The sequence below is a fragment of the Equus przewalskii genome, chromosome 9, assembly GCF_037783145.1.
Source record: "Equus przewalskii isolate Varuska chromosome 9, EquPr2, whole genome shotgun sequence".
NCBI classification, from domain to species: domain Eukaryota; kingdom Metazoa; phylum Chordata; class Mammalia; order Perissodactyla; family Equidae; genus Equus; species Equus przewalskii.
The window spans coordinates 65,030,100-65,102,188 of record NC_091839.1 but is presented as its reverse complement, the minus strand read 5'-3'; the positions used below and the strand labels follow the sequence as shown (position 1 = coordinate 65,102,188).

The 72,089-nt window shown below is 36.6% G+C and overlaps 1 protein-coding gene across 1 annotated transcript; it reads right to left on the bottom strand.

The window, feature by feature from the left end:
- Window positions 1-12,685: 12,685 nt before the first annotated feature.
- Window positions 12,686-69,098, bottom strand: RFX6 (regulatory factor X6). Its single transcript, XM_008517948.2, has 19 exons — window positions 68,654-69,098; window positions 68,211-68,367; window positions 65,088-65,211; window positions 63,096-63,157; window positions 51,211-51,288; window positions 50,049-50,076; window positions 34,353-34,460; window positions 30,701-30,778; window positions 30,431-30,544; window positions 28,260-28,309; window positions 25,424-25,583; window positions 24,361-24,505; window positions 22,926-23,035; window positions 21,871-21,988; window positions 20,295-20,417; window positions 19,446-19,652; window positions 17,863-18,375; window positions 16,773-16,985; window positions 12,686-14,108 (listed from the first exon to the last, which is right to left on the bottom strand). The coding sequence occupies exons 1-19, from the start codon at window positions 68,901-68,903 to the stop codon at window positions 13,933-13,935; spliced, it is 2,814 nt and encodes a 937-aa protein (XP_008516170.2). The 5' UTR covers window positions 68,904-69,098; the 3' UTR covers window positions 12,686-13,932.
- Window positions 69,099-72,089: the final 2,991 nt, after the last annotated feature.

The following is a 72,089-nucleotide window of genomic DNA, read 5'->3' as shown; positions in this document are numbered from 1 at the left end:
GTGCCCATTAACTTGGATTTTGCAGAAATGTCCACCTTATCATGAAGGTTTTGTGGCTGTGATGCCATAATAATGGATCTCGTCTTGAGTGAGGACCACCAAATCATAAGGTCATTTTCTTGCTGATGTAGCAATTAAGAAAGAAGTGTACAACCAAGTAGAGAAATCGTTCTGGTTGGATTCTGCTTTCACTCACCAATCACCAGGTCTCTTCCAGTTTTCTTCTACCAGTTTTGCATATCCTACTAATGTATGTCATAGATAATGAATGGCGCATGAATAGAGAGTGTCATGATAAAGCAGTGAGAAGAAAACAATAACAGGTCCCACTGAGCAGCTAGGAGGATTAACATCTGGGATGTCTCTCCATCCATTATCTCCATTTCCCCCGTACCTTTTATGCCTTTCTCTCTGCCAATTGTTTCTCTGCATCCATAAGCATGCTTAAAGTTTTCCTAGTCAAAAAGAAGAAGAAAAACAAACAGTGCTCTTTTAACATTATAGACCCTTTTTCCAATGCAGGGAGTCCAGGAAACATTTTTAAAGAATGTTCCATATTCATTGTCTTCCTTTTCTCATTCCCATTTTCAGCTCACTCCAAACCCATGCAAGCTGGTGGTGGCAGAATACTCCACTCAAACTGCACTCACAAAGCCCACCAATCTCCATATTGCCAAACCCAATAGATATTTTCCAAACCTTTTCTTACAGAACATCTACACTATATTTACCACTATTAGCCACTGCATATCTTGAAATGCTCCACTTCCTGACCATTAGTCTCCGTCATGAATGCCTTCTCTTTAAACACAGGATTTTCTTTTGGTGCTTTGCTTTGCCCAGTCTATGAACTCTCCCTGAGCAATAACTTTGACACTTATTAGTTATCTAATACTTTATCTTAATGACCATCAAGTGCATATTTTCAGCCTTTATAGTTCCCCCGAGTTTTAGATCAGAAATAGGCCAATCTAGGTATACCTCAGAAGCACCTCAAAATTAATTTACTTCAATGGATTATGTTTTTGTCACTTTTCACCCGTATATCCCTCACAGAAACAATACACCTCCTCCTATATTTCTTAATCAGTTATTGGCATCACCACATACCAAGTCTCCCAGATCAGTCTTTTTCTCTCCCATCTTGTATCACCATCTCCATCTCCCACATCCAGTTAATCAAGTCTTGTCTTTTCTTCTTTTTAACCTATCAAATTTATCACAAGAGTTGAGGCCTTAAACCAGCTTTAACCTAGAACATTGCAGTATCTTCCTCACTGTTTATACAGATTGTAGTAACCCACAGAATTCCAGGCACAGCTTTTCTGTGACACGTGGGGCTTCCTCCCTTGAATTACTTGCACTGCAGCAGAAGCATGAATATACAGACCTGCTCGGAAAAAGCAGTCCAACCAGGAGTTTGTCTCCTTAATATAACTTAGAAAAGTTCTTCATTGTCGGACATTGTTTCTTGCATTGACCTTGGGTGGAAAATTAGATTTTATTCCTTCACAGGGATGTGTGGAAGATGTGTCTGAATCACTCCTTTTATCTAAGGGAATGTGTGATACATCTAGCCTTGAAAGCAGAAGGCAGATGAGTTGCTAGGCTATTGAGAGGTGTGTTTGCATGGAGAAATAATTTCAAGGGAGGAAGCCATGTGTTTATAAGCTCATCAATATTAACTGAACTTGAAATAATGAATTGTGACACTGACATTGATAGTGGATCAAATCATGACCTCCATAGTGTCTCAATTTCATGAAGTGTGGTTCCCTAATGGTATTTACCCTCACTGCAATTCTACTTGCTTGTATTCACTGTTGTCCATTGTGTTCATCATCTCTTACCTAAACTATTGTGATACTCTCATGGATATGTGAACGTGGATGTTCATGTTTCAGAAGGTCTTTTTTTGGCATTTAGGCCAATAAGGCTATTTCGTGATAGTCTATCCTAAAGGAATCGTACAGAAGTTTCTCCTAATCGTCAGCATGAATGTTAATGTAATATATTACATAGGATTGTTGTGAGGATTAAAAGAACACATCCAGTAGTCAGTATTATTAATATTTTGGGAAGAATTTCCATTTAAGAATATTTAAACAATTTAGTCATCCCCAAAGAATTTTATTTTGAAAATTTTTAGTGTGACATCCGTTTCCTTCACTTCCAAAGTAGGCAGGTAAAAATTGTTGTGGGGAACAACATGGATAGACCTTGAGGGTATTATGTTGAGTGAAATAAGCCAGACAGAGAAAGACGAACTCTGTATGACTCCACTCATAGGTGGTAGTTAACATATGGACAAAGAGAACGGATCGGTGGTTACCAGGGGAAAGGGGGGGTGGGGGGAGGGCACTAGGGGTGAAGTGGTGCACCTACAACATGACTAATAATGATGTACAACTGTAATTTCACAAGGTTGTTAACTATCATAAGCTTAATAAAAAAAAAATTGTTGTGGGGATATATTCACAGCCTAAGGATGCCAACTTCTGGGCATGCTAATAGCTGACCAGGACGTTGCAGTGGTTTTGTCTCCCAGAAGTCAGACATGCTGAAAGTACCTGGGAAATTTAGTCCATCATCTGGATGATTCCTTATGTTAAACAAAATCAAGTGTATGTGTTTTCATGTTGGAGTTCAATAAAAACAATGCTAGGACTGGAAAATATTCCAGGCCATATTATGTCCAGCAAACCAGGAAATCATTATCTTTTTCCACTTTTTTTTTTTAAATCTAGAAACCACTTAAACATCCAGCAGTAGGGAATTGGTTAAATAAGTTATAGCATGTCCATGTGAAGAAGGTCTGCACAGCTACTAAAAATCTTCTGTCCAAAGAAACCAACATAAAAAAAGAAGTTCAGGGGCTGGCCCAGTGGCGCAGCAGTTAAGTTCCCGCATTCTGCTTCAGCAGCCCAGGGTTCGCCGGTTCGGATCCTGGGTGCGGACATGGCACTGCTCGGCACGCCATGCTGTCCCACAAATAAAGTAGAGGAAGATGGGCACAGATGTTAGCTCAGGGCCAGTCTTCCTTAAAAAAAAAATTCATCATATAATGCTGAGTGTGAACCAGTATGCACAGAGAGATGTTCCTAAACCATATATGCCTGTAGTCATGTGTGCACGTATGTAAAAATTATGTTTATAGATTTTACTTATGAGAGGTGGGATCATATGTCACTCTTGCCCTTGATTTTGTATTTCTGAGCATCTTTTCCTTTCGTAATTAGGAAAAATATTTAAATGTTTTCAAAGGAAGGGCATTCTTCTCCATCTTATCTAACAAAACCATTTATCACTGCCTAACTGCCCTCCTTAGGGATATGAACATTTGCTAATAAGACTTAAGTAACCTTTTAACTCTCAATAATATATATTTTGTTCTACTCACTGATGCATTGTTGAACTAACATCTCTGGACAAAGTTTTAACTTTTAAAACTGAATAGGATCTCCCCTCTTCCGACTTTTTATTTTTCTCTATTTAATTCATGATTATGAAACATTCAACTCTACCCTAAAGCATACAGAATACTATAACAGACATCAAGGTGCTCATCACTACACCTTAACAAATGATGAATATCTCGCCACGTTTGTTTCACATGTTTTTAAGGAACAAAGTGTTTAAGATATAATTGAAACTGCATGCAGTCCCCTACCTCTGCCTCCTTCTCCCACAGTAGTCATCATGCTGAAGGTAAGATATACACCTCCCAACCACGTATTTACACTTTTACCGCATATGTATATCCGTAAATAGTTTTGTTTTATGGTTTTTAAATTTACATAAATATTAGACTTTACTTGCTCTTTTGAACTTACTTTTTTTCACTTAACGTTATCTTTTCATGATTTATTCCTGTTAATATGTATAAATTTAATGCATTAATTTTGCCCAAAGTGTAGTATTCCATTGCATGAATTCTTTTTTTATCTTTCCATCTGTTGATGGTCATTTAAGTTGATTCCAGTTTTTTTTTTCTATTACAAATAACTCTGTAATGAGCATCCTACCATTTGTCTCCTTGAGGAAAAGTGCAAGCATTTATTTAAGATGTATACCTGGATCCCATGGCTTATAAAAGCTTCTTCCAGGCATCCCCAATCAACCAATCAGTGCACTAATATTTGCTGAGGACCTAGTCTACCAAAATAAATAACTAGATCTTAGTTCTTAGACTCCCCTTGGGTTTCGACCTCGTCTCTGATTCAAAATATAATCAACTCTAGAGACCAATAAAAGTAGCACAACGTTCTTCTCTAAGGAATGCTTCAGACTTGTGACTCTGTCAGGACAAGCTCAGCCTCAGTAAATTTTCATGCTTTGTGCAGTTCTGGGCCCCTGTTAGGGGACAGTGATGGTTGGTTCTGGCCTCGTTATGTTATTTGGAACACAGAATCTTGAGCAATGGACCCAAAGGTGATTATTCACTGAGTTTAAAGGTTTTCCTTACGTGCAATTTTAATTAAACATGTTTTTATTGTGGGAATACATCAATAAACCTAACAACCACCTCAACCACCCCAGAGCTTATAGTCTAGTTCAGGAGACAGAAAAACAACACAGTAAGTGTCATACTGGAGAAGCACAGGACCCAAAAGGAGCATACTGGAGGGACACTAACCTGGACTTTGGGGTTTCAGGAGAGACTTCCTAGGGAATGCAACATCCATACTGGAAGGTTGAGTAAGAATCAGCCAAGCACAGGACATGCAGAAGGAAGAGGAAGAGGGTTTATTGAATGCCTGTGTGTTAACTCTCGCTTTTTATCTCAACGTTAGCCTCAGTTCTTTCGAGGTCTTTTTACTCAGGCTTTCAATATCACTTTTTCACACATTAGAAAGACTGAGAATTGAGCCCAAAGTTTCCATCAAATAAGGTTTCTTTCAATGTTGTTTGTGGCAAATGCTAATGTCTTGAAACATTTTAGAGCCATTAAAGCCATTGATTTTTACAAGCATTTAATTTCTATTGACCATTTATCATTCATATTCCTATACTTTCTACTCTGACCACAAAATATAAAGGAAATCACAGTACTCACACAGTGATTACTTTTGACATCTAAAAATTCTTATGAACCTTCCAATTGCAGACAAAGTTCCAAAGAGGATATCCATTATATTGATTAATATTAGGTCCACGCAGGAAAAGCACAAAAGCCTTAGACCCATCCTGACAAGTTTGGGCCTTGTTCTAAGGTCAAAGAGGAGTCCAGAGAAGGATCCTGAATAGAAGTGTAGTTTGTGTTTAAGGAAGATTCCTCTGGAAGTGACAGAAGCTGATTGAGTTAGGGCTAATACCGTAATCCTGATAAGAGATGAGAATGCACTGGGGCATTGTACGTGAGGCTGAGGAGGATGAGACGGGAGCTCAGAAAGAGAATTAGAAGGAATAGAGTGACTGGGAGAGGGAGCAGTGAGGGAGATGTTGGGATGACGTCCAGCTTTCTGACTGCATAGCACTATATTGACAAGAGGGAAAACATAGTGAGGACACATCTGAGAACAGAGCGAATGGCTCCAGGTCTGTACGTGCTGAACTTCAGGTGCCTGCAGAACATCTTGGAGGAGATGTTCAAAAAGCAACAGGTTGGCTGTTCAGCTTAGGAGCTTGGGAGAATGCTTAGGGTAAAGGTTTTCCTTACAGTAGTAATGAGGAAAGGAGAAAGCACCTTGTTCCTTGCCTTGCAGAAGGCAGTAGAAATGTCCAACACATTAATAATTTCTGATGATAAAGGTAACCATTTTTATTTTTAAAAATACTAGTTTAACTGACTTTTGAGGGGGAATAAAATTAATTGATGAAAAATATTTTCTGCCTAGTGAAATTCTTCATAGAAAACCTCATATTTTTATGGCTATTTACTACAGGTCTGTGAAAACAAAGACAATCAGACTGAAATGAACAGTGACAACTCCCTCCCAGGACTATTGACTAATAGTGAAAGAATTTGCATCATTGTATGAAACCGTGAAATACGTATGAACACAAATTATTTTAAAATATTGCTTGGAGTCATGTTTTCATATCTAACAATCAACCCATATTGTATCCTGAGTGTCACGTCTATGAAACCATACTGGAGTAGTTAATGATTTACTACACTTTGCTTTTTTCCTTTGCTTTTACATAATAAATTCTTATTTAATTATGCCAGCTTAGATTATCTTGCTAGCCCACTCTAGCTATAGAGCAGTCTACATTACATCTACAGGCACACAGAACAGTTTGCATTGCTTTCAATAATACTACTGATTCCACGGGATTTGAATAATAATGATAATTAATGACAGTTACCATTTATCGAGCCTGTGCAATGTGCCAGAACCTATCATGCTAAATATTTTACAAGCATTAGCTCAGTTAATCCTCACAAAAACCTTTTGTGGTAGATACTACTGTTAAGCCCATTTTACAGGTGAGAAAAATGAGTCTTGGAGAAGTTATTTAACTTGTCACACAGTTAATGTGGTTTCAAACGCAGATTCGTCTGACTGTAGCAAACATTTTCAATTGCTACATATTTTGTCTTTGCTTTGAAATCATATTTTATATTAATCTAATCTTCATATTTTACAAGAAACTTGAATGACCACTTCAATGGTGTTATATAAAGGTGCGTCTGTGTTCTTAGGGCAGTACCTTTCCTAGGAGAACTCAAGACTAGCCCACATCATCCTGATACGTCTTAGTCCCTGCTTCACCCTGTCTGAATCTTTAGTGGTCTCCTGTTCTCAAATGCAGGGAGCCCAGGAAAAGTTATACAGGAGTTTCGCTGGGGCCAGTCACTTAGCACTGGAGCATGTGTCAAAGACAAGCTATTTATTCTTTTCGGTTTCCAAGATTCAGTTGTCAGTTCTTGGCCAGTTTTCTCTTACGTTCCTTGGGAAGCATCAGGACAAGAGAGAACCACTGATACGCCAAGGGGTTATCTTTTGCTGAAAGCTTAATGTACTCTCAGAGGGCTGTCTCTGCTAGTTTGTCGTCCAAGTGCCTCTAACCCTCCAGGCAAGTGAATACTCAGCTTCCTGTGAAAACAAAACAGGTACCATCTTCAGGCGCATTTTCTAGGTGAAGTTTTTGTGAGGAGCAGCGACTTGAAATGAATATTATAAATTGTAGAGGTATCTAGACATTGAGTAATGAGTGAAAAACAGTATGTGCGTGAGGAGAAGGAATAGCAAATAGTACAAATATATTACCCCTCAAATTTAAGGCAAGAAATCTTGCCACTTTGAAATATAAAATATGGAAATGGCTTTATTTGCCATAGAGGTCACGTGTAAAGCATTAATAAGCTAAAGTACACAAAGTTAAATGACAAAACTTGATTAACAAACTGCCCATGAAGCTCATATTTGTCTCCGTATGTTTAAAGATGTTGAAGGCTGTCAATCTCTGACTCTCATTCTAACTATTGATTGGAAAGAACATGACCCTTGTTTTTAACTAATAAAAACAATGGTTTCTCTTTACTTTAGAGCAGGTATCATATTGAGTAGTTAATTTTTCACTTTCGTGAATGTGGTCCTCACCCAATTCTTACTTGGAGATTCAACGACAACTGTTTTAAGAAAAGAGGTAAGGTCACCGCATCGCACTGAGAAATCTTGGTTCTGAACTTCTCTTCACCTTTCACCTTCCCTTCAACTTTAGGGTTAAAGTTAATCACCTCAACATTACAGAAAAATGCCTCTGAAAAGCCTTAACATATTTTTAATTTTCCTGATATTTAACTGCCTTTTTCAGGGGAGGAAGCATGGGATCAAACTTGTGGGAAAAGAATAGAGAATTCCGTAAAAATATGTTATATTGGCTGAAGCCATAATTCTTTTAGAGACTCAAAATAAGACCCTCATGAAGAAAACCATGAGATTAATTTTCTTAATTATGTGTTGACATAGAACACAGAAAAGAGGCTTCAAGGCTATTTTTAATAGTAGATTCTAGAAGAGTAGTGCTGTTATCATCAAGTAAATATTTCAGAGTTTATATAAATCTCAGCTTGGCATTCTTACCAACCCCCTTCTAATATTTTGTAGTTCTTCATAATCATCCGAGTTTTCGTGTTTTATCAATAAATTACTACAATCATCATTAAAGTTTGAAAGCCTCAGGAGTATCTTTCTAGACTCATTCTGGCCACTCTTCCAACCTCTCCTTTCTCTGCCACATCTTTTCATCTTTTACTTCCAGTCATATGTTCCTTACATGGTGGATTCCTGTCCTGAGCTCTTGTCCTGCCTGCTTACTCCTCCCACCAACTTCCTTCCCCAACATGACCTACTTCCCACTTATTCTTCCTGCTTCAGTATCTCACCTCTTCCAAGAAGTTTCCCTGACCAGCTTTCCCCATTCCATCCCTGCTCTGTATGCATCTCCATGAGCTCAACTCTTGTAATTTCTATTAGTAGGCTTCACTTCTTTTCACAGTTTCAATTAATTATTTCTTAATTGTAACCAACCATGTAAATGTTTAGCTTAATGTATGCCCTACCTCATAAACTGTAAGCCCCCTGAGGGGAAGGAGCTTGTCTCTTGTTTTCACCAGTGTGTGCTGATATATTTGTTAAGATGTAAAATAAAAGGAAGCATCTCTTGGAACTTTCAACACATTAACTCCTTAACAAAACTTAACCAAGTCTACGAACACTAACTACCAAGACATTTCATTAAGAGTACTCAAGCAATTAATAAATTTTAAGTCTTACGATTAACTATTTGTAAAAAGCGAGATCAAGTTTTTAATAGGAACAGGATTCCAGAGGTATTCTACAGGTATAATTATATATGCTAAGGCTTCCCATGCTATTGAATGGACACAGAGGGTTTTACTAGAACCTTCTAATATGACAAGTAAAAGGGTCAAACTAGTGAGAGGTCAATTTCATCTCATAGGCATCTACATGAATATGATTGAAATTATAGACATTAGAAGAGAAATTTGGGGCAAAAATCAGAGATCTTTCCAGCTGGATTAGATGCTGCAATAAACTAAATAAAGTAAATTATTTTGGTCATTCTAGAAAACAGATTATTTTTATAACAGGAAACATTACCATAGCATTATGTATCAAAGGTCAATAAAAAATTAAGTACTCTTTATAGGATTTTGATATTAGAAAACTAATAGAAAAACTTTTTACCCATCCAAACAGAGATAAAACCTTATTTTGTAATCAAATATCTCAAAATTAGTGACTAATTATGCGTTGGAGTCCACTTACAACTACCAATTTTTTTCCAGCCATTCCTAATGCCAATAATCAAGAAGTAACTGAAATTTATTTTCCTTTCATTTAACCAGTATGCTTTTGGAACAGACATGTGATCTTGGCCATTTACAAACTTGAGGATTTAATTTAGAATTCAATAATTGAATGAGATAGTACAATAACCTTTTATATAAATTCATCATTTCTTATCTTCCCCAAAGCACAAAATGTCCTGTATGCCGTAATCACCACTGTTTACTTTTCTGGAAGGTTTTTGTTTAAATTTCTATAACTCACTCCAGATTGTAAATCTGCCTTCAAAATATAGTACGAACAGTTTACTACTCCAGGCCTTATAAGAGCTCATAGCTGATATTGTGAGCCTTGTATGACCATTAATTTCACTCCTTGTGATACAGAAATCTGAGTACTTGCAATATCCCACTCCAGGGAGTTTAGACATATCACTCTCATTTGCCTCTTGCCTTTTTAAAAAGTTGGAACTTTGTGATGGAGGTTCAGAATTCATTTATCTCAAAGATTTTTTTCTTTCCTTTTTTTAGGAGGAGGTCAATGCACTATCTGGCCTGACTTTCAATAAGCGGCAATTTCTTTGTCCTATTTTTGTGAACTGCATTTGTATGAGCGTAGATTCAGTAGTTCAAGAACATGATCACTGAATCTCTAATTTCCTGTTTGTCAAGATTTTCTGAAGAAGAAAAAAACACTTGCTGTTGTGGACTTGGTGGTGTAGTCAAAGCAGCCGTACTCTGAGTGGCTAAACGGAGACTGCGTCCATCAAGGGCTCCAAGGGTGAATTCACGTGGGCAGAGAATTGGGCATTGTTCCTCACTGGTCAGGATGGCACAGACATGGCTGTGGTGTTCTGCAACAGGTCTGGGGACCTGTCGTCTCAGTGTCCCATTAGAGAGGCCCACCTATTGCTGCCAGTTCGACCCCTCCCACAACTCAGCTTCTCTCTCACTCTCCTTCTCACTCTTTCTCTCTGCTTCTAGCCCTGCTCCTCTGCTTGTTTGTTTCTCTAGGCTGTGTATGTGAGTTTCACAGTCACAGTTCCTGAAGAGATGATCTGATTGGATTAGTTAGATATTATTTAATATAGAATGCCACTGTTGGGCAAAGTTTTGGGACAATCACCTCACAGCCTACTAGTTTACTTCCATTTTTCTGTAGAAGTTTTATTGGCTTTTGAAGTGGGACAATTCTTCACTGTGCAAATCTATCCCACACATTGGAGGATATTTACATCCCTGGTCCTGACACTAAATGCCAGTGCACCTGCTCCCTTTAGGCATCATGGCATTGAAAAATGTCCCCCTTCCCGTTACCAAAATGGGCTCCTGACATGGGTGACCTTAAGAGTCTCAGGGACTCTTCTCTCTCAAAGCAGAAGCAAAGAGAAAGATTTTTACATCACAACTGTAATTGGAATTTAGCTTAAATGAAAAGAAATCCTTTGTGACACGAAAGTCTACTTAGGAACATACAGCTGAGGAGACTTTCACTTTTCCTAGTACAACACTACCTGGAGAGAGGAAAATAAACCAGATCACTTTTGATCTGTGATTCTATGTTAATGATGTAGCTGAGTTTTAGTTTTTCTTTAAGTTGTTACAAAATAGGCTCTTGGTCTCTGAATTGTATTAAGAATCCACTGGATTAATTGAAATCTTCATTTTTCATTATGTCTTTTATCTGTAGTAACCGACATAACTTTTGAAAGATAGAACCCTAAGAATTGAGTTATAAACCTAGTATTTTTTATGTTCATAGAAATATCCTTAATACAACTGTTCTTAAATGCATGCATTACAGAATGGAAATCATGTCCATTCACTGAAATAACACTGTGCTGATGTAGTTTGCAATTAACTTGTTAGAACATCTTTATTACAAGCTAAACCTACCATTTTTTATTTCTATCCTTAATTTTGCATTTCACAGAGGCATTAACTTGCACAGGTCACATCTTTATAACGATAATCCATAACTTCTAAAAATTACTTGAAAAATGGTTTATTTACTTTTAAAAACAGAAACAATAAAAAAAATCTAGGCAAGATCCTTTAACTATATTAAAATTAACCTAAAGAATAATAGAAAATGCCTTGAGCATCCAGTCTTTAGATCCATGAAGGAAACAATTCTTAAAAGATGAGTGTAGCTGAAGGGCAGGGAGATATTAAGTGTCTCATGCTCCTTCTAGGTAAAATCAAATATCCAGTCACCTTTAATTTGTGCAGGAGTGGCACTGCCTCTCCAAGGGCATTTGGAAATGTGGTAGATGTTTTGGGTTGTCACAAGGCCGGGGGGTGGAGGGGCGGTGCTTTGGCATTCAGTGTTTGAGGGCCAGGAATACTAAATCTTGTGCAATATGCAGAATAGTCCTGCAAAACAAAGAACTGTCCTGCTACAGTGCCACTAGCACCTGCACTGAGAAACATTGTTATACATCTAATTGAGATAAACTCAAGTCCCACTGCCAGGGGAAAAGACCAAGTTAGTCTTCTTGATGTCAAAATTTACCACCTGGTCATCAGTCAGATGCACATGAAACCCAGAGACACTGCTCACTTGTTTTCTGAACATTTCCCCTGCTCCAGATCGTTTCCCCTCATCTACAAAGTGAGTATCAACATTGGGTCAACTATTTGCACTGTAATGCTTTGCAAATAGGGTTAAGGATAACTTTAGAGCCACTGTTGACATATTCCATTTTTTATTCCCTATATCTGCTCAGTTACCAATCCTTCAATGTATTCTTTGAAATGGTGTTACTTTGAAATGATGCTTGTGCTTCTTTCTCTCTCCCCTTCCTCATTCACTCTGCTTCCATGGAGTCTCGCACTCATCTGCTGGACATCTGGATGAGAGAACCAGCCTCCCAAATGGCCCACTCTCAGGCTGATTCCTCTCCTATCCAGTCCACCTCCTCCCTCCAACTGCCGCTACACGTTCCCTAAACGTCACTTTCCTTACATTGCTTTTTACTCAAAATTCTTCAGTGAGTTTCTACTTCCCATCACATCACCCCTTCATGACTGCATCAAAACTTATTAAAGGTATTGGTAGTGTCTTTTTCAGCTTTGTATTTTCATTTTCATCTCTTTCATCTTTGTCTTTTCCAATGTGTCTGACACAAAATAGATGCTGAATATACACTTAATTACTATGCAATAGAAATTTGGTTCTTAATTTTCAAGACTTATGTCTAAACACTTATTTAAGCTGTTTTGTTTTCTACTTCAGTCCCAGCCCTTATTAATTTCACTCTGTGCTCTTGCAAGATTACCACAGCAAAGAATAGAACATTCAGTTTGCTAATTCTCATGATTTATTACTGTTGCAAAATTTTTCTGCTCAATTAATTAGCTCATAAGCTGCATACAACTGAGCACAGTACTGAGCAAATGGGAGCAACACTCCAACAAGTCCACAATAATTGTTTATTGCTTGCTGAAAATAATTCCACAGTTTGACTTGACCAAATTACATCAGGATGCATAATGGGTATTTGGGGCTTACAGCATAACCCAATCCTTAATACAAACATTATAAGGCCTGTCATGAAACTATAGGAGAAGCCTGTAAAGTTAATGGAAGTTTCCCATTATAGGCCATGAGTCTTATAACAGACATTACAGCTAAGACATATGAAAAAGAAAAAGAAATGGAATCAGATAGATGGTGTATCAAATTGTACTAATTTATAATGAATTTGAAATGAATCCTTCACTTTTGAATTTGTGTTTGCATCCAGATAATCCCTGAACACTCATTCACTCTCAGAGCAAAGTACTCAATTAAAGACTGGTTCTCAATCTGGAAAAGCTCAAACAGCCTACAAGTCACAATTTCCTTATATTTATATGCATGGATTTGATATGAAAATATTCTTGAATTATGGTGTTTTAACCAACCGCTCTTACTCTTTAATTCAATATTCAAAGGAGCTATGCCTGTAAATCCCCAGCATTCTTCAGAAACAGTATCAGCCCTGAGAGCAACCAAGCCTTTAAAAATATTTCCATATTTTATTTCCTTTATTTCTATCTTTTTTAAATAAAGAGAGAAAGCATTTATAATCTCCATTCAGTTACATAGAATTGGAATACTGCTATGTAACAGAAATCATCAACTAATGCACAGGAATTGAAAGTCAAGCAACTTTGGTCTAGGCTGAATTGAATTAAGTCTTGACCTTGTAAACATTTCCATAGGAGGTAGAACATATACATTTGACTTTTTGTCAAATAAGGGATAGTAAACAATGATTCTGAGATCCTAATAAATTAAAGGTATTTTAGAGGCATTAAATAAACTTTTCTCTTTTTTAGAAACCAAAGATGAAACAGCATACAGATTTTCAATAAATTAGAAAGTGAAATATTAGATCTTCATAGTTGAAATGTTTGCATCTTTAAAGCTCCACCGATTCCATTTGATAATGTTTGAAACTATGATTAACAATGAGATCACGTTTTAAACAATTTGTGTGCAAGGAAAACTCTGCAAGTATCTTCGTTCACTTTGGAGTTGTCCACAGCTTCATACCAGTAACTTGAAAAACAATGTCCTGCCACTGTGTATTCCATTTTCTTTACTCTGATGGCAATCTGAGTTAATAATATTTGAGCAGTAGAGATTTTAAAAGTTTCAACCCCCACTCAACATTGTCGATTTAAGTGCCTCCAGCTGCTGCTCCCATGAACACAGTGTTGATGGGTGGTAAAGAGGACACCATTTCTCTACCATTTGCTCCATGGGAATCCAGGCTTTCTTGAGCTGAGTATTGATTGGAAGTTCCATACATACATTGGGATGACGAGGAAGGAATTGGAGTTTGCAAGCTGGAGGCTGTAAGGGAAAATATAATCAGTAATTGAAAATTTACAGTTTCTTGTTTCTGCAAGCGCCAATTACTTTAAGCCTCGTATTTATTTTTGCATTTAGCACACTTATCTGTACTAAATTTGGGTGTGTATGGTTCCTTAGAATAATTTTTATCTTTTCTTCCAGTTCCCCCTTACTGTTCTCACAGAAATTCTTCTACACATTTCACAAAGAAAACTCAATTTCAAACTTAAATGCAGACAACTTTATCACTAAAATATACCCCCAATCCACCTCCTCTTTCCATCTGCGTCTCTACAATTGTAGTTCAAACGACCATCTTCTCTTACCTGGACCAACACAGCAGCCTCCTAACTAGTCTCATGACCCTCACCTTTGCTCCACCCCCTCACTCTGCAGAAAGGAGTCATTCCTGCTGAAGTATACATCAAATTGTCACTCTTCTTCTCAAATGCTACAATGACATCCCATTACTTTTAGAACAAAATCCAAGTTCCTTGCCCTGATTCATATCACCCTTTGTGAATTGGTCTCCGCCTTCTGACTTATTTTTCTCTGCCCTCTTCTTCATTCACCACGCTCAAAACACACTGGCCTTCTTTCTGCTCGTTGAATTTTCCAAACTTGTTTCCATTTCAGAGACCGTGCACTTGCTATTTCTTCTGCCTGGAACTCCACCATCAGACCTTTACGTCATTGCCTCCTTCTTACCACTCAGCTTTCAACTCCAATGTTTCTGCCTCAGTATTCCTTTCCCAACTACCTCACCTAAAGTAGCTCCTCCATTACTATCTGTCATTTTACCCTATTTAACTGACTTCACAGTATCTGCATTTTGTGTGTGTGTGTGAGGAAGATTCGTCCTGAGCTAACATTTGTTGCCAATCCTCCTCTTTTTTTGCTTGAGGCAGATTAGCCCTGAGCTAACATTTGTGCCAACCCTCCTCCATTTTGTAGGTGGGATGCTTCCAGAGCATGGTTGATGAGTGGAGTAGGTCGACACCTGAGATGGAACCCATGAACCTCAGCTATCGAAGTGGAGTGTGTGGTACTTTAAACACTCAGGCACAGGGCTGGCCCCTGAAATTATCTTTTTAATTCATTTGTTTACATATTCACTGCCTTATCTCTCCCTTCTAGAATATAAACTTCATACAGGCAGGGACTGTGGCCCAGTCACCACCATAACCTCACACCTAGAATGAAGTTTGGCACACAGTAGGTTCTCAAAAAATTTGACTAACTGGCTTACTAACCTACACTTTCGGCATTTATGGTTGCTGTGTTCTCATTGATAATTTCTAACTACCATCTTCCCTGTCACTAAAAACTGGGCTTTATAACTAAGGAAACATATAGTGGATCCTAACTCCCCCTATACTATTTACTGACTTATTCTGTCCCCTTTTTCACCCTGACGCCATCTTTGCAATTTACTTGTAAGCCAGCCCTGACAACTAAAGCTTAGAATCCATCCTACACCCAAGCTATGTTCCATCATAGCTTCCACTATCTCTACAAGTAAACAGAACTAATAGTACCAATAGCAACGTGGTACATTTTAGTCTCACAGGGAGGAAACTTCCTGAAGTGGAATTTTCTGCTTCATTAGAGTAACCTAGAAGCAATGACCATCTGCAGATAGCACAAGACGAGCTGCTGGACTCCGCTCAGGGAGCATCTGTGATGGTCACAGGAAGGGAAGAAGTGCTTCCTATTGAATTATTGGAAAAGCACACTGAGTGGGGAGAGATGGAATTTATCTTACTTTCCCTTATGCTCTGGTTGGGTGACAATGCCCTTTTACTTATTGCTAGTCTAAAATCAATTCCATTGGAAGATTCCAACCATCTCTTACAAGCATTAACACTCTGCTTGATACTTTCATGGATATATACTTGCTCTGTAATGCCTTCTTTGAAACAAATTTGTTTCTAAAATATATTTTTGCCTCTTTTTTCAACTCACTGATTTATTGAATTACTACTGTGTGGCAGACACTTTGCTGGGTGCTGCTGATGCATCTAGTACAAGTTGCAGAATTTTCTTAGGGGCAGTAACGTGGTTGGAAGAAGATGCCAGGGGACTTCAGGGCAAACACACCATTTTGCTGACTTTTGCTTAGACTGGAGGTTATAGAAGAATTAAAATAGCAACGTTTCCTACAGAGATGTCCAATCACATTTTACATACAATTGAGAAAATGATGGTAACCTCCATCACAAGTCACTATTTTTTAAACTTAGAGTGGTTTTAGGGTACTGATGGAGATTATGGGGCCCAAAGACACCTCTTGGCACTGCCCCTGGGTCCAACAGCGCACAAGACAGAGTGAGAAAAAGACATCATCACGGCTATCATAAAACTGCCAGTCTTCTAGCCTGCATTTGACAGGCTATATTAATTTTTTGCATACATTATAGATGCCAACTATTCTTTTTGGAAAGAATAACAGATCTAGCAGTAGGCTGCACAGCGACATACATACTGAGAAACCGTAAGACTATTTCTAACAGATACAAAAATATAACTTCAGATCCAAAGTGACAAATCATCTGTAGGAACAAGAGTGCTCAGCTCACCTCAATAGTTAGCCTCCAAAATAATACTGCCCACCTGAGGTTAAGAATTTTTAAAACGTTTTCAAGAACGACCGAAATAATTTACCTACTACTGGAGTTCGACATGCAACTGAAGGTGATGTGTCTGCATAAAACGAGCTCGTCTGCTTTCTGCTACTGTCATCTAAAATGTTAAGTGGATCATGGATGTCGCTGTAGGGAGGCAAGGAGCGAACACTGCTGATGACAGAAACGTGTTGATTCACCATGGAGCCAAGTCGATGCGACTCTGGGTAGTTTATATTGCTTCCATAGTATCCTATAACAGAAAGTGTTGAGAGTGTACTATTAACTTATTACAAAGAACATTCCAAGTATGAAAAAAGGGACAAGGTAGGGCAGAGCCCTAAAGATATCACAGTGTAAATATGATATTCACATCCACATTTATTTCCACATTTACTATAGAGTTGGATTTGTGCTTATCTATGGATATGGTTCACTATGCTGTTTTTGTTTTTTTAAAAATACGTAGGAGTTATTCTATTATTAATTTTAAGATATAAGCCTACACCTCTCTCCTCTTTCCCTTATCTGAATTAACAAGATCTGCCAATGAAGAAAAGAAAGCACTTCTGGCCTCTCACAAAGATTACACTACTTGTCAAATACCAATTCTATTTACAGATTCTTGTTTCTGGGAGAAGCACTGGCTTACCCTTGGGAGAGAGGCATCAGAGCAGCATACACACAGAGCATATTTTGGTGCTTGGAGAAGGCCACAATCTTTCCAACTCCCTAACTTCAAGAGTTTTATCAACTTGACAAGGGGCACTATTTTGGTCCTAATCTTTAAGATCTGCTGCTAGCTTTTTGGAAGAAATATTATTCACTAAAATTATTTTCAAAGGACAGAACACTCTTCTTTGGGGCTATTAAGGTTGGTCTCAAACATATGGTTTGACATAATATTTTTTTCATCAAGTCTGGCATTTAGAAGGGCAACTTTAAGAAAGCCACAAGAAGTAGGGATATGTTTGTATGTGGCAGAAATTAACTCCAAATGTCTAAGATTCCATGATCTTCAGAAGCTTTACATGGGATGACATGGCACTCAGCAGAGGTGGGACTCAATGTTTGATCCTGTCTTATTGCCATCTCAAAAGCCAGGAAAAATTCTTTAAACATTTCAATACCATTAGGTGAATTAGGAGGCAATGTTGCTCCTTGGCAGCTGGCAGCCCCTGTGTTGCTCAGGAAACTGAAGCTTCCTGTGTTTAAAAACTGCATACTGTGCGAATCTTGGCCATGTGGCGATGGTCCATAGCTGGAAGGTGGCCGAGAATTATATGGAGACCCAGCACAGCTGCCACTGAAGAAGTCTCTAGAAAGCTGCTGTTCACTCCAGGCCGTGCATCGACCATGCTCAGGGCGATGAGGATAGAGTCCTGATGGGGGGTGGGGCTGTGCCCTAAACACAGTCTGATAGTTAGAGTTGGTCCCATAAAAGTCGTGGTTGGCTTGAGGGAGAGTAGGATAAATGGGCTCTGGGTATGTTGAGCAGTGTGAAGGGGCTGACAGTACTGGACCCACACTTGGGGGTCTTCCTGCCATTGGCCCCTGGTTAATGACACTTCCTCGGTTCACCATGGCTGGAGAAATGGGTGGTGTCATCAGATGACCAGTGTTCTGGGAAAGTTCCATTTGACCTGGAAAAAAATTACCAGAGCATTCACTGGTGGCATATTAACATATCTTTTTCCAACTTAGTTCATTCCTACCCTCCAAAAATAACAGAACTGGGGAGCATCAAAAATATAAGTTTAAAAAACACCATCACGATACATGTATATTTCACAGCATTGGAGAGTTTTGGAGTTAGCGGCTATAGAAGAAAGCCTGGGATGGCTTCATGCTTTCACGGTACGAGGATGGTTAGAATTCAAGCTTGGGAAGAGCGAGGAGGTCTGCTGTTCACATTTCTGCATAATTAAAAAACAAGCTGAATGTTAAATGGTTTGATTTTTAGGGTAAGAGAAAAAGGCAATAATGTCAACATGACCATAGCTTCGAAGCAGCCAATTCAAAACATCGTGCAAATACCATTGATGAGCAATGAGTTATGAATGCCACGAACTCCCTGGGTCTCCGATTTTCCATTGGTGGAATTAGGTCCCTGAACTATAACGCCCTTCCAGGTTTAAAATTCTGTGTGTCCAATGAATTAATGTATATAAAAGAATTTTTAAAAAGACATAAGGCTATAGGCAGACTTAAAGCATTATCTAGGAGTTAGTTCAAGCCACTAATCCTTCAGATTGACACAAAGGGGACCCTAGACCAAAGAGGGAAATTATTGTCAGAGTTATCCTAAAATGGCCAAATCCATTTTTTAGTGAAGGAAAAATAAAGTCTCCTCAAAAGCCAAAAATAATTAAGCAGCCCAATCTTTTGACTCTCAAAGCATCTTAAGGATTTTATTACATCCAATCTAATTTTTTCTTCCACTAAATGAAGATAACTGATTATTTGTACTTCTGATATAACTAAGAGAGTGCGTCAAAGTGTGATACCTATGTTAATAACGGTATTGATAAAAATGTGAATGACAAATGCTGAAAAATCACAAAAATATTACAAAGCTTTATGATGTCAGTTAAGATAAGCTTTTTTAATTCTTGGAATGCCTGTAGGTTACCAGTTTTAAGAAAACAAAGGAATAGGCCCCTGTGAGATGTAATGAAGCCAAAGTGGTTTTCTTGGTTGTTTCACGGCATACCTGTGAGCGGCAGGTTGTCTGTATTCCCAGCAGGGAATGGGGGCAGAGCAGCAGAGAAGTCTCCAGGTTGACTGGATGACAGAGGAAGATAGGTCGTTTCCACATGGCTTTCATTCTTCACAGTGTCACTGGAAACTGTGCTCCCTTTATTACGGTTGGCCAGAAAACACGAACTTGGAGAAGCAGTGAAGGCAGCTTTACTTGCATCTGGAAAGATTTTTTTAAACGGAAAAGCTAACATCATTCTCCTAGTAGATAAACCCTAGTAAAAGAAACTGAAAATGTTTTACAGTTGTGTCATAAATCTGGAAACTCCTGAGAAATGTCCATGGGAAACGAGGCTGGCAGATCTTTAGTCTTGGCAGTGGTGCTGGTTTTTGTGAAGTGTATATTTGTGGGTGTAGGTGTGTTCTGAGGGGCACCAAATAAACCACTCTGGAGTGAACAGTCCTCAAAATGCAAGCCGTCACATCCCAATTAGATGTGTCCCCTTCCTTCTCTAAACCCCTATAGAACTTATTTCTATACCATTTATAATGTGGTATACGACAATTGTTGTCTTGAATTACAGTTATTTTTTGTATTATAGTCGCCTCTCCAATTTTCTCTAAATTCTCCAGAAGTTAAGAAGATAGATTTGTATCCTTCAGAGTTTCCAGTGAAGTACTTTGACTACTCTATATCTTAATGGAGGAAAGTAAAAATAGTGCTTGAATAGTGCTAGTATACTGTCACCGTAGTGACATGTTTGGGGAAAAACTCTGAGACTGTTATAAACCCACTTAACACGTGTGCTTATAAATTCTTAAACAAAGCAATATGCAAAACACAATATATATTTTAAATTACCTGAATTCTTCATATATTTGTCCAATAAATTCTGTAACTCCTGCTCTTTGTCATTATTAAACTGGGTCTCCATGGCCAGGAGAATGTATTCATCGAGAAGCATTCGGATCAAATGGAAAGAACCTTGCGTATGGATGGGGAATGGGCAGAAGACATTGTGAGAAGAAATAAGGGAGAGAAAGAGAAGGAAAGAGAAAGAGAGAGAAGTCAAGTTATCTTTGTGACCATCTCGCAACACTTTACAAGGAGCAACCGAAATAAACAAATACTTGTTGGACTTTAAATGACCTGCTAAGACCAACATGCTTAACTTGGGTCTCTAATCTTTCTGGGTCCCGCCTGCCCAGCTCACTGTGTGTACTGTCCTGCCAGCTCTTTGGCCACTAATTACATCAAAGGAAAATACGGATGAAAGTGAGACACGCTTTATGCTTTAAGAGGGCACACACTGCAGGGTGATAAGCTTTAACCCGGGGAGAATGAGCTCTACTCTGCTCTATTTCTGTTTACTTTGTACTAAATAATTAGACAACGGCCAACATAGTCTGAAAAGGTATCAGGTTAGAAGATGTCTTTCTAACCTGGAACAAAATGCTCTTTGATTTGATAAAAGCAAAAGAGTAATTTTCACGTGGAGGATGTCCTGGAAAACCTTAAACATCTTTTAACTATTCAACAGATTTCCCCACACAAGTCTTTTTTCACAATAAAGTCAGGCTTCAATGTTGTATAGTTTAAGAAACCTTAAATATGAGCAAGATATTTCAAATAATAGACAATACATTTTGTTGAGCCCTCAATACAAGCTCACTGATTTTACCTAACTCCATTGAAAATTACATAAAAACAATTTAATTGATTGCAACCTATTTTATCTTCTGAAGATTTCTTGAAATGCAACTACTAAATCCAGAAGTACTGTCCATGAAATAGCATTATAACTACAAACTGAGAATCCCAGAAATTTGAGGAAAAAGAAAGTATTGGATTTTTGAAAAAGCTGAGGACTCAATTTTTTTTCATAAGTCAGATAGATTATGAAAGATGGTTCAGAAACATGAGAGCAGGTCTTTTGCTCTTTGATTCTTGGAGTGAAGCTACATGGGTTCCCTGAAAAGACACCAAAATTTGCCATATTGCAACGAATAGTGCCTTTGGAAAATAATGTATTAATTATTGTTTATTTGCTTGTTGACAAAGAAAATTTATCCAAGCACTGATGGAATGTAATGATAATAGCTGCTATTCCTTAAGTGTTTACCAGGTGCCAGGCAATGCACTTTATATACATCATCTCATTAGAGGCCTACACAACCCAATGAAAGGAATATTCTCTCCCTTCTATGGTGAGCACCTAGCTTGGGTAAAGCCCACACCAGACAGAAGCAGTGTGAGGATTTAACTGCACGTGATCTGACTCCCAAATCCAAGCTCATAACTACCGTTTTACTGGCTCGATATTCAGATACGGTTTGAGAAGTGATGGTGCCACATGTCTAAAAACTGATAGGAAATATGACTAGGGAATGAATGATGTAATTCATTTAAGAAGAGTTTTATAAAGCACATAGGATACCAAAACTGGATGCATTGTTCAAGGTGAGATTATGCATTACTCGAGCACCAAAAAAGCTCCACTTCAGCAGAAAGTCTTGAGCCCTCTTCTTTAATGATCTTCCATTTTGTTTGCTGGTCTAAAAGTAAAGGAACAAAATGAAACTGTAAAATCTGTCATCTCCTTACTACGTGCACCCTACATAAAATCAAGAGATAGATAAACTGTTTGACAAATGGACAGATGGCTGACACGTCATTTATTTCATCAAATAAAGTGATCTGTCCATGGATTTTAATTTGAGTCCATCTTTGCTGTCATTCTTCGGGTTAACAGATCTTTATTCTGTATGGTTTGTTACCTAATAAAATTGTACCACAAAATGGAATAATTTACAATATTTTATCTGTTGATTTTCCTTTGACAGAACTTTAAAAAGAACAGAAGGTGAAGTGTGAAGGAAGGGTTATATATTTCTGTGAATGATTAACTGACTCTTCGGTCTTGAATGATAATCTGTTTTCCTTCCAGGAGAAAAAAAGTCCCTACACTAGAACTGGTTTCCTTGATATGGCATGGCTAACACCAGCTAGTGATGGATATATTTGTTCTTATTGCCTTGTTTCATGATGGATGACTTCAAGGTTAACTGAAAGAGTTGAAGAAACCACATACAAAACGCAAAATACTGAGCTCCTGGAATTCACAATGTGAATACTTAAAACCGTATTTTCTTTCAGCACTTGTGATGGCTTGCTTTTTAGAAAAGGGCCAGAATCTTTCCAGTTTTCAAGTTTATCTTTCACAGTCGCTCTGCTGTAACTTTATTGATGACGGGAGGCAGAGTGTCTTGCAGTCCTTCATCAAGAAAAGATAAATAGAATGTAATATACGCCCAACGCTCTCAAGTCTGACAAAGTCCTAGTTTTGATATTTGGGCTGCCTTCTTTGTAGGGCTTCAAAAGCTTTTCAGATCATTTTCATACACAGCCTGTCACCCCCCCTACCACCATCATACAAGAAGTTACAGCCAGTTTAGCATTTATTTATTTTTTGAATTTGTTATTGAAAAGTACCTTAATAACTCTCTGCTCTACCACGGTATCCAGCCATTCAATAAAAGCCTCCACAGTGGCATTCTTCTTAAGGAGATCTTTCAGTTCTTGGAACACCGTGATAGAGTCGTCTACCATGTAAAAGAGAAAGAAAAAAGAAAGCAGAATATTACATTCTACTTTGAATCAAAGAAAAAAATCTTAAACTAGAAATTATTAATGATTTTATAGCATAAAAGGGAAAGATAGGTAGATTAAGTGTGTTAAAGGAATTAATTTCATATCCCGGGAACAATAACAAAAAATCCTTAGTACTTAACTCTTCAAAATTTTAATCGTAAGCACATGTATCTTGGTATATCCCGAAATATAGGTTTATATACTGGGGAAGAGTAGGTTGTCTATATAGTTGATTATTCATTTTGAATCTAACGCTTTCATTAAGTGCAACAGAGTAGCTGAAAGCTAATGAGTGAAGTGAGCTAAATTTTTTGATTTCCTGCTTTCTGAGATATCCTTTATCTTTAGCAAAAATTAAATTCTGCACTGCAGAACTGAGTCACATGAATGACCTTTTATCATCTTATTATGTAAAATTTAAAGGGGCGGTTTAGGACTATCATTTTATTAAAGAGTTTGAGGTTTATGGTATCTCAAAGAGTAATATAATTTTATGTCAGGAAACAGAAAGAAGGTCTGAGGTTGGACTGTCGCCAGAGAACAGTCTGTCATTTGTGCTATGGCTTATAGGTGGCTGCATTTTTTTTAATTTTAATTTTTTGTCCTTTGGGAGAGAAAGGGAGGGAGAAATAGTGGGCTGCTAGCCCTCGGAAATTGTGCCTGGTTGTCTAGTCACGTGTTTTGGCCTGGTAAGTTCTGTCAGATGGTCCAGTCTGAGCAGGGGGTCTCTGCTTGGAAAAACAGCATCATGTTGAGATATCATTTTGATATGCATCATATACCATATGATGCCAAGAGCATAAAGCACATGGAAATTTGTAGACATGTAATATAAAACTGAAAAAAAACATAAAATTTAAAAACCATTTTGATAATTTTCAGGTTATTTCTACTTTAGTTATTTCTAGGCAATAAGTTTATGGAGGACTTTTATTTTCCTCTTAATATTTTCCATAATTAGTAAGTACAACTGTTTTTAAATAGAGAACAAATTATTTTTATTAAAAATGTTTCTCAAACAGATGTGCGTCCGAGTAACGTAATGGAAACATTACATTAATGTTACATAATGTAATGGTAATGTCTGGAAACATTTTTGGTTGTCACACCTATGGGGAGGCTGCTACTGGAATCTAGTGGGTAGAGGCCAGGGATGTTGCTAAATATCCTACAAGGCATAGGACAGCCTCTCCCACTATCAAAGAATTATCCAGCCCAAGATGTCAATAGCACCCACGTTAGGAAACCCTGCTCTAAACAAAGGGAGAAGACTCACGTTCTGTGTAGATATCAGATTCAGTGTCTGTGCTGCCCGAAATAGTGAGAAGGGCCTGAGATCCAATACTATTCAAGTCAACCTTTTCAATATCAGATACCATAGAATTCACGACATGCTGGTCAAAGAGAGCTGGTCTGGCAATCTGCATAAAGAAAGTAAAAAAGACACTAAACTATATCAGTGATGGTGTATCTAAAGGAAACTTTTAGCTTCTAGAGAAATAGTTTCTTGAAGGAAAAGTATCATAAATAACTGTTTTCTTATTTTTAAAGTAATAGCTAATGGTCATGATCATTTCTGTTAAAGCTTTGAAAACTACTTTTGGACTTAGAAGATGACTTTTTTTTAATCTATCATCATAAATAAGGATTTCACAATGTTATGTTTCTTATCTGGAACTATCCTCAGCTAGTCCTTAAAAATTTAGGGGGCTAGAAACCTTCATAAAACAAGCAATCATTTGAGGAGAGGGGGAGTATATTTTAACAATATACAAACATGTATTCCTAATTTAAAAATTACTTTTTTTCTCCCTACGTAAGAGAACCAAATAGTAGGTAGTTTAAAATGTCTTGGGTTTGTGGGTTTCGCAATATCAAATATCACATAGGTTCATTTGCTACAACCTTAATTTTTATTAATTGGATTCATGTGATAAATAAGAGTTTTACATTTTACATTGCATTCAGAAGGGATTTTCTTTTTACTTCTTATTTGGAAAAATTTTAAATTTACAAAAAATTGCAAAGATAGTGTGAAGCATCGCCATATGCTCTCTATCCAGCTTCTCCTAACGCTATCATCTTCTCTAAGCTTATATATTACCAAAATCAAGAAATTAACATTAGTACAACACTAGTAATTAAACTGCAGGCATAATTCGAATTTCATCAATTTTTACACTAATATCCTTTTTCTGTTCTAGCGTTCACTCTAGGATCTCACATTCCATTTAATTGTTGTCTACTTAGTGTCCAGTCTCTGAAAGTTCCTCAGTCTTTGCTGTCAGATGATTCATTTTCGATTCAGAGACTCAAACACTCGCGCCTTACCAACATACCTGAGCAAGATGTAAGAAAGATGTTTGTCGTTTCAGAGAAGACACAAATCTTCGCACAATAGGTATTTTCTTGTCAGTTAGAGCTTCTGGCAAGTTTTCCAAGGATGAAACAACCCACTGTTCCCAATTTTTAGCAAAATTTCTTATGTCAGCCAGTAAGCTACAAGAAAAACCAACAACGACTATGTATTCAATGCTAAGTTGTTCAACACGTATTAAATAAATGTAGTTTAATGGAGGTATACTGTCTTCTACGATTCCAAGAACATGACTTTGAAGTCAGATAGACCTAGCCTATGTCTGCCATTTATCATCTTGGTCAAAATATTCAATCTCCTCAAGCTCCAGTTTCCTCATCTGTTAAATGGGAATAAGAATAGCAGGGTCCAGCCTCATGGCATAGTGGTTCAGTTCAGTGCACTCCACTTCAGCTGCCCAGGTTCACGGGTTTAGATCCCAGGCATGGACCTACACCACTGTCAGCCATGTTGTGGTGGCAACCCACATATAAATTGGAGGAAGATTGACACAGACATTAGCTCAACGCTAATCTTCCTCAAGGGGAAAAAAAACAGGAAGATTAGCAACAGATGTTAGCTCAGGGCTAATCTTCCTCAGCACAAAAAAGAGAGAGAGAGAATAGTATCTGTGTCATAGGATTATTATGAGGATTATATGACATAATTCTTGGAAAGCGCTCAGGTTAAAGCCTGGCATGTAGAGAGTGCTCAATAAGTAATACTTTATTATTAATATTAAACTCATAATTCAATCATTTTCTATAAAATATTTCTGGAAAAATGTAAGTGTGCACTTGATTTCGCATATATTGGCTTCTTGAGAGACATCACATTGGGACCATATGACATCATTTCAGGTATTTAATATCAGTTTCTAGTAACATAGTCTTGTAATCAAAATATAACTGTGGGATAAATTATCAAATGTTTATTAATTATAGGACCCTACTTAGAAAAGTACAAATATTGGTTGTATATATATTATGAAAACATACTAAAATTTAAAAATCAGTCAACAATCTACATATCATATCTCAAACACAGATCCAAATATAATTGGAATAGTGTATATGTTGGGAACAGTGATGTGGTACAGAAAAAGAATAGGCAGAGTTTGGAGTTAAACATACTTCAATTAAAATCTAGGTTCTGCTTCTGACTAATTAGCTGACTCTGGGCAAATTAACTTCTTTCTGCTCCCAGATTCCTCATTTGTGAATTTGGGATCACAATAGCTAGTTTGGAAAGTCTGACAAGTTGTGTTTACAAAACTCCAATTGTTCAATGACAAGGAATTGCTTAAATAAACTAAGTATTTTTCAGACGCTAGAAATCTATGCAATCGTTTAGAACGATAGTGTTGATCTATATTTGTTGACATGGAAAGACTTTCATAGTATTCTACCATAGCAATATATTCTAGTTCCTATATGAGTATACTCTAGTTTCATTTTTGAAATATGTGTATTTATAGATTTTCCTACAAAAAAGTCTGTGAGATAATAACCTAAGACATTAATAGTGCAATGAGATTGAGTGAGTTTGTAAATGTACTTATGCATGCTTTTCATTCCCTACAGTGATCATAAACTACTTTCATACCTAAGAGATAAATACATAAATAGTCCCTTTCAGGCTGGTTGTAGGAATTAAGTGAAATAATTATGTAAAGTCTCAAAGCCAATATTGTGTTTAATAAAGATCAGGTACTAATACTCTTAGTCATGTGGCTGGATGCCTGCCACTAAATAAGCACAGCCATTCTGCTGTGACATAAAAGTGTTAAGTGTATCTAATTCAGAGCTCAGATTAATGCTTAAAGACTACATATGGATAATTAAAAGAAATCATTGAGCAGGCCAATGCCAACCATTATATAAGTAAATAAAACAACCTGGAGGAAAAAATAAATCAAAAATAAAATTGGTTTTATCAATCATCATGTATTTATTGAGCACCAACTATGTCCACCCTACATGTATTTGGGCCCCAAGGTACTAAAATAAATTTCATTATTTCATTAGACTTTGTTTTAAAAAAAAAATCTGGGGGGCTGGCCCCGTGGCCGAGTGGTTAAGTTCTCACACTCCGCTGCAGGCGGCCCACTGTTTCATTGATTCGAATCCTGGGCGCAGACATGGCACTGCTCGTTAAACCACGCTGAGGAAGCGTCCCACATGCCACAACTAGAAGGACCCACAACAAAGAATATACAACTATGTACTGGGGGGCTTTGGGGAGAAAAAGGAAAAAATAAAATCTTTAAAAAAGAAAAAACAATCTGGCTTTTTTTCCCCCAAGTCTCTATTGTTCTCCCATCAGAAAAGACTGTGAAGAACCTTCAGGAATCGTTTCAATTTGAGATCTTATTCCTTTGTTAAAAGAAAGTGGGAATTCCATTATGCTTCTTTCTGATTTTGCAATTAAGACCAATGTTAATAATAAAGATAAAATAATTTTCCTTATAGTTTTTATTATTGTGATTATTTTCCATCAATTATCCCCATTTATCTTCCTTTAGCCAGTTTCCACTGAAGAACTTTCTCAGTACCTTGAAGGTCAACTACACTAAAATATTTATTTTTCACTTGGGCAGCTCTCAAATTAAAAGGATTTCAGGATCGTTCCATTGGTTTTGTTCATTGAGGTTTGAAAATAAGGATTGAGGCACATATCTTCCGGCTAATACGAAGGGAAAGGAGCAAGAGAATAATCTTGGTAAATGAATGAATTTCTGTATAATGTTTTCCCTTAGTATAATGTATAAAGTTAAACCCTATACTAAGAAATTATCATATTTTATTGACTGAACCTACCTTTCAGGCATTTCTTGCATTGTTGCAGGAATTAGTACATCTGTAAGAACCTGAATCACAGCAAAAGAGAGTTAACATAAATCCTTACTTAGTATTTCTATAGAAAGACACATTATTTATCAATTACTTTTTATTCCTAGCTTTCTAGAGAATAACATGTTAACTCATTTCTTAAAGTTATATTTTTATCTGTGAAATGAATGTACGTGTGAGTTGTGTGTGTTTGTGAGTGTGTGCATAAAAGACAAGGGGAGAGGGAGATCTGAGAACACGCAATACTAGATTAAGCAGGTGACACTCATGTACTGAGTACAGAGAGTTAATGGTTATAAAAGAAGGAATACTGAAAACAGAGGGCTAGACTGTGCCCTAAATGTGGGTGAGATGGGTAGGACCTTAATGAGGACCAGCAGAAAGAAGAAATTCGATAGTGCTGGCTGATCCCAGCTCAGGAAAAACTATGATAAATGAAGGAGGTGGGGAGCGGACAGGATAGGAGCCGTGCTCATCCACTAGGCTGGCTAATAAACCGAGTGGGCCAGCCTGGGGAAGAGGACAAAGGGGTCTAGAGGAGAAGATATTTCAAAATGTGGGTAGACACTAATTTATAAAGGCCTGTGTAGCCTACCAGCAAAGCATACATGTATTCCTTGTGTATGAGACGGTAAAACAGGAGACAGCATTGTATACGCCCAGTATGTTGGTTACCAATGAACTGGCCTTGGGAATCATGCTCTGTTTTATGGACTAAAAGCTAACCACTCTCTAGAGATGGGCTGAAAATCTTGCAGAAGCTCATTTTACACTGCTCTATTTACAGTGCTCACTGTGCCTCCCTGGGTCTATGGCGAGAAGGGAAAATTTGATTTATTTAAAGGTACTTAAACTCAGGAGTTTTGCGTGTTGGACTCAAAAAAATAGACCATTTGGAAAAAAAATGCTTTAAGGATATTTCTTGGAGGTGGTGAGTGACAGTCCAGACAGTGTTACCCTGATGGTGGTAAATGTGTGTGCATGACCCCCAGGTCTTTTCTTATACCCTCTCTTGGAGTCACCTTCTTTCTCCCTTCTGGTTATTTCCTTGAGGCTTAGACATTGCAGACAATCAGTTAGTACAAACCAACACTTTCTCTTTAAATAACAACATTCTTATTCAACCCAGAAAAATGAGACAACCCTCTCTCTCTTTTGTCATTCTTCAACTTTCACTTTAAAGGTAAAGAATATACGTACTTAGGCCTCCATTCTCTTATCCCGTGGTGAGGGAGAACTCATCACAGAGGATGAACACATGGGCGCCCCCCTTCTGGTTCAAGCCTACCTACAAGTTCTTGGTGTGCAAAGTTGCTTCTGGACTGAGTATATCTAGTTTCTGCCTCACTTCTCTGCAAACCTAAGAACCTAATCATAGTAACTAACTTAGAAGGATTTATTTCCTAAATGCTTAACAGGGTTCCAGCTTGGGTTTTCCTGCTAATTCAGATTATGTTTTAAAAGGAAAGCTTTTGTTTCTGCTTATGACAATATAACAAGTAAATGTGGTGAACTCACTTTAAAATACCCAGATTGCAATACAGTTTTCTCCCTCAGCTTGTGCCTTGTTGCTCTTCTAACTAGGAAGCAGGTCAGGGAATTAACTTCTCTTCCTGCCCAGCTAAATGCTTGGCTAGAAGGCTAACCAGCTCATCTTTGTTCAGGAAGTCTTCATGATCCTTCTATAGACACTTGAAGAATTTTATTCAGTTTGAGAACAGAATTAGACATTAATGCATTAAAGCTAGAGATTTCCAATATCTTAAAATTATTAATCCTGTAAGAGTGCTTAATTCTGCTTTTCCCCAAAACACTGATATTGTGAAAAAGCCATTGTGTTATTTACTCTGAAAACACCTTAAAAACAGTCAATAAAAATTAACTAAGTTTTCATGTATGAGTATGTCACATTAGAATCATTCTTAGCTGTAAACAGAAGTTGATTCTGTTTTACTTAATGTAAACTTATCTTAAAATACATACACTATTAAACTGCTTGATTTCTCATCAGAAAAAAAAATTAGTAGTGTATCTCCACCCAGAAACAACAAATTTATTGAAAAATAATGCAAAAATTTAGATAGAATGCTCTTTAAATAAATATATGGTTCATGTTTAAGATATCCCAAAGAGCTTACCTTATAAAGAATTGAGTCACAAACACAGAAGATGTCAATGATAACAGGATTTTCAAGCAGGGGAAGAAGATGATCAGGCATTCCTTGCCAAAAGTGTAATAAGAAATGCTGGATCTAGTTGCAGAGCAAAGAGTACGTACATTAAGATTTTTTCCTTAACATGAACTCATATAAAGAACAAGACAAGAAAGCACATATACATATATATATATATATATATATATATATATATATATATATAGTCAGCAAAGAATTCTTTGTCACCCTTACCTCTTCAAAGTTTCCATTAATTGCATTGTCCAGGATGCACTGGCAGTGAGTTTTATACATCATTATGAGGGTATCAACCTATTTCAAGGAAGAAAAAGATTAACCAAAGCACCCTTTCAACAGTGCCTTCATTTGTTCATGCCTTCATTTGTTCATTCATTCAGCACTCGTTTATAAAGCTCTTGTTATGTACCAGGCATTGTGCTCAATGCTATGGGATCAAAAATAAAGGCATAATTCTTATTTCAAGGAGCTTACTGCCTTGGGAAGAAGAAAGGCAAGCAAATGAACAATTACAGTATAATAAGAACAATGAGAAAGGTGACTGTACAGGGAGCTATGGGCCAAAGCTGTATAATTTTCTGCCTAATAAGAAAATTACCTTTGATTGGAGAAATAAATGTAAAATGGTAAAAAAAAAAAAATGGTAAAACATAGCAACTCTTCACACAGTCTTATTAAGTGAGTGCTTGGGCAGTGTGGCATGGTGGTCCTCAGTTTTGGTTCTGGAGTCAAATAAAACTGAGTGCCCAGCTCCACTGCACTGCCTTGCATGTGTTGCCTTGTCTCTGAACCCTCGGCTTATTATCTTTAAGTAGGATGGTAATAACATATTATGCATATGGTGTTAAGAAGATTAAATAAAATAAAACGTGTTGCACATAGAACAGTGCCTGGTGCACAGTAAGACCTTACTAATTCTCACCTAAGATTAGTAATGATATCAAATGACTCATTTACCCAAAAAAGATTTGAACACTGAATGTCTATTATGAAAAGTTTCTATTTGCAAGTTACCACAGATATTTGCATTGCATAGTTAAAAAATGTTAAACATATTCTAAAATTTGCAATAAATTAGAACTAAATAATATTGTAGCAAATTAACAGTACTTAAATTCAAAACTCTTTCTTTCATATGCTAGAAATCTCCCTACTTGTTACTAATTGTGTGGCCCACATGAATAGGAGCACGGCTTACAGGTTAAAGGCGTGAGCTTTACCCTGAAACTACCTGGACTCAAATGCCAGCTCTAATTCCACTTACTAGCTATGCAATGTCGGCCAAGCTACTTAACATTTGTGTGTTTTAATTTCCTCATCTGTAAAATGCAGATGATAATAACAGTAAATATTGAACGGGGTTGTTATGAGGACTAAATGAATTAACAAATGCAAAGTGGTTGGAGTAATCCATAATGCATGTTAAGAAATTGACTGATGTTAGTTCTTTTTATAGCAATAGTATGGGATAAAATAGGGTGGTGATGGTGATGGGGGCATTCTACCCTAACCCTTTGTTCTCCAACTTTTACTCCTGCAGCCCTATGACAGCACATATCTTTGTGGTTTAACTCAAAACTATGTAATGATGACATGCAAATTACCTATCTACCTCCAAGCAAGTATGTCGACTATAAGACATCTGTAGCAGGATATGTCACCATTTAATACAATTTAGACGTGTTCTATACTTTAAGCAACGATATTATATTTTTAGATGGGTTGCCAAGATGTATATTTTTAAAATGAGGATAAGGACAGCGTGAAAGATAGAAAAGAATTAGAAAAGAATTCATAACTGTTGTCAAAAATTAACCCTTTGAGCCCTCAAACCTACTAAAGAACAAGTAAGCTTTTATGTTCACAAGTATTTCCACTTATTTGTGTCAAAATTTATACAGAAATCATCCAAATTTTTAAACCTACCACTGGTACTTCATTTGTTTATTCAATATTTGCATAGTCTTAGGACAATACATTTTCACTGTAGTACACCTAGCATTCTTTAGAAACATAATTTTGCTCAATTTTCTGAGAAGAGACATCACATTATAGAGGGCAGGAGCAGAGGCAAGGCTTATTTCCAGTAAAGTCAGTGAGCATGTGGTTGGAGGTGACAAGTGCCTTGAGTGACACACTATGATGAGGCAGAAAGCAGGCCCCTCAGCCTCAGTGAACACCCCTCACTGGGGTCAACTTCTCACTGGGCAGCCTCCATCCTTTCTATCTCAAGAAAGCACATGCTTATAGTGCTTAGTTTCAGCCCAACACCTCTTTCTAGAAACTGACAAGCTATCTAGGGAACTTGGCTACTGGCTAAGAAGGTGAAAGGCAGGGCCCAGTTGTCCTTAAGGGACAAAAAGGGATGTTAGTGTTGGTGCTCACGAAGGGGACCACTAGAATAAACTTAGAAACCAGGGGTTATTTAAGCCTGTTGATTCCTGAATGACAAATGACCTACAGACCAGTTTTTCAAGTTGACAGGTAAGGAATTCCTTGGAGGCTAGCAGAGAAACTGAAATAAACTATTGGAACATGTTCCTCCCCTCTCTTTTTTTCTTTCTTGCCCTCTTCATCTCCCTCTCTCTCACCACGTATATTTACACAGTAAACATCTTCATGATATGTTTGCATGTAAGCAATCCTCTCCACAAAAGTGATCCAACAATACCCTCCCCAGAAGAACTGTGTTCCCCGAGGTCCCACTGATTTCCAAGGTTTCTCCATGAAATGTCTCACATGTTAACATTTACCAGAAGTGTTTCAAATTTGAAGTCATAAGATCACACATTATATTTATAAGGTTAAAAAATGATGTGATAACCCTGAGAAATGCGATGGGAGAGGAGAATAGTAGGAAGTGCACATATTTCAGGAGACTTGCTTGGAATCGGCATCTGAGAATTATCTTCAACACTCTGCCTATTCTTAACTGGGAGAGTAAGTCTATCATCAGAATGAACTATGCATCTATTTTTCTATCAATAGACCTTTTTATCAATGTGTTATTTTTATTTCCAGTTTTTACAGAAAGCTCACTACTAAAGTAATACAGCTGGACATTAGTCAATCATATTCCTCTGTCTTTGCACCTCAAAAATATGAACTGACAGTATTCTATGAAACGTGTCCTCCTCAAATGATAATAAAAAGTGAACTTTAGTTGAAAGAATGTAGAAATCATTATGCCCTGATTTAATAATGGATCCTGCTATTAGTCAGCCAGTAGGTACCCAGCAAATGACTCTAGAAGTTCAGAAATAGAGGAGGATTTAAACTCAGACTTTATTACATAAGCATTGAAGAGCCATATGGAGAATTATTTATAAACTGAATCCTATGAAAATGTTTCCTCCTTAACTTTCAAAAAAATTGCAAGTGTAAGAGAGCACAGAATTTTAGAATTGAGAGGAAATTTGTGCTCATCTAGTGTAGTCTTTGCATTCATCTAGGTATCTCTCCCTCAGCGATGGGAACAAGTTCTGTCCTAGAGCGGTGCTTGATGACTATTTACTGAAATTAAATAGAGCTAATCCAAAACAAAGCAGGCAATTAAAGAAACTGCGTGTGAGAGACACATTCTTATATTTTCTTCCTTGATAATGAGTTTTAAATAAAAAATAATCTTCAGTCTTTTGAGGTTTATCTGACAACCTTCTGATTACATACTATCATGAAGATGGTAAATAATTAATTGGAAAGTGTTTAATCGATGTTAGTAAACGTTTGTCCCTCCTATAAATCAGTCAATTAGGTTTGATTATGCAGATTTCTGACTGCTTCCTGCAAGTACCATGAGATTTCCAGCAAACTGAGATATGGAACCAATATATCAGAGAATCAATACAGAAGTATCTTTAATCGATACCTTGTCTTTGGAAATGCATCCTTGGTACACAAGGTGTTGAGCACTGGGGAATTCTGGAAGAAGCGTTCCAGTTTTTGAGCTAAGCGAATATTTACGAGTGAAGCCGCCCTATGATTTAGAAAAATGAAAAGAAGCAAATCATTATCAACATATGGTTCCAAAATAAAATTCTAGTAAATAGAAACCCATCAAATTTCATTCTTCTTAATCTTGCAAATCATGAGGAATTAAGGAGATTGGATAAAGTGTTTAGATGGTATAACTGAAATAAACTAGACATGTCAGCAAAATTATTATTTCCAAACTATAAATAGTTTCATCGTCGGGATATTGTCCCTATTACGTTGAATTTTAGTTTTGAACATGTGTCCATTTTCACAACTTTTAGAGATTTAATTTTAGTTCACCTTTGTTACTGGCATAGTTTTGAAAGATGTACTTTTAGAACTATTGAAATTATTTTAACTATAAGAAGCTCAGGAATTGACAAATCCACCCCCCCCCCCCATGGATTAAGTAAATGAAGTGATAAGAAGTTAATTAATTTTTTCAGTCTCAGAGGTAATTAGTGATAGAATTGTGATTAGAATCTAACTCTTCTGATTCCCAGACTAGGACTCTGGACTTTCCCACCTCAACTTTCCCCGACTCTAAGTTCAGATATTTGCTGTTCTTTTGAATCCTTTGGGGAAAGTACACCTCCAGCAGTTTTCAGAAAATTAGAAAAAGTGACAAATAGCAAATAATATATAATGCTGGAGTGCTGATTCACCTGCACAAAACCCCCCCAGAAAGAGAGAATGTGTATTCATGGCAGAACCAGAGCCTCAGCAAATCAGCCTTTCAGGTCATAGCTGTTTGTTCCCGCACAACAAACAAAATTTTAACAAATTAGATTGTCATCAAAAGTTTGGGCAAAGAATGAAATTGTGAGTATGGTATAAAGGAAATAAAGTATTCCTGGCAGGGACCAAATTTCATTCTTTTCCATAGTTTTCCCATGTGCATTTCTAGATACTCGTTTCTTTGTCTTTGTCATATTGAAGATGTTTGCTAGACAAAAGCTTTATTACTGACATAGGTAGGTTGGGATCCCACCCTGTCTTATCATTCCCAACCTTTGTAGATTTATCATGAAGGATTGAGAAGTTAGGAGGACTTTTGAGTCCTTAAACACCAGATACTTTAGAAACACTGATTTCTTATTGATTGATTTGATATATGCTTTCAAAAAAATTTCATACTAAGAGTGCCATGGAAATCTATTTCTTTCAGATTCTGTTTTAAGCTTTAACCTTGTTAACCTTTATTTTCAAATATAGATAAAGAATAATTATTCTGATTAGCTATTTTTAAGAAATTAATAAATAATTACTATATAAATTTACTATCATAAAGTGATATAAAAGCATAGTTAATCCAAATCCACTCTATTTAATCAGTCTTAATAATTCAGGATACGCTTCAAAGACTTTCAGTGTTTTGGGTTTGTCATTTATAAACAATAATTATCATTGCACTGTCAAAAAATGATAATGTCAATAAGTAGGGAAAATAAGAGAATGCAAGAAAATAAAATGCTTAATCTTGAAGGAAAAAGTTTGGCAAAATATGAAGCTAACATTTGACAGATAAACATAACAAAAATGTACCTAAATTCTAATTTTGGGAAAGTTTATACTTTTTCTTTTACCTATTCTCTCAGGTGGAAAATCATGTTTATTTACCCAAGATGTAATTTGGTGAGATGAGAAATATAAACCAAAAAATGACAACACATAGTGATGCACCAGCCCTGGTGGCCTAGTGATTCAGTGTGGCATGCTCTGCTCTGGCAGCCCAGGTTTGGTTCCCAGGCATGGACCTACGCCACACATCTATCGGTGGCCATGCTGCGCTGGTGGCTCACATACAAATTAGAGGAAAACTGACAACAGATGTTAGCTCAGGGAGAATTTTCCTCAAGAAAAAAAATGACAATGCAATGCGTTGTGTTAAATTTAAGTTAGGAATATGAGAACAGTCTCATTTCCACGAAACAAATATTACCAATCAAAAATCTTTCCATAGGGGCTGGCCCCGTGGCCGAGTGGCTAAGTTCACTTGCTCTGCTGCAGGTGGCCCAGTGTTTTGTTGGTTCAAATCCTGGGCGCAGAAATGGCACTGCTCATCAAACCATGCTGAAGCAGCGTCCCACATGCCACAACTAGAAGGACCCACAATGAAGAATACACAACTATGTACCAGGGGGCTTTGGGGAGAAAAAGGAAAAAATAAAATCTTTAAAAAAAAATCTTTCCATAAAGGAAAAGAAAAACAGGCTCAGAAGATTTAACAGGTGAGTTTTATCAAGCAGTCAGGAAACAGATAATTTCACACTTAAAAGAATTTTTCAGACAATGGAAAAGAAGGATCTTTTTCATTTGAAAACGTTTATGTTTGAACTAGATAAGGATAGAGAAAGAAAGAAAAATTGTGGGCCAATCTTGATTATTATCATACTTGAAATAGTACTAAACAAAATACTAGAAAACCAAATCTAGCAGTGTATAAGAATGACTATAGCCAAATTAGTTTTAAATTCACCACACTAACAGAAAAAAAAGAGGATGCTATATATTATATGATGATGTCAACTGATGCACAAAAAGCATTTGTTTAAAGTTCAACTACCAGTCATTTCTTTCCCTCTGTCTCCCTTTCTCTCTCTCCCTCTCTCTCTCTAAGTTAGAAATAGAGGAAAACTTCATTAATCATTCAATAAAGAACATCTTTCAAAAGTCCACAGCAAATATCATACTCAATGGTAAAATACTATAAACACAAATCACAAATAAGATAAAGTTGTCTACTCTCATTTCTTTTATTCAACATCATATTAGAGTTAATAGCCAGAGCAGTAAGAACAGAAAAAGTAATGAAAGATTAAATATCAAAAAGGAGGGAAAAAACTAGCCTTATTTGCAACTGATATGGTTGACTACATTGAAAAACTACAACAACCTGCACAAAAATTGTTACAATTAACAAGAGAGACTTTTAATAAAGTTGCTAGATACAAGATCAATGTAAAACTCAACTGAATTTCTAAAATCAAGGAACAAACATTAAGAACAAGCAATAAAAAAGATTCTGCATAAAATAACAACAAATATTAGAAGATACCTAAGAATAAGTTTAACAAAGAAGTGCCAAAACATTTATAAGAAAATGATTAAACTTTATTAAAAAGTATTAAAGAAATTATGAATAAGAAGTTTCAATGTTGTGAAAACATCAGTTCAACACAAATTAATCTATTTCCTCAATGCAATTCCAATCAAATTCGACCAGGTTTTTGTGAAATTTAACAAGCTGATTTTAAAATGCATGTGGAGATGCAAAAGACCAAGAATAGACACAACACTCCTGATGAAAAAGAATCTGGCAAGAAGATTTGCATTACCAGATATCAAGATGTCTTATAAAGCTTTAGTAAATAAAACTGATATTGGCATAGGGATAGGCTAAAAGAACACTGGAATGAGATAGCCCAGAAATGGCCCTCGTGTACATGATAAAATTAGTATTGCAGATTACCAGAGATAAAAATGGCTTCCTATCTCATATCACACTCAAAAATCAATTATGGGGGAAGATTATGGAAAGATGGTGGAGTAGGAACTACCAGGAGTCTATCTCCCCATTAAGACAACAATTGCACTGGCAGGATCTGTCTGATGTAACTATTTTGAAACTCTGGAGTCTATTGAAGACTTCAAGAGGAAGGCTTGGATGGTAAACTGCCGTTAGTTTTGGCCAATTTCAGCTCTAGCCCAGTAACAGCTACTATCCCCCTCCTGCAGCCCATAGTAGGCAGTGTGCAAGTTGCACTAGCAGTTTGCTCATAGCTCGTGGGAGCCAGGGTGGGTAACAAGGATCTTGAGCTCCAAATATTGAGGGCCTGTGACTGATCACTGATTGCTGATTCTGATCATGGAGGTGCAGACACAGAGGCAGGGAATCACTTTTGCATCCCCACCTCCAGCTACTGCAAGGTCCTCCATCTCTGGCTGACATGACTTCTAGGGGATTTAAAAGATTGGCATCTTTTGCTCTCTTTCATTTTCTTTTCTTTTTTCCCCTCTTTTGAAAACTAGACATTCAAGACTAGGACATACAAAGGCAACTGCCTATATGAGAGAAATTAGAATATTGCTGAGCACACCCAGGGAAAGGTGCAGGCTCAGAAAAGAGCTGAGAAGACCTTAAGTTTACACCTCAGGCTGATCTTGGCATGGAAAAAGCCTAAAACAATAAAAAATAAAACAAAACAAAAAGCAAAACCTTGGGAATGGGGGGAATCAGATTTCCAGAGTTAGAACATTATTAGATTCAAATGTTGTTTTAAATAAAAAAATCACAAGGCATACAAAGAAACAGGAAAATATAGCCAATTCTAAGGGAAAAAATAAACCAATGGAAATTATCACTGAGAAGGATTAGATGGCAGACCTACAGACAAAGATCTTAAAACAACTGTCTTAAAGATGTTCAAAGAACTAAAATAAGACATGGACAAAGTCAAGAAAATGATATATGAACAAAATGTAAATATCAATAAAGAGAGAGAAAACCTAAAAAGAAACCAAAAGGAAATTCTACAGCTGAAAAGTACAATAACTGAAACGAAAAATTTATTAGAGGGATTCAAAAGCAGATTTGAGCAGACAGAAGAAAGTATCAGAGAACTTGAAGAAAGAACAATTGGAATGATCAAATCTTAGGGACAGAAACAAAAAAAAATTGAGAAACGTAAACAGAATCCAAGCACCCTGTAAGACATTATCAAGAAGACCAACATACACATTGTGAGAGTCCCAGAAGGAAAAGGAGGGGAGGTGGAGGGGAAATTATTTGAAGAAATAATGGCTGAAAACTTCCCAAGTTTGATGAAAGACATGAATATAAACATTCAAGAAGCTCAACAAACTGCAGGTACAATGAACTCAAAGAGACATACACTGAGACACATTATAATCAAACTTTGAAAAGAAAAAGACAAAGAGAGAATCTTGAAAGAAGCAAAAGAGAAGCAACTTATTACATACACGGGAGCCTCCATGAAATTATCAGCAGATCTCTCAGCAGAAACTTTGGCGACCAGGCTAATATATTCCAAGGGCTAAGAGATATAAACTGCCAATCAAAAATCCTATATCCAGCAAAACTTTCTTTAAAAAGTGAGAAACTAAGATATGCACAGATAAACAAAAGCTGAGTGAGTTTGTTACTACTTGATCTGACCTGCAAAAAATGCTAAAGGAAATGAAACAGGGTAAAAAGAAAGGACACAAGACAGTAACTCAAAGTCACAGGAAGAAATAAAAATCCCAGTAAAGGTAAATACGTAGACAATTATAAAAGCTACTATTATTGTAAAAACAGTGGTAACTCCACTTTCTATTTTGCTGGAAGAGACTAATACATTTTTTTAAAAAACAATCATTAGTCTAAAAGCTCAGATTATTGTAACTTTGGTTTGTAACTCCACATTTTGTTTTCTACATAATTTAAGAGACTGATGCATTATAAAAAAACTATTAGTGTATTTTTGGATACACAATTTATAAAGATGCAATTTGGTGACATCAATAACTGAAAGGGGTAAGGATAAAGCTGCAAAGGAGTAGAGTTTTGTACATTATTGAAGTTTAATTGAAATAAACTCAAATTAGAGTGTTATAACTTTAGGATATTAAAAGTAATCCCCATGGTAACCAAAAATAAAATAGTTATATAATATACACCAAACCAAATGAGAAGGGAATTAAACTGTTTCACTACAAAAAATCAACTAAAGACAAAAGAAGACAGTAATGTAGGAAATGAAGGACAGAAATGCAATAAGGCATATAGAAAACAAATAATAAAATGACAGAAAGAAGTCACCCCTTATCAATAATTACTTTAAATGTAAACTGATTAAATTATCCAATCAAAAAACAGACATTGGCAGAAGGGATAAAACAACATGATTCCAAGGGCTGGCCAGCAGTGTAGTGATTAAGTTCATGCACTCTGCTTTGGTGGCCTGGGGTGCACCAGTTCTGATCCTGAGTGTGGACCTACACACTCTTCATCAAGCCATACTGTGGTGGCATCCCATATAGAAGAACTCTAAGGACTTACAACTAGGATATACAACTATGTACTAGGGCTTTGTGGGAAAAATAAAGGAAGACTGGCAACAGATGTTAGTTCGGGGCCAATCTTCCTCACCAAAAAACATAATAAAGCATACCTTAAAAAAAACATGATCCAATTATATGTTGTCTATATGGGACTCTCTTTAGATCCAAAGACACAAATAGGTTGGAAGTGAACGGATGGAAAAAGATATTCCATGCAAACAGTAACCCAAAGAAAACAGAGGGGGATACATTAATATCAGATAAAATAGACTTTAAATCACAAAATTTTATAGGAGAAAGGACATTATATATTAATTAAAAGTTCAATAAAGCAACTATAACAATTATAAACGTTTACATATTTAATAACAGACCATCAAAATATATAAAGCAAAAATTGACAGAATTAAAGGAACAGTTGTACAATAACAGTTGGAGATGTAAATACTCCACTCTCAATAATAGATAGAACAAACAGACAGAAGATAAGTAAGGAAACAGAAGTCTTGAACACTACAATAAACCAATTAGATATAATAGACATATACAGAACACTCTGCTCAACAACAACAGAATATGTATTCCTCACAAGTGCACATAGGCCATTTTCCAAGATAGACCATATGTTAGGCCACAAATTAAGTCTCAACATATTTAAAAAGATATATATCATATAAATTATCTTCTTTGACCACAATGGGATGAAGTTAGAAATCAATAACAGAAGGGAAACTGAAAAAATTCACAAATTTGTGAAAACTAACCAATATACTCTACACAACCAATAGATCAAAAAAGACATCATAAGAGAAATTAGAAAATACTTAGAGATGGAAAAAAATGGAAATACAACACACCAAAACTTACAGAACACAGCAAAAGTAGTGCTAAGGGGAAAATTTATACCCATAAATGCTTGCATTAAAAAATAAGAACGACCTCAAATCAATAACCTAAATTTACAATTTAACGATCTAGAAAAATGAGAACAAACTAAACCAAAAGTGCACAGAAGGAAGGAAATTATAAAGATTAGAGCAGAAATAAATGAAACAGAGAATAAAAAATTGATAAATAAAATCCACAAAACCAAAAGTTGGTTCTTCAAAAAGATAAAATTCACAAACCCATAGCTAGATACACTGAAAAAAGAAAAGAGAAGACTCAAATTACTAAAATCAGAAATGAAAGACTACAGAGTACTGAAAAAAAAAAAGATTCTAAGAGAGTACTATGAACAGTTGTACACCAACAAATTGCATAATCTAGATGAATCCAATAAATTCCTAGAAACACAAATTCTACCAAGACTGAATCACAAAAAAATAGAATATCTGAATCAGTCTATAACTAGTAAGGAAATTCAATCAGTAATCAAAAATCTCCTGGCAAATGGAGGCTCTGGTCCTGATGGCTTCACTGGTGAATTGTATCAAACATATAAAGAACTAAAACCAATCCCTTCTTAAAGTTTCCCAAAAAACTGAAGAGTAAGGAACATCTTCTAACTCATTCTATGAGGCCACAATTGCCATGATACCAAAGTCAAACAAAGACACTACAAGAAAATAATGCTACAGACCAATATACCTTTTGAACATTGGTGCAAAAATCCTCAACAAAATACCAGCAAACTGAATTCAACAGCATATTAAAGGATTATACAACCTGACCAAGTGAGATTTACTCCTACAATGGAAGGATGGTTCAACACAAGGAAATCAATCAATGTAATACACCACATTAAATGAATGAAGGGGAAAAAAAACATTATCTCAATTCAAGCATTTGACAGTCTTTCATAATAAAAACACTCAGCAAACTAGGAACAGAAGAAAACTACCTGAACATAATAAAAGCCATATGAGAAACCCACAGCAAACATCATGTTCAGTGGTGAAGGACTGAAAGCTTTTCCTTTAAGACCAGGAACAAGGCAAGGATGTTGGCTTGAATCACTTTTATCCAATACAGTACTGGAAGACCTAGCCAGAACAATTAGGTAAGAAAAAGAAGTCAAAGGCATCCACACTGGAAAACAAGAAGCAAAATTACCTCTGTTCACAGATGTTATGAGTTTATATGTAGGAAGTCCTAAAGATGCCATCAAAAAAACGTGTTAGAACTAGTAAATAAAATCAGCCAAGCAGCAGAATACAAAGTCAACATGCAAAAACCAGTTGCAGTTCTGTAATATAAAAATGAACAATCTGAAAAGTAAATTAAGAAAATAATTCCATTTAAAATAGCATCAAAATGAATAAAATCCATAGGAAGTAATTTAACCAAGGAAGTTAGTGAAGAACTTGTACAATGAAAACTACAAACATTGCTCAAAGAAATTAAAGAAAACATAAACAGGAAGACATCCCATGTTCATGAATTGGAAAACTTAACATTGTTAAGATACCAATACTACCCAAAGCAATCTACAGATTCAATGCAAAATCCCAGTGATGTATTTTGCAGAAACAGAAAAATCCATCTTAAAATTCATATGGTAGCTCAAGGACCTCAAATAGTCAAAACAACCTTGAGAAAGAAGAAAAAAGTTGGAAGATTCACATTTCCTGATTTTAAAACTTACTACAAAATTACAATAATCAAAACAGTGTATTGCTGACATAAAGACAGACATATAGATCAATAGAAGAGAATAGAGAATTCAGAAATAAACCCTCTTATAAATGATCCAATGATTTTTGACAAGGGTGCCAAGGAGGAAAGGGCAGTCTTTTCCACAAATGGTGCTGGAAAAACTGGATATCCACAAGTAAAAGAATGAAGATAGGCCTTTCCCTAATACCACATACAAAAATTAACTCAAAATGGATCAAAGACTTAAATATAAGACCTAAAACTCCAAAACTCTTAGAAGAAAATATAGGGCAGAAGTTTCACAATACTGGATTTGGCAATGATTTCTTGGATATGACACCAAAGGCATAGGCAATGAAAGCAAAAATAGACAAATTGGACTTCACAAAAATTTAAAGCTTTTGTGCATCGAAAGACACTATCAATGGAGTGAAAACACAATCTATGGAATGGGAGATTATATTTGCACATCATATTTGTGATAAGGGATTAATATCTAGAACATGTAGAGAACACCTAAAATTCAACAATAGAAAAAGACAAAGGACTTGAATAGACATTTCTTCAAAGATGATATAGCAATAGTTAACAAGCACATGAGAAGATGTTCAACATTACTAATCAGTAGGGAAATGCAAATCAAAACCACAATAAGATACCACTTCACACTCACTAGGATGGCTAGTGTTAAAAAAAAAAAACAAAATAAAACAGAAAATAGCAAGTGTTGGTGAGGATATGGAGAAATTGGAAGCCTTGCGCACTTGGTGGAAATGTAAAATGGTACAGTCACTGCGTAAAACAGTATGGCAGTTCCCCCAAAAATTAAAACTAGAATTAGCATATGATGCAGTAATACCTCTTCCGGGTATATACCCCCAAAAATTGAAAGCAGAGTCTCAAAAAGATATCTGTACACCCATGTTCATTGTAGCATTATTCACAATAGCTAAACTGTGGAAGCAACTGAAGTGTCCATTGACAGATGAATGGAGAGGCAAAATGCGGTATATTCATATAACGGAATATTATTCAGCCTTAAAAAGGAAGGAAATTCTGGCATATGCTACAACATGGATGAACCTTGAGGACATTATGCTCAGTGAAATAAGCCAGTCACGAAAAGACGAATACTGTATGATTCCACTTACATGAGGTGCTTAGAGTAGCTGCAATCATAGAGACAGAAAGTAAAATGGCAGTTTCCAGGGACTAAGGGTAAGGGAAGATGGGAACTTATTGTTTGAGTATAGTGTTTCAGTTTTGCAAGATGAAGAGTTCTGGAGATGAATAGTGGTGACAGTTGCACAACAATATGAATGTACTTAATACCACTAAAGTGTATACACTTAAAAATGATTAAGATAGTAAATTTTGTTGTACTTTTTACTACAATAAAAAAAATTGAAAAAATCAACTACAGATAAAGTAAGGACTTAAGTGTTCAGAGTAACTTTATACTTTTCGAAGAATATATACAAAAAATATTTTTATGATCTGAAATATACACAGATTTTAGAAAACAAGATAAGAAAACACTAACCATAAAATTAAAAATTATCTTCATCAAAAGATACTATAGAATGTTAAGCCATGACACCAACAGGGAGAAGTTACTTTCAATACCTAACCTATAGGATATTAGTATCCAGAATATACAAAGAACTCCTAATAATCGAACTTTAAAAACAGCAAAATTACGTGATCTGAACAAATATGTCATAGAAGAGAACTGGTCAGTAAAAATCCAAAAAGATATTCAAGTTCATATTTTTGATATAGCCATCAGAAACAATTTTCAAATGAAAACCACACATAACATTTTACACCCATTGGATTGGAAAAACTAAAATGTCATTCAGGGCCAACTGTTCACAAGAACATGGAGCAAAAAGAATGCTCACACACAGCTGGAGAGACATAAGTTGACACACAACCATTTTGAAAAATAACTTGACCTTAGCTAGTAAAGTTAAATACGAGCGTATCTTGGGACCCTGATTACCACTCTTGCATGAGTGCACGTGGAGAATGTTCACAGCAATGTTGTTTTTCAAGCAAAAAATAAATTCTATCAACAATGGAACGAATAAATGCATTGCGGTATTTTCATGCAATGGAATACTATACAGCAATAGAAATAAAGGTATTAGAACTACACATATTAGCATTGATGAATCACAAAACCTAATATTGAATGAAACCAGTAAGTCACAAAAAAATGAACCCACTTCTATGTAGGGCAAATAATAAACAATACATTGGCAATAATAAACAACACATGAAACTGACTCTCTTACTCAGTTTTAAGTCTACAGTTCGGCAGTATTAAGTATATTCATATTGTGCAGCCATCACCACATTGTTGGGTATATATTCATAGTGATAAACCTTAAGAAAAACAAAGGAGTGATTAACACCAAATTTTGGATAGCAGTAACTTTTGCTAGGGAGGGAGAGAGACGTGATTGGGTTGGAGTACACAGAGGACTTCTCTCTTTTAAGGTGTGAGGTAGGTCTTGAGTTTTATCTTCTGGTTATTTTTAAAACTCTGTGTGTCTGTGTTGCAAGTAATACATTTCCCAATAAAAAACGTTAAGGGTGCTAAGGAAACACATATTAAGGAACAAAGTATATGTCTTTTATTTTAATACTTCTTTGAAACTCCCATGTTGATAAATAATAGTTCTGTGTAATGGAAACCAGCAACATGTGTGAAGCATCAACAGGAGGCAAGAGGGCCCAGGGAAAAATTTTTTTAATTAAATTTGTTTGGATATGTTAACAGTTGGGTACAAAGTTGGTATAAATCAAATAATAATATGCTATCCAGAACGTGTAACTCAAAAAGAAAGGACAAAAATGATAAGCTGGGTAAAAAGTAAAATATGACCATTTTAATTCCATTAATATCTTTGCTATGTTAATTGCAGAGGTGCCAGATCATAGGCCAGCTACAGAAGTCTGTTGTGTTTTGTTTTTTTTTCTCAACTGATTAACTTCAGTATTCTTGGGTGAACTATTAAGGATCTTATTTCCAAAAGAAAACAAGAAGGAACCTACAGAAAAGAAACAATATGACTAAAAGGCAAGAGGGTCTGATTTATGAGGAAAGATTAAAGGATTTAAGCTGCACAGTTGGGCTAAGTGATGACTAAAAGAGAGCGTGATAACAGTCTACAAATATTTGAAAAGCGTATACCAAGGAGAGAGGATTTGCTATTTATCTTGGTACGAAGTTGTTAAACTGGCCATGAATGGTGATGGTAAGGAGAAGGAAACTCAGGCTATCAGGCAAGCTTCCTGGTTGAAACGTATGAAACCCAGGAACACACTCTCTAAGAAATAATGGCAACTTCATTACTAGAGAAAGGTAAAATAAAAGGCGGCCCACATTAGATTCACAGGAAAAGAAAGGCTTTCTTTGAACAGGACAAAGTATTGAAACTAGGTCTTGATTGGTTGGTTGTTTGTTTTATTCCTGGGAATTAAAGATTCTGAGACATTCTCTAAGACATTTCTGAAATCTGAAGCACCACATTTATCAACAAAAAGTTAAAGCAATCAAAATTCATACCACTGACTGATAATCACTCTTACCATGCTTTTTCTATCTATTCGTTTTGCTTTTGTTGCTGTTGATTTTGTTTGCTTTTATATTATAAACTATTTTAAACTTAAAAAAAAGATATCAATAAAAAGTAATAAATACCCATGTACTTAGCATCCTGATTAAGACATTCGACATTTGAAATATTAAAGCAGCCTCTGTAGCCCTCCCTAATCTCATTCCCTACCTTTCCCGCAACAAATAATTAATGTTCTGAATTTGGTTAATATCATCTCTATTCAAACCTCTAAAAACTTACCTCATATGCAAATATTCTTAAGCAATATATACTATTGTTTTAAAATTGGTGCCATACAGTATGTATTCTATATTCAACGAGCTTTTTCCGCTCAACTTTAGGTTTTTGAGATGAATCCAATTTGATCCTTATAGCTGTAGTTCACTCATTTCCAAGCAGTATAGTATTCCCTTGTATAAATACATAAAAATATATTCTCTCACTGTATCATAATGACATTTATTTTCCAGTATTCTGAGATTATAAACAATACTACACTGAACATCCTCATACATGCTTCCTTGTGCATGGTGTGAGGGTTTCTCTAGGAATGCAGTCATAGGTAACTTTACCTTCAACTGTCCTTCCCACTCTTTATGAGAGTTCCTTTGCTCCACATTCCTAACATCGCTATATTTTCAGATTTTTTAATTGCTGTTATTCCAATAATAGTGAAATAATTAGTATGGTCTTAGTTTGCATTTCTCTGATTAAAATGAAAATTTCCCTGATTAGATTGACCACTTTTCATATGTTCACTGGCAGAAATAGTATTCAAAACGTTTATTGACTGTATATTCTTCTCTTCTCATTCATTTTTTTCTCTAGACATTTTTATCCATTACCATGGCTTCGATCACCATCAAAATAAATATCTAAGCTCCCTTGTCCAGTCACATATGTCCAATATATCCAACTGCCGACTTCAAGTCTATATTAGATGTTTCACAACACATCAAATATGACAAGTCCCAAACTGAACCCATTATCTTTCTACTCTTTCTGTTTCTCCTCCAGTGTTTCCTAGCTCAAGTCAGTTACTTTTCTCCATCCCTAGGGCTGTTATCCTAGTCCAGATGTTCTCTCATTCAGACTTTCCATATATCTATAACATCATGCTCCTCTTGCTTGCCTTCCCATTTGCAAGTGGTTGACATCTGGCAATGTCAGAGACATTTTTGTTTGTCAGAAGGGTGGAGGAGTGCTACTGGAATCCAGTGAGTAGAAGCCAGGGATACTGCAATGTTGCTAAACTTCCTTCAATGCACAGGACCCCACCCTCACCCCCCGCCACAACATAGAATTATTTGGCCCCAAATGTCAACCATATCGATGTTGAGAAATCCTGACCTATGCTGTTCCATCTGTCTGGACCACTCTTCCTCTCTCTTCACCTACTCCACTCCTCCTCCAAACTCTCACTTATTCTCAGTTCTTTCCTTAAATGTCATTCCTGTGGGAAATGTTCGTAACCACTTAAACTAGGTTAATCTCCATGACATCCTTTAAAATTACTTATAGTCACTTGTTTAAGATATATTTTCCTGCTAAAAGATCAAATATAAAACTGTAAAAATCAAACTGTAAAAGATCAAATCTAACCATTCACTATTTAGTCCCTTAGTACCTGTAACTCCGTATATCTATTGATTAATACCTTGACCATGGGTTTTAAAAAGTAGAACTTTATTCAGAATTTTTTAAGAAAGCAAATACATCTCTCAGCCTTAGTTTCCTTAGCTATAAACGAGCAGTGTTAACACCTGTTTTCTCCAACCTGACAGTTGTTAATGTTCAAATGACCTGAAGTATTTAGGGGTTTACACTGAAAGTCTCGCATCCTGAGCAAACTATGATGGTTGGTCACTCTAAATACGAAATAACTTTTTGAAAATTTCAACTTTATTAAACAAATATTTTAGTACCATCGTTAAAAGTATTTAGAATAGTTTTGAGCCTTTAGAAAGCCCTTACTTGTGTTAATTTCTATAATCATCAATAATAATGATACTCTATTATTGCTTCAGGCATATATTTTGCTTTAGAAAAACAGGCTGTATAGCCTAACCAAAATATTTTATTTTAACTTTATTAACAAAATCTACACTTGAATTTGTAGTGCACTCTACTAAGGACTTGAGAAACATTTTTCTTTAAACATTTTTCTTTTATTCTATAAAGCAAGGTTTGCCATACACATGTGGCATCAGCTGACGGCTCCCTATTACCACGAGCCTCATCAAAGTGGCAGAAAGAACACCCGAGAGAAATTACTTACATTCCTTATTGACACAAACTTCAGTCAACTGAAGTGTATTTCTAAGTCAATATTTTTGCACTTTCGCAATTGTTTATCTAATAAAGAGCTATTATTTCATTGATAAAAAGAGCAATCTAGTGGATTTTATTATGTAATTAGCCATTAACTGTATTAAAAGCACTGGTGGGAAGAAATTGGTCATTTCAGAGGGTTGGGGGCTTTATATTATTTCTTAAGATAATATGCTTGCATCATTTCACCAAACTAATGGAGTTACAATTTACCTCAGGGCCAGATTTACCACACAACACATTGCCATGTGCCCTTAGTTCTGTGGCACCTCTTTTTAATGATTAGTTAACTACAGGATAATGAAGGCCTTATCATGTGCCTAATTAGCCATGCAGTCCCTAATGGTAGTCTAACTCATTTAGATAAAGTCAGTTTGCTGATCTGTTCTTTGGTTGGAGGTGGGGAAGGGGAGGGAAATTTAGGGGGAAAATGTGTGTGTGAGATGTACCCTTTCTCCCTAGCTCCCACCTCCACCATCCCACTCCCCTACTGCAGAGGACATCAGCAAACTGACAACTATGCGCACACACACATACACACACACAAAGTGTTTAAGACAAATCATAGGCTTCTCGATAACTATCCAAGGTTTTGTCTAAATGGATATACTCCAACTACAAATTCTTTCCATATCCTCAACCTTAAGCTTTTTGTTCACATTTAGATGGAAATTTCTTGGCTCAATAATGGTCTTTTCTTGCAATCTCTTAAGTATCTGATATTAGGTAAGGCTAACTGAAAAATTACCCCTCCTAGGGTAATTGGAAGTTGTTCAGTAGGTCCACATAAAGAATCATTAGTTGCCCCAAACCTAACTTAGCTCTGTCTGAAGCCCTCAGTCATTCGAGGGACTCCTAATAAACAACATGTATTTCTATATTTGCCAGTGAGGATGATTAACACATCATTCAGCTCGTAATACAGATTATAGAAGATGTAAAATAGAAATGAAAATAATTCTTACCTCATTCTTCAGCTTGCTTCCAGAAAACCTTAAAAATCAGCACAGTTTCCATTACTTTAAAATATATATATATATACACACACAGTTAGAGCAATCAAGGAAATACAGAGGACATACAAAAGTAGTAACTTCATACAATGATTAGTGAAATAAACCTGGAGAAATTTGCTCGATTTTTCAAAGGAACCCAAGTATATTTCTCAGCTTACTAAAAAAAAATTCCTTTAAGAGAAAGTAAAATGAAGAATATCCAGGATGTCAGGTAAGATTTAAGGCAAGGAAAGAACACGATTTTAAGTATTTGTGTGTATTCTGGCCTGTATTTTCACTTTACAGTGAGTTATGGCTAGTAAGATGCCATTATGTTCTTTATAATATCTGTGTTCATCTTAGTATGACTCACGTGACTAAAATTTTTTTTTTCAAATTACTCAACTTTTTAAAATATTCCTTCCTTTGAGAGCTAAGAGCAGTTCTTGATAAATCATGCAACAAGGCAATCTCAGATGCAGGTTCAATTATTCATAGCTACAGTATTTAAAAATAGTAATTGTATATTATCATTGGTTTCATCAGATGTCACCTCACTTGTCAATGACCTCCTCCTGGTAGTTAACAGCAGATTTGAGAAATGTGTTCTTTATATTCCTTTGTGTTTTTCCTTTCACAGAGACTCAAACAGGTCAGTAGCTTTATCTTAGTAAAACATATTCAAAGTACAGATGATTAGAGATGATTATAATAAACTTTCCATCTTTGCAAGTTACTAGTCAAGCCCATAGATCTTTAAAACAGATTATCTCTTAGAAAAAAAATTTTACATTTTCTGCTTTTATTTTATTAAATCCAGCCTGAAAACAGACTCACTCAGCCTTATGAGTAAATACTGACTTAAAAGCAATTCTGTTTCCCTGATTTCTCCTTTTCATCTCTCTGGGACACCTGGTTCCCCATGAATTTCTCACTAAAGATTGCAAATTATATAAACTGCCAAGTAATCTAGACCCCATCATTATAAATGTCCATACAAAGTTGAAATTAAGGTCTGATGCTTAAAAGGAAACATTTCAATAAGCAAAATTAGCAAGTCATTTTATTCAACAGATATTATGGATATTTAAAGAAATGCAGAAAACTTGTCTTGAAGATAGCAGAACTCTACCTCGTCAGGCCTTTTCCAGAATAAACGGAGTGGTAATATGCACTGCTCTCTTTGATGCCAATCCCATAATAATGATACCTAGAGCAAGGACAGGAACCAGCTCTGAGTTAATGAAGGGATTTTTTGAAGGGGAAAAAGAGACTGAAGTATAATTGAAGTTAATCCCAAGTATGAACTGCAACCCCTTAATCATTTTCCTTTCTTTCCTGATTTTTTCAAGTAACATCTTAATGTGTTAAATCTCTCTTCCATGGTCACTAATCCTACTTATCATCACATTTCTGACTCTAGACTTGAAAAAGTTAGGAGAATCACCCACTGCCAATCCCCTTCTCACTCCTAAAATATTAAGTTTCAAAACCCAGAAAGTATGTAAACATAGGCATTTAAATGTAGGCATTGGCTCTAAGTATATCAAGTGTATCTGTTTGTAAATTGCTTGTTCAATTTAAATTTAGTCAACTGAATCAGAAAATGATCGGTTTTCTTTGCAATATATCTGCTGGATGAAGAAAAGTGTATGACGTTATGTATGAAGAAGATATTAATGTCATGCATAGGAATACGTCTGAAGCATGTGATCTTTTAAAACATTTTCAGAAAACAGATTCACTGTCATTTTCAGTTCAAACTTCTGTGCAACAATGGGGGAGAAACTATGTTATGAATCAATGAAAATATGAAATACGGAATGTAACGTGCTACAAACAATTTGTTATAAATTTGTCTAGGGATCCTGAGCCACAGGCAAGTATCCATCTCACCCATTCTCAAGTTGTAACTCATTCTCCTTTGCTGCAAACTCCTGACATATTATACACGCAAGTACAACTGCTACAAATGTTATACAAAAGCTAGTCAAACAGTGGGTATTTAGCGAGGGTGGCCAAAGCCTGCTAACTTCCGCTTTCACTCTCCTTGCCCCCATCCCTTCCATGAGGTGCCGCTACCTACTTGGTTACCTACCATTTCAATTTGCATTTATCTAAGATCAGGTAAGGAATGAAACAAAAGAGGGTAGGTGGTTTCCATTAGACTTCAGTGTAACTATATTTAAAATTTCATTACTTAACATCTCATCATCTGAATTTAAAGTGGACAGGACAATGAAGGATCTAGGTTTCAAGGCCCCTTGTCTGACCTCAGCAATAAAGAAAGGACTGGGCAGAGCAATTCCACCCCTAAAGATTTTCAAGGTCCAGGCCAAGAGTACAAATAGAGAGCCACATACCATATATCTAAATATTTAAAATATATAAATCAAGCTAGCAAACTGCTAAATAAAACATCCCTATCCTTGTATCTTGTCAATTTACCTCCACAATGATCTGGTAGGCAGGTTTGAATTTAGAATTCTTAGATCTTGGTGTTCCACGTGGAAATACGGTGGTGAGAGAAGAGCAACCCCGTTTCTTCCCAGCCCCTTCTCTGTTTACTGTGCAGGGTCTCTTGTGAACATGCAGCCTCCAGTTCCAAGATCCATCCACACCCCCCTCCATCAAAGAGCTGCCCCCTGGCACCCTTCAAGTCTGTGTACGCTGGTAGAACCGAGCACCCTCCTGAGGCTAAATGGAGGAAGAGCCCCACACAGGCACAGGAGGCAGGACTGGGGCTGTTTGGACAAGGAATTTCAGGGCCCCAGAGACCTGGGATGCGGTCTTGACAGGGGATGTGGTCTCTGGGTGGACACATTCACTCAAACAATGGACCCCTGGTCTCCTGGGAAGGGGAACAACTGGAGGAGGGCCAGAACAGAGCCCTCAAAAGTGTGAGGCCAGAGATGGGTCCTCGCCCGTTCGGTTCTAAGGGCAGCACTAGGCAGAGAAGTTGCATCTAAAAATCCCTGGGCCATTTGAGATGGAGAGCAAAGTTTCTTTTAAATATGAAGAAAAAATATTACATATATTATAAAAAGAAATGTTCCCAGAAAGAGCTGCTACATTTGAGAAACAGTAATGGGGACGATCAAGGTAAATGAAGATATTTTATGATTATGCCAGACTGGGAACAAATTTTCCAAGTCCTCGATTTCGGCAGAAGGACAATAGTGTTCTGTTAACCCAAACAGAGGAAGCGCACAACTGCTCCGTTTTTACCGTACAGAAATTAACCCTATGGTAGATGAGGAGAAAAGAACCTCTGAGGTATATTGGAACAAAGGGAGAAGCGAAGGAAATATGAAACTTATGAAAACTAAAAATATTGAACTGATTCTATCTCTAACTAGAATTGAAAAGAAGGAAGCTTATTTAAGTCATAAAGACCTGACCAAAAGCAGCTATACTAATAGAAATAGATAAGGAAATACCTAAAAACCATGAACAAATGTGCAGATTTAGATGATATTCAGCCAAGCATATTAGAATTAGTTTATAAAACTATGAGTGTGAAATAAGTATTAATATTTCCTTTATTAGATTTTAGAACTAAGATAATCAAGGAAATATTTTTATGTTAGAAGAAAGCAAGTGATATCTGAGAACAAAGGGATCTGTTACAATGGAAATATATTGTAATTTCATATTCTTTTGCAAAGCTTGCTGTTTGCTCTGTGGACACTATAGTTTAAATAACTATATTTTAGCCGCTTGCTGAAGCAATATATGTTAAGCATTGCTTTAAAAGTCGACAATATTCTTTCATTATAATTTTGATCTTCTTGCTTCTCATCTATAATCCTTTTTTCATCATGTAAATATTATTATACTGTGGTAAAGTGGTTTGCCATGCAGACTGAGAAGAAAATACATTGCCTTCACAGGCAGTAGACAAAAATCCTAAGATAAGTCGAAAGCATGACCATGAATTCAACAAATATTGGAGTACATAGTGTGTCCTGACCACTGTGCTAGATGTCAATGCAATGATGAAGAAACAGACACGGAAACTCAGGCAGGAACATATGTGATTCTGAATTCCGCCCCACTCTATGGCTTCCTGAGCTGGCCCACCTGCCAGTCCTGGAACAGTGAGCACAGTGACCAGCACTGAGGCACAATTTACTTCCATTTTTTAAAATTGCCTGATGATCACATTTTTTAAAAATTGCAACATCCTTTAGGACCCAAAAAGTACTGACTAATATGGATATGTTATTTTTTTTCTTACTTAGGTCTTTTGAGGAAAAGATATTTTCATCGCACAATCCATTTCTTCCTTATTTTTATAAAATGAATGCATTATTTTGCCCCCCCCCTTCCAATCATTAGGGCAGGATATCTTTAAAAATAGAAGTATTTAACCTGTCTAATTACCTTCAGAGTCAAGATTTTGTACCTACCAAAAAAAGGTCCTTTTAAAGTAATGTATGCATTTTATTCATAGGTCAAATGTAAACGATACTGTGAATCCAGACACACACTAACATGCGAGGAAGGTGACTTGGTCAGCTACATGCTGCTCTACAAATGAGAAACAGCATGTCCTTTTCTCATCAGCAATGCCTCATAATTGAGATATGTTGATACAGCTGAATGTTTTCCAGCAATACAATGTAGTAAATGTGCTGGCTGATAGAGAACCAGTGAAAGAGTGGACTCTCTTTTCTTCAAACACATATTCAGTGCTTACTGTGTGCTAGGTGCTGAGGATTCAGAGAGGCAGAAGGGGAGGAGTTGACAGTCTTGTGAGGGACAAAGGCATGCAAAGAAAGAATTGCAGTACTAAATTAATATGTGCTAAAATTAAAGCAGGTGATAGGTAATAATAGAAATAATTGCCATTTATTAAGCACCTATTACATGCAAAGAGCTTTATTTATGCTTCATCTCAAGTTTCCACAGCAGCCTGCACATAAAGTGTTCTCCCCATTTCAAAGAAGAGGTTCAAAAAGATTACGTGATTTGTTTGAAAAGGTTATGTGAGAAGGTTATGGATTTGAAGACAAAATTCAAATCCATAGCTCCATAGAACACTCTTTGCTTCAAAAGCCCATGTTGCCTCCATACTCAAGATGTAAAAGATATATATATATAATTTTATACCTCAATTTTATTTATAATTGGAAATTCTTAAGTGAAACATAGTTCGAATACGCTTGCACTCAGCATACACACGCCCTCTTCTAGATCAACATGAATCATATTAAGCGTTGATAACTAACAAGAATCATTAAGACCTACACTATTGATCTGGATGTTTCATATTTGACGTTCCATATATAAGCAAAGACTCCTTCTAGAATGTAAGCTTCCTATAGGAGGAAATCAATACACATCTGTTGAATAAATTAATAACATGAAAAAAGTTAAAAATAACAATGTGTCATAACGAAAAAACTTTACAAACAGGAATTTATCAATAAAGGTCATGCATATAGTATCATATACTTAAATATATCAGCACAATTTTAACCTTGGTAGAGAGTAAAGAATCTCTTGTCTAATATGGCATAATGAAGTCCACTAACTCCTTCAGCCCTACCACAAGTACCGCATAAACCTAGCTATTATCATCAGAATTACTTCCTCTCCGTAAATAACTTGTGCTTTCCCGTTTTGGTGCCTTTACTTTGTTGACCTGCCCATTGGGAATGCTCTCCTTCCTTCGTGGCCTCATTTCTTACCCATACTTTGAAGCATAGCTTTAACACGTGAAGCTTTGCCTGGTCTCTCAGGCAAAACTAATCTCTTTGTCCTTTGAACACCCTCTTGGTCATTTATCCCATGTAGCTTTATACATTGTACCATCGGTATGGGTATACATGGCTTACTTCCTCTGCTAAACTATAAGATTTAGAGGAAGGGAAATGTATCATTTCCTTCATTGCAGTCCCGCTTAGAAATTACGGCAAAGAAAAATCCTCACCTATTGGATGAGTCAATGCATCCTGCTAGGAATTTGGAAACTGATAAAACACAAATTCTCTTAAAGTCAATAGTTTTCAATAACTGTCACCTAGCACTGTGCATTTCCAGGTTACCAGTAAAATCTTGGGGTTGAACAAAAGCTGTTTACCTAAACAATGTACATAAAGGGCATAAAATCAGTGTATTTAGGTAGAAAGACTGTTGCCAGGAATATACATCTCAAGATTTTGTAATGACTACTGTGATGCTTTAGCACATTTCATATCCAGTTTCTTCTGGAACCAATACAATAATCTTCCCCCTCTAATCTTCCTTTTAGCCTGACTAGGTACATGTTATCATCTGAGGGATAATCTAGTGTCTTTGAGAACACAGAAGAGATAGTAAACGAGCAGCTCTCTTCCTAACAGCTAAAGATAAACCTCATAAAACTGGAGAGAGTAATTTCATGCAAAGTATACATGGATTTTTCACTTGCAATATTTTATAGCATTGTTTCGTTGTTAATATATTTACCTAAAATAAGTCTTGCTAGGAAATATTTGCCAGAAACAATCAAACATAACAAGAACATATGCTGGTGCATGTTGTAGAAAAAGGGAGATTTGCTTCACTGTGGGATAACTAGTTGTTTTAACTTATATACCACTGCCTGATGCCTATCCTGTAGGTTACTCTGAATAAAGATTCCCAAACACTTCACAGTTCTTTCTCCCTTTATGATTTTTATTTAAAAAGATATATGATAAATGCTTAAAAATTCTGGGTATGCTTAGCTAATTTCTCTAAGAAAATATTTGCATGATATCACAATCTTTGTGATTATTGAACAAACTTGTGTTCATTCATTAGCATCACTGTCCTTCGACTTATATCAAGTGACAGATATCATTTGCATTTGTGGAATAAACAATTATTAGTTAATGTTTATGTCCACATTTTAAAGTGAACATGGTATAAAATATAAGACATTTTTAATAGGATGAATGAAATTATTGCCTCTTTTTTTTACTACTAAAATATTTACACTTGTGTCTAATATTTACTACTTTTCTTCATTTGCTGATCAATTTATACCTGCATTTATATTTCTTCTTTTCCATTTCAGTCTTTATATAGAATTCCTGAAACATATGTTCCCACTGAGCTAGTAGCCCTGAGGTTAGTTTACACTACCCAAATGATAACTGATAAGGAAATGATGGGATTAAGCTGTTCAGGGACTTGCAATAACTTACTATGATAAGAGCAGCTGCCATATCAGTTTTATTAACTCACTAAATCACTACTAATAAATAAGATAATAGCTTTTGTCCATCATGTCTGAAAACCAAGATTCAACTGATCAAAGTCTACAAGAAATTAAAATGTAACTCCAAATTAAACAGTTTACCATGTGCATAAAATCTACGGGGTGGGCTCAACTGTGTTCTCCCTTACCATGCTAAGCTATCCTGAGCAATGGTGGGATACAGGCTCTTTTTGCTCACCATTGTATCCATGGGGTCTAGTCAGCACCAGGACGCTCAGCAAAATGCTTATTAAATAAATGAATATTAATAGTGAAAGTATTTTGATAGCACGTACTCTTGCTATTCTTTGCATCTCAAAAACTCTTTAGCACCATGCTTCATGCATCAATATATATATGAGTGGATTGATTATTCCTGATATAATACATTCATAATATAAAATATGCAAGAATTACTTTTCATTAGATACTCTTTGTACCTATAGAATTTTGTTTCATTTTTATTTATTCAAAATCGAAATTTAAAAGTATTTCACAGGAAAAAGAATCAGGTGTATATATTTGGCACTGGTGGTTAATCAAAGAGAAGGAAAAAAACCACAAAAGTGAAGACAGTCTTTGTGTTGGTATTGAGAAGGTGCAGAATTTGCCATTGGGGTTGTTGGTTTTCTTGGCAGGGAGGGGATGGTAAGAGTGAGGGAAGGGATGGAGAGCTGAGCTGCTAATGCCCCTGCGAATTGACTGGCTTTGTCCCAAAAGACACTTAGGTTAGATGCTCTTGGGTGAGAATCTCTGACTGACCCCAAGTGTTAATCTTTAAAGATCTTTTTCTATAACTATCGACAGCAATGGCTCCCTCTGTAGAACACCGGACGTCCCACTGGAAACAAATTATTCCATTTTTAATTGTTTCTAATTTTGACAATGGGTGATATCTGGCCCTACGCAGTGATTCTGTCCATTTGATTTTTGTTGTTGCTGTTGTTTTTAATGGACTGTATCTGTTTGCTTTAAATATTTTCTCTCTCCCTTTTAGTTGAATAAATTTTTGGCTCATTTTATGATATTTTTATTATGAAAGTTAAGCTTTTTTCATCTTTCACTTTTTGATGAGGGAAAGAAGTAACAGCTGCACAAAGGTGAGTTGAGAGGACTGCCCATTTATTACCCAATTATGGCAGGACTTAGAGAAACAGAACTTGAAAATAGATACAGAATTCACTCCTATTTTTTAGACTCTACTCACTGTCTCTTTGTCACATAGGTCGCTGTTTCCCAGACTTTTGTATTTCATACATGGAACAGTAAAATTTGAAGAGTGACGTTGTTCCATGAACCCCAAAGGCATCTAAGGGCAGTTCTAGAAACAGTTGTGCTGTCTTGTGCCCAGAAAGCAGAAGAATCTTTTGAGTTAATCTTGATTTAAAACAAATTCCATCTGAAAGACCCAAATGAAATGATTGGACATAGTCTAGCTATTCTATGAGAATTTGGCAAAAATTGAGAACTTCTTTTGTTTAAATAACCATCATCAGTTTCATAATATTAATATACTTTAATATGCAATCCATAGAAATTGAAATAAATTAACACAAAATTTATTTATTTTTATTTTTATTTTGCTGAGGAAGATTTGCCCTGAGCTAACATCTGTGCCATTCTTCCTCTATTTTGTATGTGGGTTGCCACCAAAGCATGGTCAATAAATAGTGGCATAGGTCTGCATCTGGGAACTGAACCCAGGCCACTGAAGTAGAGCATGCTGAATTTAACCATTAGGCCATGGCCAGCCCCTATTTATATTTTTGAAATAATTCAATCAGTATTTAGTGATAGTACATTTAGGGCACTATACTAAACACTGTGACAATAAAATAAGTTTTGCAAAATTCTAGTAAAATTGAGAGAAATTATGAATTCCTGTTTCTCCAAAATATGCTTACTTCTTCATTTATATTTCTATGTTTCATCAATTGTTCATATTTCTGTAGACATAAAAATATTCTTCATAAAATATGAACTTTTGAAACATTAAACAGCCATTAGATATGTTGATTGTGAAGATAATATACCAACATAGAGAAATGTTTAGGGCAAAAATTAAAAACAGAAACCAAAATTGTGTTTGTGCGACAAATTTGCTTTTATACAAAACATAAGGGGCCAGCCCCGTGTCCGACTGGTTAAGTTCGCACGTTCTGCTTTGGCAGCCCAGTGTTTTGCCCGTTCAGATCCTGGCCGCGGACATGGCATTGCTTGTCAGGCCACACTGAGGCGGCATCCCACATGCCACAACTAGAAGGGCCCACAACTAGAATATACAACTACGTACTGGGGGAATTTGGGGAGAAAAGCAGAAAAAAAAAAAAAGAAGATTGGCAACAGTTGTTAGCTCAGGTGCCAATCTTTAAAAAAAAAAAACATAAACATATCTAAATAAATATAAAGTAATTGGAGATGCCTTATGATGAAGGCTTGAGAAAATGTTGTTAGCTCTTTGAAGAAGAATCTAATATATTAATAAATTTTTAAACTTTTACAACAGAAAAAAATTTATATTTCAAAAAATCAAACATTCAATTAAGCAATTGTTTTGTTGATATGACTGAAAGAAGTAGGCTTTACTGGTTGACAAAACACAAACTTCAGAGCCAGATGAACCTTGATTTAAATGTCAATATTGTTATTTTATGGTGTCTGTGTGGACTGGGTCCAGTCAATAATCTTTGAACTGCAGCTTCCTCATTTTTAGAACAGTCATTCCAATCTTGTCTAGTCATTGTAAGGATTAAAGAGTGCGTGTGTGCGTGATCAATAAATAATAACTTTTAATTGCATTGCTGATTTTTGGATGCATTGAGTGATTAATTTCACATTATTAAGGATAATGAAATTGAAAGCATATTAATTTATCCATCCATTCCTATACTTTATTTCATTTAATTTTCACAACAAACTTGTGAGAGATATCGTATACCCATTTTACTGATGAAAAGCTGAATAATTCACCTACTGTCATTCAGCTATATATGGAAGTATGGCATTAGACTTTAGATTGTCCGACTTTAAACTTCATGCTCCTAACCACTAGGCAATGCTGCCTTTTGATATTCTATGTTCCAAGATGAAAATCTAAGGATATTTTTTGGAAGTAAAGACAGGAAAACTACCTGGCTAAGAATAATTGCATCAAAATATTACTAATTACAAGATACACAAATTCTACATTTTGCCATATCTTTCAACATACTTAGTTTACGTATGGGAAATTTGTTTTTCCTCATGATATCAAAATACCTAAAATATAATAGGCAAGTTATAAAAAGCAAATGGTGTATCAGTAAGGTAGAAAAACATTCACACTGTTAGCACTTTGCTTTTGGGCACATCTGCTTTTAGATATCAAACAGATTGCCTAAAGTCGCCACATATTGCTACATAAAGCTAAACACTGGAGCCTCACTGTGTCACAAAGGACAGGGTTAATGATTCATCCCTAAGCCTAAAGGCTCCTTCTAGGATTAATTGACTTTCTCTGCAGCCTGTCTGCCTGCCCTCTTGTAGATCCTGTGAAAGGCATGTCTCTGCATTGCTTTGCCTCTTTTTCTACTATCTACCTACTTCAAACACTATCTGATCTTTCCTCTCCCTACACAGTTCGGTAGGAATCAAATTCAACAGAAATCAGCCAGTTAAACTGAGTCAACTTTGAAAAAACAGCTGACTTGGTTCAAAGGAAAGGGCCAGTTTTGTCTTTTGCAATCTGGCATTTCATTTCTTCTTCCTCAGGCCACAACACTGTTAACATTAATTGGAATCAATTAAATAAATACTAATTGATAATTTATTATGTATCGGACAACAGAAAGGATATGAATATGAATGAGACAGTCTCTATCCTCAAAATAGTCACTATCTGTGGAGGGGAGGAGACAAGCTAATTGCCCATTAAGATAGGTACCAACAACTTGCTGTGTGGGTGCAAAGAGCCTACGATTAGAAGGCTAAGAAAAGATTCAGAAGAAGAAGAAGTGCGTGGGACATTCTTTGAAATGGATAAGATTTCAACAGACCTCTAGAGGAAAAGTCATTTTCAATGGAGGAAGACAGCATAAACAAGAGTGACAGTTGAAGGCAAAGCAGTGGATACTGGGCAACAATTTCCTGACAGCATAGGCTACATGCTGAGAAGTGAGAAGTAGATGATAAGACAGGAAAATGGGTTTGGACTAAATCATAATGGACCTTGAATGCCAAGGTGAGAAAAGTTTGTCTCTAATAGCAGAAATTATGAGCCAGTGAAAGTTTCTGAGCATGAGAGAGATATGATTGAATCTCAACTTTAGTTAGGTCGATTTGGAAAAAACTGTATTGAAAAACTGGAAGACAGACTCAAGGCCGGGTTATGAATGTGAGAATGCAGAGAGACAGATTCAAAAGAATTCCAAAAGTGGGACCTATTTTCTGGTAAGTGACTAACAGACACTAGACAATAGGGCTGCCATTAGTCACATGTGACTATTGACCACTTGAAAAGTGACTAGTCTTAAGTTGAGATGTTTTGTAAGTGTAAAATGCAGACTAGCTCTCACAAACTTATTAGGAAAAAAAGAACGTAAAATATCTCATTAACAATTTTTATTTTGATTACATGGTAAGCTATGTTTTGGATATTTTGGGTTAAATAAAAAATATTAAAATCAATTTCACCTGTTCCTTTTAACTTTTTTAATGTGGCTTCTAGAAATTTTTTAACTAAATATATGGTTGCATTATATTTCACTGGACCGTGCTGAACTCGTTGCTAGGGCATGAGGGGACACTGGACAAGCTAGAAAATGAGCTATACAAGAGAGAAAGGGACCTGGCAGTGCTGTGACAGAGAAGCCACAGGGGAAGTTTTATGTATTTATTTATTTTAAGAGGACATCATCAGCAGGTTCAAAAGTGAAATAGGTGCCAAGAAAGATGAGTAAGAGTAAAAATGAACCATTGAGTTTTTGCCCAGGTGAAAAAATGGACCAGGACAGAGGCATGTGATCAGCAGCTACTCCTTCAAGAAATAGCAGAGAAGGAAAGTAAGAGAGCAATCTTGAAGAGTAGAGCAGTTTTGAGATGATTTTATTTTTATCAACATAAAAGAGATCTCCATATGTTTGTAGGCAGAAGGAAAGGAAAAACTGGAAACGTAGTGGACAGAGGAAATAATGGATGAACAAGAATCTGTACCTGGGGTTTCTACAGAGATCGCCACAAGAGAAAAGAAAAGCTAAAGTTACCAAGAGAGGGAATACGTGACAGCTTAGTTTACGTTTATATTTACATTTAGAGATGACTAAAGAGGTCATTTGTGTATGTCATTTGTCTTGAAGGGAAAAGAAGAGGATATTAAGGAATTATTATCAGAGAAAGGAAACCAGAGGAAGAATCAGAACCTTGCTTCCACCCCTGGCTTTGGCTTTGCCCTTTGGGAGTGTTGTGAATTCCATGTAGTCACATATTTAGCCATGTACATTTCATTTCATGACACTAGTGCCGTTAGCAGTGGCTTTAAGACTATTAAAATGATTATTTGAAATTATTTCATCAGGAAAAATAATGTACTATGATTTTTCTGTGTAAACTTCGCTTTTTAAACATTATTCTAAAATCCACTTATTTTTCTTTTTAGTGCTTACAGTTGGCAACAGTCGGCTTCACCAAGAAGAGAATACTCAGTTCTACCCTATTCACTGATAAAGCAGTACTTATTTTGCATTGTGTCAATCCTCATGTACAAGGTATCTTGTGTACAGATCTGATATGTGCCCATCGAGGTGTCTTACTTTGAATGGCCTCTTGTTCCAAGCCGCCGTGTCGTTAAGAGGGGAAATTTCTGGCGAATTGTCTAAAAAGAAAGGCAATTACTTTAGTCTTTAGAAAGTGTGTGTTTCTACTGCAAGCCATGCATAACTAATTAATTCTAGAAAGTAAATGCTGAACTTCGAGTAAATATTTAGTCTCGGAAAAGTAATACCATACACATCTTGATAAGCAATAATACATCAGCAGAGGCGGAGGGGTACCTTTTAGATGAGATTTTTCTACTATCCTTGTTTCAATTTGCAAAGCAGATCATGCCAATACCTGTTTTTGCTTGGTGTGACTAACAAAGCAATTATACTTCATGTACTTAGTTGCAAGATTTGAGTTTCGTTATACTAATTCTATCCAGAGATTTTCTCATAATTAAATATCTGTCTTCACCCCGAAAGGGCACATGAAACTTCCCCTGCCTCGGTGGATCTCCACAGCAGTGTTTTAAAACTTTTCTATGTTTCTTTCTCTAAATTTGCTAAAAGTAGCATCTGATTAAAGATCAACAACATCTTCTACATGAAACAGGGGTTTTAAGTTGGATCATAGGAGATTCATAGGTGATCTCCTATGGGCTCCACGGCAAACTTCACATATGTGTTAATTTCTTAGGGACTGGTTTTGTAGTTTTCTCCCTTTTTTCGGTGAGGAAGATTGTCCCTGAGCTAACATCTGTGCCAACCTTCCTCTATTTTGTACGTGGGACGCTGCCACAGCATGGCTTGATAAGTGGTGTTTAGGTCTGTGCCCAGGATCCAAACTGGCGAACCCCAGGCCACCAAAGCAGAGTGTGTGAACCTAACCACTATGCCACTGGGCTGGCCCCTGGTTCTGTAGTTTTTTTATCACATTCTCAAGGTGTTTCATGACTCCCCAAACAGTTAAGAATTACTGCCATAAGGTAGACATAAAGTAGCAATGCTAAAATGGACATCAGAAGTTGTCTTATCCAACCTCCTCATTTTATAGAATGAGTGAACTGAGTTTTGAAAGAGGTTAAGTGCTTTTCAGAAGGTCTCACAACAAATCAGCCACAGTCTAGGCTGGAACCTAAACCACCGGATTACCGTGCACCAATCACACTGTCTCCTGTAAACAGATAGGTTTTCAAAATAAATTAATATATTGTTTTATTTCAAAAAACTGAGAAGCTGGACCATAGTATTCACTATTTTCTGGACAATGAGTCCCTCTACAGGTTAGAATTTGGATTTCAGTTTACATGAGATGCAATGTTTGAGACCCAAGCTTCCTGCAGTTTTTCTGGGATATCCCAAGTTCTTAGACAATAAAGCATGACAAGAATCTCAAAGAACAAGACTGTCCCAAGAGACTGATATTGTTTCCTGATTCTCAAAATGAGATCAACGTATGCAAATATAGTGATGTCAGTTCTTTAGAGTCCCATCCTAACCACACAGGTTGGGTAGAAAGGAATGTTTTTCAATGAGACAAATTTAACCAATCCCCTCACAATGTCTTGGTGTTTCGGTTGTAAACACACTGAGCGAAATGGAGAATTAGGAGAACGATTCAGATAATAGAATAAAAATCTATTAGAAACTCATATACTTGGACTAGTTAAATAATAAACATAATCACCAATTGCATTAACCAAATACTTGTCATCTGCACTTAATTTTCCTTCTCAAAACAGGTCATACCATACTCTATGTATCCCTCTTTGCAGGGAAATGTCACTGCTTGAATGGAGCTTCCCTGAAGGTCACATTAGCTCTTCTGATAGCTGGGGTTCTAATATTCAACACATACAGTAGGTCAAGGTAAAACATAAGGTAATTCCAAATACAGCCCTTAAGAGATTCATTTATGCTCACGAAACAAACTTCTTACTATTCTGTGAGAAAACTCAGATGCATTTCTCAGATGAATTTGTTTCCATACTGTCTACCTGACTTGACTTCAGTTGTAAGGTAGCATAGCCACTATGTGTCATTTACCTTCCCAAAGGTGGCTGCGCAGGCTGGCTCCAATTTCTCTTTCCTGCAGAAATCTAAATAATGTGCATACAGGATGCACCGGGGTAAGCAAACTCCTTCACATACAATGTAATTCTCTTCAAGCCTAAGAAAAAAGGCAAAAAACTAGATTAAATCTTTTGTTTATTTCTCCTTTCCTTTCCTCTTTCACATTGACTTAATGCCCATTTTGAATATAGACTCTATACAAATGAATTCATGAGCAGATGCGAGTAGATTTCCTTTATTTTGGATATTACTAAAAATCAGATCACGAGGATTAATGTTAGAAGAGCAAGAATCCCAATGAACACCTGCTAGTGCAGTTAAAATACTGTGGCTAACCTAAAACCACTCCTGCCTGGTCCGCATCCCAAAGAATAGGTATTACTTCTAGGTAGATCCTCACTGTTCATCGCCGTTTGCCCTGTGATATACAAATATGAATGGTGAAATTGCAGATGAAGGATTTTTTAAAAATTTGTGTGTGTGAGGAAGATCGGCCCTGAGCTAACGTCTGTCGCCAATCTTCCTCTTTTTGATTGAGTTAGACTGTCACTGAGCTAATATCTGTGCCCATCTTCCTCTACTTTAGATGGGACGCCACTAGAGCTGGCTTGAAGAGCGGGGCCAAGTCCGCAGCCCGGATCTGAACCTGGGAACCCGGGGCCGCGCAGAAGCGGAGCGCGGGAACTTAACCACTACGTCAGCGGGCTGAACCGAAGATGATGTTTTTTTAGAAGAACATTCTCAACGCTAAAGTGCTTCCAGGCCTCGGGTTGACAAATGTCGACAATCTCTCACTTTCATTCACAAACTAGTTCTGAACCCTGAATAGTCAGGGAAGCAAGGTAATGCATTTACTTGCAAAATACATACGAGTAAACTCTCTTCATTTAAGTCTGAAATGGTCCTGATCTTTTTCTATCCCTACACTTTTTCGCTGTGATTAGTACTACTATAATTACCTACAACATCCTGTACCCTTGAAACATAATGTGATTCTCTATAGATGCCTCCAAACATGACATATATAAATTCAACTGTATATTATAAATATAATTCCATAAACTTTGACATTTTAGAGATAATTCTACTTAATTGGATGTCTACAATTGCAATCAAACATAATTTATATAAATGTAATAATATATAATTAAATCTTACAAATATCTGAACAGCAATCAAAAAGTAACTTGTAGATCGCACTCCCAGTTTTTCTAACAATTCAGTAGGTGATTTTGGCTAAAATTTACTTATACCCACTGTATGTATAGTAAAATCATAATTATTACTATACAGGAACAATGCAAGATAGAGTATGCATTCAGATTAAAATTGGATGAAACGCTTCAATATCTCTGATTTAACATACCCCAAGTGCACGAGATAAAAACTAAAGATGTTCCCTAAGCAGGTAAAGCATCAAGCATCCACTTTTCTATGAAGAAGGAAAAAAAGAACCAAAACCCAGTAAGATTTGCACGCATAAAACCAAACACCTAACTGATAGTGAAAACTGGAGTTACTTAGCCAGATTTTTCACTTTAATTTTCATTAGCTAATTTTTATCATCCCCAATATGATCTATAACCTTAAGGAAAAATTCTCAAAATACATATAACTCACTTAGGTTTTTTAAAAAACATATACATATAATATACTCTTTTAGGAGAGAGTATGAAAAATTCAAACAAAAATGACAGTGTTCTATAGTTTCAAAAAATATGAAAATCCCTGAGAAACATTCAATGATTTAAAAATTATAGTGTAATGACATGCATATAATGTCCACTTTCACTTGGCTATTTTGATGTTCTTATAGGCATTGTCTTTGTCTCCAAAATACTGAATAATCCTAGACATAAGTACAACATCCATTTGGGGTATGACTTTTTTTGTTTAATTGTAATGCATTCATATTTATAAAATGAAACCCAAGTTTGTTTCCAGTCACTCAATTTGAATTGAAAAAAATGGAAGTGCTCATTCAAAAGACCTCCATAATATATCTGGAATCAAAATGCTTCTGCTCCAATTACCTTAATAAAAATAGTTGTATCCTAAAAATTCCAGATAATTAGCTCAAGTATTTACTACCAGTAAATGTGACACCAACTTCAATAGCTAAGCCATAACTTTAGAAGAATATTTGGTTTCAATTTCAAATATTTGAAAGAGTACAAGTATACAATCACAAAAATTTAGTATTTGCAAATTATAATTCAATGTTTAAATAAGTAAAAATAAAATTTATTAGTTTCTTATATACTATTTTTTCTATTGTATTTTTCTAAGGTTTAGATCATACTTGGCATATAAACAGATTATGTAAGTAATCAATAAATAGATAGACCTTTTTACTTATTCGCTTATTATTTGGAATTTGGGAGGAAAGTTATATTCCTATTTCTTCACACTATGTGGGGAAGTTTAATATTATATTTTTACTTTAGATCAATATTACAAAATGGTCTGTTTATGTAGAGTGCCTACTGATAAAATCTTGGGTTTAAAAGATTTCCCACAAAATCCAATTCATGAGATTTCACTATAATAAATCATATACGACAGGTGCTATAAAAATAGTTGAACATTTATTCAAGTTAATAGCTATATCTTAACTGATTTTTCTAGTCTGCTAGTTCAAACGCATTTCATCTTATGGCCAATAAACGATTTTTAATTTGCCCTTTTAAAGATAAAGGCAATGTTAACATCCTTCCTCCTTTTAAACTGTTTTTAAGAATCATGTTTTATAAACACAAAACTACCAAATGACAAATATATAAGGACCGAACTGATTGCACGTTAAGTAAATAAGTCATAAAACATTCATTATTGCTTATGGAGAAATTACAGTTTTAGTCAATAGTGAACAAAGTGATGTGGTTTTTATTTGTATGGCAGATGATTTTTCATCAGTACCAGAACATGTCTTTATACTAATTTCAGTAAAAAATAATTTGGATAAATTTCTAATTGGTCTTTTAAAATTCCCCCAGAAGTCTGAGGAAGAAGCAAATTGTGAAAAGCAAAGATTCTGAAGATACTGAGTTTCAAAACTCAACAGGCGCTGAGGGTACCCCGGTGGGCGAGTCTTACCACTGCAGAGTGAGCTGAGTCTGCTTCTTTTTATCCTTCATTATCTGCGTAATGGTCTTCTTCTGAGAGAGGTGGGGATCTGCTGCTTTGGTTTTGCTGTCGTGACTGTCCGCATCGTCTTCTTCGGAGGAAAAGTTACCGTTGCTTAAATGCATTTCTGATTGCAAACGGAAAAGAGATAAAGAAAATCAGAACATAAAATCGATTAAGTAACCTCTAAATGGAACTGGGCGTCAAGGGGGTGGCCTATGGGAGTTTGGGAGGAGAGCAATGCAAAATCCCTTAGAGTTAATTTCTGGTTGACAAACTCCTTCCCGGGGGAAATACAAAGATCTGGACAGAATTTATATATATGTTTGCAGTGTGTGTGTACTATTATTGGATGCCCTTCTTAGAATTCATCCGTGTCCCAATCACATCCGCGGAGCCGGCAGAGCTCTCACCTGATTTCACTCCCACCGGCAGCTCCGGGTCTTCCCCTTTCTCCCCGCTGCCCAGCGCGCCCCCGGGCTGCGCTTCAGCCTCCAGGTACACCCTTTCCTCCGGGTAAACGAGCAAGCCCTTGCCCAGAAGCTGCACACAACACTCCTCCTGGACCTCAGGGGAAACCTGGGGAGAAGGCTGCGCCTGCAAGAAGGCGTCTTCCAGCGCCGGGACCTTGGCCATCCTCCTGGCCGCCGGAGACTTGGGCATCCGCCGCTAGGCCGGCTCCCAGCGGAGCCCCGAGCCCGGGGCGGGGCGGCGCTGGGCGGGGCTGGGGACCTGGGACTGCCGGGGCGGGGGCGGAGGCGGCCTGCCTCGGAGCCCCTGGCGTCGCGGAGAAGGGGGGCCGTGCACCGGGACAGCCCAGACCGCCCTGCAAACGGCACTGCCTTTCTCCATCTGTCTGTTGTCCCGGCAGATACTCAACTTGGAACTCACTTCCTCACCTGCGCCGATCTCGCCCCGGGCAATGGAGTCCCATTCCCCACGTCTCCTTTCCCCTCTCCTCCCTTTCTCTTATCTTGAGCTGGATCTGAGAACTTCTCACACCCAAAGGTCCCAGAAACATCCGAGAAAGCTCCACTCTCATCTCCCGGGGAAGAGCAGCTGCAACCGTCCCCATCCTTCCTCTCATTAGACACGGCGGGCAGCCTTGAATCTGCATGCCCGGGCCCGGGAGAGGAGGACCCCAGAGCACAGCTCAGTCTTTGCACAACTTGGGCCAGGTTTATTTATTCTCAGAGTAATCCTAGGGGTTGGTGAGGGCTCTTCTCAGTGAGGTAGGGACAGACGCCATCGCATCACATACCTGCCCAGACTGCGCTGCTCACAGGTAGGGCTCACAACCCGGACCTCGCTGCCTTCGAGGATCTAGCCCTGAGCTTGGAGAAAAAGATGCGTTCGCTCCCTGCGGTATTTTGTGACTTAAACGAGTCCCTGATGCTTCCTTATTTCTTACACCTAGGGATAATGCAACGAATGTTTGTTGAAATGGAAAACGAAATCGCCGTGTTTTATTTCCAATCCAAAATGGCAGGTGAAAAATGAGACCGTGTGCTCTCTTTTAGGAAGAAGTCAGGAGGGACTTGGGGTCGGTGTTGCCTGACTGCCACATAATCTTTAATTCCGTCCAGCTTATGTTCTTTTGACAAAAATGTCCTGTGCTTACTATAAAGCCTACCACTCCCCAGAGAAAGCAAGGATCCTGCTTTGGTTCACATTGCCTCACCAAAACCTACAACCTGTCATGTTCTTGTGGAGCATTAGAAGAGAAATCACCCCTGAACTTGAATTTAATATTAAAATACATTACATCAAAATTTAACTTAGAAAAAACGAAATGGGACCCCAGTTTGGGGAAGGCAGAAGGATGAGTTATGAGGAGGAGCCTAGGAGCATTATCTTACCTAGGCAGCCAAGATTACCATGTATTTTAACCTTCCCCATTTTTTAGCACCACTTCTTGAGAAAGGCATGATCTCTCTGTCAAAGCTTTTCTCCCTACCTGGTACCTCCAGCAGCTGGGGCCAGCCAGCCACTCATCCATGCACCCAGAGCTCTGAGGTACACTCCTCCCAGGGACAACTTTGCATATCAATCTCCGCTATACTCTACCCCCCAAACCTCAGAGCTTTCTCAGTCCATGGAGCCTGGCGCTACAGTACTAAAGTTGGAATGCTTCCCCTTTACTGAGGCACCCTCAGACTCATTCTGCAAAGGGAGTTCTAGTGATTAACCAGGTGTATACAAAAAGGCTCTGCCAGCTTATAGCACATATTCAGAAGGAAAACAGTCAGGAAAATGACTGGGAATTCTTGTTGAATTTTTTAAAATAGTGAACACGATATTCCAGGTTGATTGTGTGTGTGTGTAAGTCATACAGACACTAAGTAAATATCTGGCATTTATCCAATTGAATTGATCAATGAAACACAAACCAAGGTCATTTAAGGCCTAAGTGAACTTTTTGCCTGAGTTTTAAGTAAACCGTCTGCCTAACAAAAGAACATGTAAGTTCACTGTGCTTCTAGTCACAAATAGAAATTAAATAGACCTAAAACAAGTAAAGAAATTGAATGCGTAATAAAAAAAAATTCCAATATAAAAAAGCCCAGGATAAGAGGCTTCACTGGTGAATTATACCAAATATTTAAAGAAGAGTTAATGCTAATCCTTCTCAGACTTTTGGGGAGCAGTGCAAGCTGTGCTCCCAAGGGGGAGAAAAGCTGTCATCATCCTAAGTTGCTGTTTGTGATTATTATAATTAATTTGAGCTCATGATACCAATGTTTTAGAGACATAATAGTAATTTAGTCATAAGATCCTAGGCTGGAAAATAGGTCAATATAGAGGGTGATCTTTCAAAATAGTGATTTTTAACATTTTGGTTTTTATACTCACTATAAGAAATCTATGTAAGCCATCGACTCTCTCCCCAGGGAGATAAAAACACATGAATACACTCACCTACGTACATACAAAATTCTACATACAATTTGGCACATCCCAAGTAAAGAATATCTTAAAAAGTTTATTCTCTTTTAAGAAAAAGGCACAATGATACTTGAAAGAGAGATTCTTACAAGTTCCCACATGACAGTATCTTCATGACCAGGGGCACCACATTAAAGGAGAAAGGAAAAGGAATTTGGAGTTAGAGGCATTTGCACTCACTCTCTTTGTGATTCTGGTCACTTAACCTTTCTGTTTCCTTCTTTCTAAACTGGAAAAAATAGTGCCTATCTGTAGCAGACTTCGTGGGTGCTCTGCCCAGGTCCTTTGGATCCCTCTCACATTTTCTGAGCACCCTTTCCCCAGCTTCTGCCTCCTTTTGTTTCCAGTAACCAGCTCCACCACCACCACCACTTGAGAGCACCTGAGACTCTCCTTTGCAGGAACTGCCCTTGGCCACCAGACCACCATCACCCATAGGCAGAGAGAACCTAAGTGCCTAAGTGTTATATATCCCCTGGGTAGCTCTTAGCCAATGACTGATGATTAGGGCGGATAAAATCCTACCTCCTTGACCTCATGATGGATTAACCTGAGGTGCAATTTACAATCCAGAGCTCCTCTGTGGGATCAGGCTGAAGCATCCTCTGCTGGACAATTCCTGAAATCCCATCCTTGTTTGGCTGCTTGTCCTTCTCTGTCCTGCTACCCCTACTCCCTACCTGTTTCTCCTAGAAACATTTCCTTAAAAATCACTTTTGTAGATGACTTCTTGACTCAAGGTCTACTGCCATGAGACACCACATTATAGGGTTGCTGTAAGAATTAAATGAAACGTGATAAAAAAGAACCTAATACAGTGCCTGGAACAGCAAGCTCTCAATAAAAGGAATCTAATATTCTGAAACTTTAGCTCCCTTTTAGTGTTCATGTGCAAGGAAAGAA

Coding starts and splice junctions, on each gene's coding strand:
- RFX6 (XM_008517948.2), bottom strand. CDS start 68,903: ATGCCCAAGTCTCCGGCGGCCAGGAGGATGGCCAAGGTCCCGGCGCTG. Junction 65,212..68,210: donor ACTCAGCTCACTCTGCAGTG/GTAAGACTCGCC, acceptor CTTTTTTCTTAG/GCTTGAAGAGAATTACATTG. Junction 20,418..21,870: donor GAACAATGCATCCAGTTTTG/GTATCCTATGTG, acceptor TCCATACGCAAG/GTTCTTTCCATTTGATCCGA.